General features: G+C 38.4%; 2 protein-coding genes and 1 long non-coding RNA gene across 3 annotated transcripts; 1 reads left to right on the forward strand and 2 right to left on the reverse strand.

The window, feature by feature from the left end:
* Positions 1–55: 55 nt before the first annotated feature.
* Positions 56–7,114, reverse strand: LOC138893305 (uncharacterized). Its single transcript, XR_011408502.1, has 2 exons — positions 6,600–7,114; positions 56–362 (listed from the first exon to the last, which is right to left on the reverse strand). It is a non-coding gene; the product is annotated as an uncharacterized lncRNA (long non-coding RNA).
* A 45,604-nt stretch (positions 7,115–52,718) lies between these two features.
* On the forward strand, positions 52,719–57,401 carry LOC104111611 (actin-related protein 2/3 complex subunit 5A). The gene is made up of 4 exons (XM_009621345.4): positions 52,719–52,980; positions 53,105–53,177; positions 53,277–53,377; positions 57,027–57,401. Exons 1-4 carry the CDS (start codon positions 52,892–52,894, stop codon positions 57,160–57,162), a joined length of 399 nt encoding a protein of 132 aa, XP_009619640.1. The 5' UTR covers positions 52,719–52,891; the 3' UTR covers positions 57,163–57,401.
* A 537-nt stretch (positions 57,402–57,938) lies between these two features.
* LOC104111610 (homeobox-leucine zipper protein HAT3) lies at positions 57,939–60,501 on the reverse strand. The gene is made up of 4 exons (XM_009621344.4): positions 60,354–60,501; positions 59,591–59,901; positions 59,260–59,339; positions 57,939–58,631 (listed from the first exon to the last, which is right to left on the reverse strand). Exons 1-4 carry the CDS (start codon positions 60,499–60,501, stop codon positions 58,274–58,276), a joined length of 897 nt encoding a protein of 298 aa, XP_009619639.1. The 3' UTR covers positions 57,939–58,273.
* Positions 60,502–72,089: the final 11,588 nt, after the last annotated feature.

Below are 72,089 nucleotides of genomic sequence, written 5' to 3' on the forward strand. Positions count from 1 at the left end.
TTGGGTCATTTACAAGTCTGGCCCAATTCACCACTTAGACATAAATTAACGCTAATTCTGGGAATAAACAATCTTCATGAGTTGGGTTTCAAATTTGAAATACAGCTGTAATGAATTGAAATAAGATACAATGCCAAACTGGAATCAAATATCGGATATAAGATAGAACAGTAGCAGATTCATCATTTACACACCACAAACTGTGTATCGATTTCTGGCCATGATTTACAAATTTGATTTAAAAAAACAAGGCGATTTCAAAGTTGATCATAACTAATTTCATTAATTTGGCACTCCAAACATTTCCTCAACACATATATGTTTCACATCCAATTTGCAGTCCAGAATTCAGAGAAGAGTACCTGGTTGCCAAAAATCGGAAGAAAAGTAGAAAATAAATCTCTGGAACAACAGGGATATCAACAGAATAACAGTTCAAATCAACAGCAAAAATCCAACAGCTCAACAAAAGAAACCCAGAAATAAGTGAAAACCAAGGCAAAACTAAACTTCTGTTCTCTTTTATTTTGAAGACTTTGTAAAGGATTTTTTTTTGTTTCATATTTCGGATCTGAAATTTTATTCTCAAATTTCAGACTGCTCCTAAAACGTGAGAGAGAGAGAGAGAGAGAAAGGAGAGTGTGTATATGAGTTAATGCAGAGGAGTGAGAGTGAAAAGAGATGAGTGATAATGAATGAAAGTCTGAATAATGTGTATTTTGTTATGCAATTTAGTAAAACATGAATAAGAACAAGTTATGAAATAAAAGCAATTTAGTAAAACATGAATAAGAAATAGAGATAGAGAGAAGGAAGAGTATTTCTTCTTCAATTGTGTGTATTTTTCTATCTATTACAAGGCCTTTATATAGGCATAAAAAGTGAAGAAAAATATGTCATTGAATATGTCATTAAGCATAAAAATATGTCATTGAATATGTCATTAAGCATTTGAGAAGATCATGGAGGAAGAGTAGACATCCACCATAATTTGATTTTTCTTGTAGCACTCCCCCTTGGATGTCCATAGATAATGTGCCTCGTTAAAATCTTATTAGGAAAAACCCTATGAGAAAAAATCCTAGTGAAGGAAAAAGAGTACACATGTTTAGAAATACGCCTTTTGGTTGCCTCGTTAAAAACCTTGCAAGGAAAACCCAGTGGGACAAAATCTCGTAAGGAAAAAAGAGTACAACGCGTATTAACTCCCTCTGATGAGAGCATCAATTTACATTCCTGAGCCTTCGCATCCCAATCGTGTACACTAGTTTCTTGAAGGTTGACGTCGATAGAGATTTGGTGAACAAATCAGCCATATTATCACTTAAACGGATCTGTTGCACATTGATATCACCATTCTTTTAAAGATCATGTGTGAAAAATAACTTTGGTAAAATGTGCTTTGTCCTATCCCCTTTTATGAATCCTCCCTTCAACTGGGCTATGCATGCTGCATTATCTTCATACAAAATTGTGGGTAATTTGTCACACTTCAAACCACGTTTGTCTCGAATAAGGTGTATTATAGACCCCAACCATACACATTCTCGACTTGCTTTATGAATAGCAATTATCTCAGCATGATTAGATGAAATAGCCACGATTGATTGCTTAGTCGATCGCCAAGATATGGCAGTGCCTCTATATGTAAACACATAGCATGTTTGAGATCGAACCTTTTGTGGGTCATATAAATACCCAGCATCGGCATAACCAACAAGATCAGGACTGCAATCATTGCCATAAAATAATCCTATACCGGTAGTCCCTTTTAGATACCGCAATATGTGTTTGATTTCATTCCAATGTCTCCTTGTAGGAGCAGAGCTATATCTTGTTAAAACATTAACTGAAAAAGTTATGTCAGATCTTGTAATGTTAGAAAGATACATTAGTGCACCAATTGCACTAAGATATGGTACGTCGGGACCAAGAAGCTCTTCATTATTTTTATGAGGACGGAATGGATGTGCTTTATCCATATAAAATCGCTTTAAAATTATTTTAGTGTATGTTGATTGATGGACAAAAATTCCATCTTTCATATACTCAATTTGTAGACCAAGACAAAATTTTGTCTTTTCAAGATCTTCCATTTTAAATTCTTTCTTTAAATAATCTAATACTTTAGGAAGCTCTACTGCTTTAGGAAGCTCCCTAGGAGTTCCAATGATATTTAAATCATCAACATACATAGTGATTATAACAAATTTAGATCCAGATCTTTTTATAAAGACACAAGGACAAATTGAATCATTCTTGTACCCTTCTTTCAACAGGTACTCACTCAGGCGATTATACCACATGCGCCCTAATTGTTTTAATCCGTATAAGAATTTTTGAAGCTTTATTTAATAAATTTCTTGGAAACCTTAATATGCTTTAGAATAATTTAAATCCTTCAATAATTTCCATTATACGCATATCATGTTTTTCTTGTATTGCCAGATTAACACCTGAAATGGCGACATCCACTACAGGAGAACATGTCTCTATATAATCAATGCCAGAATATTTACAAATCTTCTTGTGACACAAGTCGTCTTTATGTCTATCGACTTGACCCTTTTTTTTCCGCATAAGAATACATTTATACCTCCACTGGCTTTATACTTTCAGGTGTTGGGACTATCCGTCCAACTTCATATTTTTCATGTGAAATCAATTTTCATTGCGTATTTTTCATTTGGCCAATCATTTATCTGTCCAAATTTCATGACAGATTTGAGCTCAAGATCCTCGTCAATATTAATAATATTGAGCGCTACATTATATTAACAATATCGTCGACGATCATTTTATATCGGTTCTACTATTACCCAATAAAGACATAACTTATTGAGATCTCTTTATCTTATTATTTTCAGGTACCTGAGCCTCTCCTATGAGGTCTTATGAAGTGTTATGTCGTGGTGCTCTTCTAGGGCACTTGCCTCCTTATTATGACCATCTTGAACATTCGCTCCTCTCCTTCTTTAAGGAGTTTTATCTTTGGAACCGATTAGTCTATTATGCTTTATGCATGCCATGGACTCTATTCATTATAAACTTTATTTTATTTGGAGCATTACCAGCTGAATATGACATTTAGCTTTGGGTCAGCAGATACGCCTGGCAATATTTTACAAATGAATTATCACTTGAACTTCAAGTTCACATTTTGTCGTACGAGGATCTCGATGTACTCATAATAATTCATTACATGCATTACTTTTTCAGCTGCCCATTTTCTCCCCCTATTGTTGGGATCACCAACACATATCCTTAGCCTTATTTGGGAATCCATCTTTGTGCATTGTGGTGGAACAATTAAATCATATAGCACATTCATATTTCTAGATGGAAATTATTTGGTTCCTGACCCTGAACCGATTGTGATAGGGAGAACTTATCATAACTTGGCTAGATGCGTACAAGTGCTGTTGTATATTAAATAATATATCACATACCAAATTTTATTTTGGCAATTTTGTTCTCATAACCAATGGTTTAGATATAATTGGAGGCATACAATTTCTGCTAAACCAACTTGGATTTAAACCAGTATTATCAAGATAAATCATCATAATTTATATTCTGGAACTGTGCTCTAATAATTTGAGCAATCAATCTTGCAAAAGCCAAACTGCAAATTGATAACAAATGCACATGTGACCATAGAATAGATGCATCTATTAAAATCATATAATAGTAAACGGTTCACATGGAAGGTGAATGGGCCCATATATTTATCACCTTTTATTAGTTCCATAAATCAAGGGATTCAATCCCAACTTTAACTGGTATATCATGAGAATAAGCAGCAGAAGAGAATTCTTGAAGAATCTTATATTTCTTCAATATATGCCAATGTAATTCTCAATTAATTTTTCGCATCATAATTGAACCGAGATGGTTAACCGGTCATGCCAACTAATATTTTTTTCAGTAAACCTCTAGTTTACTTGTGGCTTGTGATTGCATCACCATGCTTATAATTGTGTAGTATAAATAAAAGAAAAGTCAGGTAACATTTCATATTTACCCGGTATGATTATAGTAATATAAAGATATTCAATCTTTTTTTCATTTATATTCTCAATATGCCAACCACTTTGGCTAATATATTCGTAAATCAAAATGTTTCTTTTGAGACTTACTACAAGATTAATGTCATGAACAATTTCATTCATTCGGGTAATAACAAATTAGTTCTTTCAGATCTCTTAACTGCTTTTGTACTACAAGATCTTTTGTCACACCATCCATATAATGAATGTCTCCTTCACAAAGAGAATCATATCATAATAATTGTCATGTTCAAAATCATCATAAGCAAAATAATTTTTTTGCTTTAATTTTCCTTTTAATAACTTTCATAAGGCTTGACAAAATATTTGGCGTATCACATGTATGCGACCAATGATATATTTATGTAACTACACAATAATATTTATTATCTTTCTTTGTCTCAAACCTCCCTTAGAGGTGAGTTGTAGTATTTATCCAACCATGCACAAGTACATTATTATGCATAATCTTTATCACATATATATTTTCACATTCACTTTCAGGAATGAGTATGCATTCTCAATGTTTATCACAAGTCACATTCTCTTCAAAGCATGGAGTATAATCATACAATGTGCTTTGTTATTTTTTTAATACCCATTTGATGGTAAACATTGTCTTGTTCTCCCTTTTTATAATTACCATATTGATAACTATTATTATTTTGGCTTTTCGCACGGCCACATTTATTTTTTAACCACTTGTCTTTATTTAGACTTATCATGCACTGCTATCACATTCACTTCAAGAATGGAGCAAATCAAGTGGGACAAGCTTCATGCTTTTTCATGAAATATATATATATAGTTATTATTATTATCAATATGATGCATTAGGACTCAAACCCAATGCCTTACCCATATAAAGGCATGCTAGGTCATAATGCGTTGGAACTTGAATCCAACGTCTTTTCATTAACATAGTGTGTTGGGACTTGAACCCATCGTCTTACCCTCGATCTTTGGCATAATAGGCCAAAATTCACTAGGACTCGCACTCGAGCCTTTAAAATATTATTACTTCATAATTATAGGCATAAGTAAATTAACTTTCAAGAAGACATATGTAACTATTTCAATCTTGAAACAGTTCCTCTGCAACAAAAATGCTAGTTAGGATATATGCCATTTTTTTTAAATGATACAATCACTTTTATATTTTAATAAATTAATTAGGGAAAAGGTGCAGATAACCTATAACCACTTATATTTCAAAGACTATAAGAACTTCACCAAAAAAAATTTCAATACGGAGGAATGAGCCTTATGTTTCCAGCAAAAATATTTAAGGCTTAATGCATAACTGTGACTATTATAAATTATAACTATAATGAGTTTATATTGATTGTATATTCCAATGCCAAATTTGCAAGGTACTATAAAATCGCCTACATATTTGATAATTTTTCTTTCAATGAAATACATCATGTGATAGTAAAAATATTATTACTAAATTACCTTAATAATTATCTATCATAGTATGTAAAAGGTGAGAACATATATATACGTTGGAATATTATATTTGTCCTATAAGAGATGTAGCAAATAAAGACATACATTTCCAGTTCTTTATTTCAGTGGATACAATTGAAAAAAATATTTTAACTAAATACTGCACATAAAGTTAATGCAAAGATATGAAAGTATGAATGGGTTTAGATGGATGTAAAACTTATCTTTGTATTATCATCCAAGACATTTTTCATTGTACTTGATCTCATTGTCTGCTTATAATTTACATAGTCTTGACGTAGAAGATCATGAAATGAGCAATTCGTGCTGATAACGTGTTATGAAATAAAAGCAATTTAGTAAAACATGAACAAGAACAAGTTATGAAATAAAAGCAATTTAGTAAAACATGAACAAGAAATAGAGATAGAGAGAAGAGTATTTCTTCTTCAATTGTGTGTATTTTTTTTATCTATTACAGGCCTTTATATAGGCATAAAAAGTGAAGAAAAATATGTCATTGAATATGTCATTAAGCATAAAAATATGTCATTGAATATGTCATTAAGCATTTGAGAAGATCATGGAGGAAGAGTAGCCATCCACCATAATTTGATTTTTCTTATAACATATTTTGTTATATAGAAAAGGCGGAGAATTTTTTCAGTTATTTTCCTTTCTCTTACGTCCCTCTTCTTTTTGTCATTTTCCCCTTCACTCCCGACCCCTTCACTCTTTATTTGCTAAACAGGTCCTTTTTTAATTATTTCTTTTCCTCTAACCCTTCTGCCCCTAAACTCAAATCGAACGGGCCTGCCTATCAACAAGGCAAGCCCAAATTTCATAATACCCGATAATCAACAAAACATTATCAATCAATTTCAAATTCTAATTAAACAATAATTACTAAAATGATTAAAACAAATTGGAATATGCAATCATATAATTTGGCTAATGATCAATGTAATCAAACAGTTCCTCTTTACTTTTCAAGCCATGCCTACTAATAATTAAACTAACACATTAACCCTTAAAACCACGATATGTAAACATATGTGAATAACAATGAAGAAAAGAAATTAAGGAAAAGAACCTTACAGAGCCGATAAGACTCAAAAGCCTAGGACATGATTCGAAACACCGGCATTTCAATGTTGAACGGTAACGATCTTTGTCCAGTGAACACTGATCTGAACCCTTGATGTCCGATAAGTGTTTCATTGGACAAAGCCCGTTGAGGTTCAACGGATTTTGACATATACGAAAGATTCTGGCGGCCTAGAAACGGATCGAATACTAACACCAAATAGAAATACACAGCGAGGAAGGTTAATTGGTGCAGGTTTCGACCTCGAGTAGGCTAAGATTTAGGAGAAAATAAGAAGGGGGTGGATTAGGTTTTTGGTTTGGTTCTTAGATTTAAAAATCACGAAACTGTGAGGGCCTTAAGAAAAATCCAATGGTAGATTAAGATAGAGGGGGATATGGAGATCACGTGGTGAAAAATTTGGGATGTTTAGAAGTCGGCCGCCGCCGTGGGCGATTTCCCACGGCTGTGTTGGACGGAGAAACAGTGGTGATAGAAACAGGCGTTCTGAGAGGCTTTTGGGAGGGGGAGGGGGGGGTTGGTTCGTACAGTTATATGGGGAAGAAGGGTTAGTTTTCAGTCATTCGATCAAAAGGAATGAATGGCCGAGATTACGCACTCAAAAAACGGCGTTGTTTGGTAGTCTCTGGGAGACCAGGTGAAGTGAACCGGGTCTAGGGTGATATGGGAAAAGGTTTGGGCCTGAAACAATGGCCCAGTCCGGGTTTTTGACCCATCAGCTCCCCTTTCCCTCTTTATTTTGATTTTCAACATTAGCCATTTATCCTAGCAAACCTAATTTTAAAACTAATTTGCAAAATGAACCCATTTAACTATTTTAACAACTAAAACTAATAAATTACTTTTACAAATTAATTAAAGAAAAAGAGACTAATTAACTGCACCTAAAATGTAAAGTAACTAAATGCATTTTTTGTGATTTTATTTTTAGTGATGCAATGCAATTAAAAACCGAAAATGCTATGAAATAAAGATTAAATATTTTTGATGACTTTCATGATTTACGATATTCTTAAATATGCACAAATGCAAATAAATGCAAACAAACAAATAAAGAGAAATTTCTAGAAATTCTATAAAAATTATAGACAACTAGAAAACTATTTTTGTAAATTTTTTAGGGGTAAACTATGGGTTGGAAAAAAATTGCGTGCTAACAATGGTAAGTTGAATTGCGGAGTCCTTTTATAATAGCTATTGGTTAAATTGAAAGTTTTAACACTATTAGTTAAATTCTGCATGTATGTTAGGCTTATCTAGTCTTAGAGACTAGGTGCTATCACGACATCTTACAGAGAGAAATTGGGGTCGTGACAAGTTGGTATCACAACCTAAGTTCATAGGTGTTATGAGTCACAAGTAGGTTTAGTTAGGGGTGAACATTCGGTACTTCGGTTCGGTATTTAAGAACTTCGGTTCGGTATTTCGTATTCGATTTATCAATTATGTATATAAAATATTGTACCAAAGTAGTTCGGTACGGTTCGGTAATTCTTATTTTGATTCTGTACGATTTCAGTACGATTTTGGTTAGATACATTAGCGGAATAGATGATATAAATGAAGTGGACACAGGATTGGACACGATGTGCTAGGCTAGCTGCTAGACAATACGTGAAGAAGCATCATTTGAATAAGCTAGCAGCCTGTATGAATAAGCTAGCAGCCTGCTAAAGTTTACAAAGCAACTTTAGCAGAATTCAAGTATACCAAGGAACTAGCCAACTAACGAGGCTAATAACAACAAGCATCAACAGAATTAAAATATATTAAATAACAAACACATAAATCAGCTGTAGAAAGTACATTAAACAATAAACACAGAAACAATAAACACAATAAACGCAATTGTCCATTCAAGCACTTCTTTAAAGGAGTAGCAGAATACAACACAACAACAACATCTGCCATCTAACAAGCATCAGCAGAAATCAGAATTAAACAATAATCATATGCAACAAAAACATAGAAGGCATACACCTGCTACCGAGGTCGTGAAGTCGTCGTCGCCCTCTGTTATTGTAGTCGTGAATCAGCATCAGCCAAGAAATGTTGCAATTTTTGATAGAAGTCTAGGGTTAGAAAATAAAAAAGGGAAATGAGGTAAGCAGAAGAAGCTACTGCCCGTAAGTCTGTTGTCTCTAAGCCTAAAGAGGCCGCTAGGAGCGCTAATGGATTAGGGAATTAGGGGGCTTGGGGTGTGGGTCTTAGGCTTATTGGGCTGAAAAATACAAATAGAGTTGGGCTTGGACTTAAATATTTCAGTATTTCGGTAAATACTTGAAATATCAAAAACTCAATACCGTATACCGGAGCGAAATATCAAAATACCATAATTTCTGTACCGGAATATACCGAAACACCGAAAAAAATGATACCAAAATACCAAATTAATTCGGTTCAGTTCGGTTCAAAATTTGGTTTTTTGAATTTTATGCCCACCCCTAGGTTTAGTAGAGCCTCGCGGATCGGTACAGAGACGTCTGTACTTATCTTCGAGAGGCTATGGAACTGTTAGGAAACTTCACTTCTTTGATTCTTCATCATGCGAACTTGTTGACTTCGAATTCTTAAACTTTTTCTTTTTATTCTCTCACAGATAGTGAGGACACACACCGTTGGATTCGACGATCAGACACCCGCGCCCCTACTAAAGCCGCGAGTGGACAGGGCCGGGATAAAGTCCAAGGAGGGGCACGTGATGTAGCTAGAGCACCTGCCTGAGATGCGACAGAGGAGCCACCAGTAGCTCCAGTTAGGGGGCAGACACCTGAGGCAACTGTTGCTGCCCCTGCACTTCAGGAGATCCTCGCACAGTTCTTGATCATGTTTGGTACTCTGGCTCAGGCGGGGTTGATTCCACTTGCACTAGCAACATTTCAGGCTGGAGGAGGAGCACAGACTCCTGTGGCCCATACCTCAGAGCAGCGGGTCCATGTTGCCCAGGTCCCAAAAGTTATACCAGTGCAACTGGTTGTCCCAATTTAGCCCGAGGTTAGGGCAGCATTATTTGAAGAGGAGCAACTCAGACTCGAAAGGTACAAGAAGTACCATCATCCTACTTTTAACGACCTAGCTATAGAGGACGCCCGGGGTTTTCTAGAGAAGTGCTATCGTATTCTCCGTACCATGGGTATAGTGGAGACAAGCATGGTTACTTTTAATACTTTCCAGTTGTCGAGACCAGCATACCAGTGGTGGCGGACTGATGAGGAGAGTAGCCCAGCCGAGGCAGCTTCACTCATATGGGCTCAATTTTGGAAGATGTTCCTGAGAGATTTTATTCCCTGGAGCCTTCAGGATGCATGACGCGCGGATTTTGAGTTGTTGCGCTAGGGTGATATGACCGTATCAGATTATGCTATCAGATTAAGTGAGTTGTCTAGACATGCACCTGCCTTGGTTTCCACGGTCAGAGAGCAAATCCATCAATTTATCGAGGGGCTCAACTATAGGATTAGATTCATCATGGATCAGGAGTTAAAGACAGATACCCCATATCAGCAGGTGGTAGAGATCGTACGGAGATTATAGGGTATGCATGGCTAGGAGAGGGAGGACAGGGAGGCCAAGAGGCCTTGTGATTCTGGCGGATATAGTGGTGCTCGTGCCCAGTTGCAGCCCGTCATGATAGTGGCTATATGAGCCATCTAGTTCAATCAAGCACTTCTAGCTTCTAGTGGCACTCTAGCTACTCCCAAGCCTCAGGTTGCTCATTATGCACCACCACTGTCTAGCGTACCTCCTGCATGGGGTCCTTTAGCAGTCAGTACAGCCAACCAGACCCGAGCCGGTTTCAGCGTCCACGTCCTCCGAGAGCTTGTTTTGAGTGTGTTAATACTCGTCATATGGTGAAGGACCGCCACAAACTCAGGAGGGGTGCACCTCCACAGACTACTCAGGCTCCACGTATTCCATAGGGTCCCAATACTTCTTAGGTCGTGGTTACCGCACCAGTTTCTGCTCCATCTGCACAACCAGCTAGGGGTGGAGGTCAGGCAGGTAGGGGTCGCCCTAGAGAGGGAGACCAGGCCTGGTGTTATGCTTTTCCGGGTAGGATGGAGGCGGTTGCATCAGATGCAGTTATCACAGGTATTGTTCTGATTTGTCATAGAGATATATCAGTCTTATTTGATCTAGGATCCACTTATTCATATGTATCATCTTACTTTGCTTCATATTTGGGTATATCTCGTGATTCTTTGAGTTCTCTTGTTTATGTTCCATGCCTGTGGGAGATTCTATTATTGTTGACCATGTGTATTGGTCGTGTTTAGTCGTTATTGGTGGTTTTGAGACCAGAATTGATCTATTGTTACTCAGTATGGTAGACTTTGATGTTATTTAGGGGATGGACTTGTTGTTTCCCTATCATGCTATTCTTGATTGTCACGCCAAGACAATGACATTGTCTATGCCAGGTTTACCGTTGTTGGAGTGGAGGGGTACTTCGGATTATATTCCTAGCAGGGTTGTATCCTTCCTTAAGGCACAACGGATGGTTGGGAAGGGGTATGATACATATCTCGCCTTTGTGAGAGATGTAAGTATGGATACTCCTATCGTTGAGTTAGTTCCTGTAGTGAGAGACTATCCAGATATATTTCCGACGGATCTTCCAGGCATGTTGCCCGATAGGTATATCGATTTTGGTATTAACTTGTTGATGGGCACTCAGTCCATTCCTATTCCACCATATCGTATGGCCCTAGGGAGTTGAAGGAGTTAAAGGAGAAGTTGCAAGAGTTGCTTGATAAGGGTTTCATTCGGCCAGTGTGTCACCTTGGGGTGCTCCGGTCTTGTTTGTAAAGAAGAAAGATGGTTCTATGCACATGTGTATTGATTTTCGACAGTTGAACAAGGTTACAGTGAAGAACAAGTATCCATTGCCACGCATTGATGACTTATTTGATTAGCTACAAGGTGCCAGAGTGTTCTCAAAGATTGATTTGAGGTCAGGTTATTATCAGCTGAAGATTCGGGATCCGGATATTCCAAAGACTGCTTTTAGGACTCGGTATGGTCACTAAGAGTTCCTTGTGATGTCATTCGGCCTGACCAACACCCCAACATTTATGCACTTGATGAACAATGTATTCCAGCCCTATCTTGATTTATTCATTATTGCGTTTATATACGACATCTTGATGTACTCCCGGAGCCGGGAGGATCACGAGCAGCACTTGAGGATCGTGCTCCAGACCTTGAGAGAAAAGAAGTTGTATGCAAAAATTTTAATGTGCGAATTCTGGATTGATTCTGTGGCATTTTTGGGTCATGTGGTGTCGAGTAAGGAGATCCAAGTAGATCTGAAGAAGATTTAAGCAGTGCAGAGTTGGCCCAGACCATCTTCAACTACTGAGATCTAGAGTTTTCTTGGTTTGGCAGGGTATTACCATCATTTCGTAGAGGGTTTCTCATCTATTGCTGCACCTATGACCAGATTGACCCAGAAGGGTGCTCCGTTCAGATGGACCGAGGAATGTGAGAAGATATTTCAAAAGCTCAAGGCTTCTTTGACTACAGTCCTATTGTTGGATTTGCCTTCGGGTTCGGGGTCTTACACTATGTACTGTGATCCATCACATGTTGGCCTCGGCGCGGTGTTGATACAAGACGGTAGGGTGATTGCCAACGTGTCTAGACACCTGAAGGTTCATGAGAAGAATTATCCTATCCAGGACCTGGAATTAGCATCTATTGTTCATGCCTTGAAGATTTTGCGGCACTATTTGTACGGTGTCCCTTGTGAGGTCTATACCGACAACTGGAGCCTACAACATATGTTCAAACAGAAGGATCTTAACTTGCGGCAGGGGAGATGGTTAGAGCGGCTTAAGGACTATGATATCACTATCCTATATCATCCTGAGAAGGCCAATATGGTTGTCGATGCCTTGAGTCGAAAGGAGGAGAGCTTGGTTAGTTTAGCATATCTACCGGAAGTGAAGAGGCTATTAGTATTGGATGTTCAAGCCTTGGCCAACCAGTTTGTTAGATTTGATGTTTCGGAGCCGAGTCGAGTTCTGGCTTGCATGGTTTCTTGGTCTTCTCTATATGATCATATCAGAGAGCGTAAGTATGACGACCCCCAATTGCTTGTCCTTAAGGACACGGTGCAGCACGTCGATGCCAAGGAGGTTTTTATCAGAGATGACGGTGTATTGCAGATGCAGGGCTAATTATGTGTGCCCAATGTGGATGGTTTGCATGAGTTGATTCTTCAAGAGGCCCTCAGTTCGCGGTAGATTCGAGTACGCTAAGATGTATCAAGATTTGAGGCAGCACTATTGGTGGAGGAGAATAAAGAAAGACATAGTAGAGTATGTAGAACGGTGCCTAAATTATCAGTAGTTGAAGTATGAGCACCAGAGGCCAGGTGGGTTTCTTCATAGGCTTAAGATTCCCGAGTGGAAATGGGAGTGAGTTACCATGGATTTCTTTGTTGGGATTCCACGGACTTAGAAGAAATTTGACGTTGTATGGGTGATTGTAGATAGGTTGAACAAGTTGGCTCATTTCATTTCGGTGGTGACTACTTTTTCTTCAGAGCATCTAGCTCAGGTCTATATTCGCGAGATTGTCTGACTTCATAGCGTGATGGTATCCATCATCTCTGACAGGGGTACACAGTTTACATCGCGATTTTGGAGGGTTGTACAGTGTGAGTTAGGCACACGGGTTGAGTTGAATACATCATTCCACCCTCAGACGGACGGACAGCCCGAGCGCCCTATTCAGGTATTGGATGATATGTTGCGTGCTTGCGTTATGAAGTTTGGGGGTTCTTGGGATCAGTTCTTGCAGCTTGAGGAGTTTGCCTACAATAATAGTTATCAATCGAGTATTTAGATGGCTCCTTATGAGGCCCTATATGGGAGATAATGGCGTTCCCTAGTTGGTTGGTTTGAGTCGGGAGAGGCTAAGTTATTAGGCACGGATTTGGTTTGAGATTCCTTGGAGAAGATCAAGTTGATCCAAGATCGGCTTCGTACAACCCAATCTAGGCAGAAGATTTATGCGGATCGGAAGGTTCATAGTGTTGCATTCATGGTTGGAGAGCATGTTTTGCTTCGGGTTTTGCCCATGAAAGGTGTTATGAGGTTTGGGAAGAAGGGAAAGTAAAGCCGTAGGTATATCAGACCTTTTGAGAATCTTAAGAGGATTGGTGAGATTGCCTACAAGCTTGAATTGCCACCTAGTCTAGCTGCAGTTCATCCGGTACTCTTTGTTTCTATGCTCCGGAAGTATCATAGTGATCCATCCCATGTGTTAAATTTCAGCTCAGTCCAATTAGACAGGGATTTGTCTTATTTTGAGGAGTCGGTGGCCATCTTGGACAGGCGGGTCCGAAAGTTGAGGTCAAAGAGTATTGCTTCAGTGAAGAATCAGTGGAGGGGTCAACTAGTCGAGGAGGCGACTTGGGAAACTGAGCATGATATGTGTAGTCGTTATCCTCATCTTCTCACCACTTCAGGTATGTCTCTATACTCGTTCGAGCACGGACATTTATTTTAAGAGGGGGAGGATGTAACGACCCGGCCGATCATTTTGAGTATTTTATCCCCGTTCCCCCTTTTATTTTTTCCTCTATGTTATATTGTGGTTATGTGACTTACCGGGGTCTTTGGTTTTGGTTCGGCTAAGTTTCAGAGTGAAATGGGATACTTAGTCCCAAAGTTGGAAGCTTAAGTTGAAAGAGCTGACCAAAGTTTCACTTTTGTGTAGACGACTCTAGAATGGAGTTTTGAATGTTCCAAAAGCTCTGTATGGTAATTTTTGAATTATGAGCGTGTCCGGATGTAGATTTGTAAGTCAGCAAGTCATTTCAACTTGAATTGGCGAAAATTAGAAAGTTGAAGGTTTGGAAGATTGAGAAGTTTGACCGAGAGTTGACTTTATTGATATTGGGTCAAGATTTAGATTCCGAAAGTTGGAAATTGTCCTTTGTGTCAATTATGACTTATGTGCAAAATGTAAGGTCAATCGGAGTTGGTTTGGTATGTTTCGACATTAGTTTTAGAAGTTAGAAGTTCATAAGTTCCTTAGGCTTGAATCAATGCGCGATTCGTGATTTTAGTGTTGTTTGATGTGATTTGAGGATTCGAGCGAGTTTGTATCATGTTTTAGGACTTGTTGGTATGTTCGGACGGGGTCCCGGGGGGACCGAGTGTGTTTCAGATTGAGTTTGGACCAAATGTTCTTGATTTGGGATTGCTGGTTTTTCTAAGTCTGGTTTCCTTCATCGCGTTCACAGAGGAGGTGCCGCGATCGCGTAGGGTAGTTTGTGGCATATGGAATTTTACTCTTCGCGTTCATAAAGTATGGGTCGCGATATCAGTGTTTGAGGAGATTGTGAATCGCGAACACAGGAGGTGGACTGTGTTCGCGCATAAAGAAGGTGAGGTTGGGGCTGAGGCAAGCGGTGTTCTTCGCGTTCGCGTGGACTTGGACTTGATCGCGTAAGTTAAGTAAGTGGCTCATCTCGTTCGCGACTGGCTTCTCGCGATCGCGAAGAAGGTTTTATGAGCTGGGGAGATTTGTTCTCCGCGATCGCGAGTGTTTGTCCGCGATCGCAAAAGAGGATAACTGGGCAGCAGTGTTAAATTTCCAAAACTAGGGTTTTATCTCATTCTTCATCTTTTGGCCTAGAGAGCTCGGTTTGTGGCGATTTTTCGAGGGAGTTTCAAGGAAATCATCGAGGTAAGTGATTCTAACTCGGATTTGACTATTATACATGAATCTATCACTATTTTCGTCATTTAATTAGTGATTTGAGAATGAAAATTAGGGAACAATTTGTGAAACTTCATAGACTATATTTTGAGGATTTAAAAGGCGATTTGAGGTCAGATTTAAGTAATTTTAGTATGATTGGACTCGTTATTGAATGGGTGTTCGAATTTTGTACGTTTGGTCGGGTTCCGAGATGCGAGCCTGGGGTTGACATTTTGAGTTAACTTTTTGTTTATCTTTAAAAATTGCAACTTTATTGTTCGGAATAGCTTCCTATGGTTTGTATTTATGTTATAAAGTTATTTTGGCTAGATTCGAGCTGTTCAGAGTTGGATAATCACGGGAAAGGCTTACTAGTGGATTGAGTTAGCGTGTTTTGAGGCAAGTGTCTTGCCTAACTTTGTGGGGGGGAATTACCACTTAGGATTGGTGTTGTTTTGTGTTAATTGTGATATGTGAAAGTCGTGTACGCAAGGTGACGAGTGTGTACATGGGTTAAATGTGGTAATTAACCGATTTTAGCTATGTAGATTCTTTTCATGCCAGCCTTTAATTGAGTTGCCATAACATGTTATTTTCATCGTCATTAGTCTATCTTCACATGTTTTACTTGACATTGCTAATACTTGTCTTAATACTTGTCTTATCCCTTACTTGCTAATTGCCTTTACATGCTTAGTGAAGTTATTATTATCTCAATTTCTTATTCATTATTTAACTGTTGAGTTACTTTTCTTGAAGTTGTTATTTCTTGGAATGTCTTATTGTTGAATTATGGTGTTGAAGTTATAAAGGTCGTGATTCACCTTGTGTGACGACCCGGCCGGTCATTTTGAGAGTTATAGCCCCGATCCCCTATTAACTGCTTCCTCCATACCTATTTCTGCTATTGTGACTTGCCGGGAGGTTTCATTTTGGTTTTTGGAGTGTTTTGGGACACTTAGTCCCTAAACGGAGGTTTAAGCCTTAGGTTTTGGACTGTAGTCGAAACTGTGTGAATATGATTCCGAAATGGAGTTCTGTCGGTTCTGTTAGCTCCGTTAGGTGATTTTGGACTTAGGGACGTGCCCGAATTGTGTTTTGGAGGACGGTAGCTGATTTAGGCTTGAAATGGCGAAAGTCGAATTTTTGGAGATTTTGACTGGTAGTGGACTTTTTGATATCGGGGTCGAAATCCGATTCCGAAAGTTGGAGTAGGTCCGTAATGTCGAATATGACTTGTATGCAAAATTTGGGGTCAATCGGACGTGATTTGATAGGTTTCGGCGTCAGTTGTAGAAGTTTGAAGTTTCAAAGTTCATTAAGTTTGAATTGGAGGGTGATTCGTGTTTTTAGCATTGTTTGATGTGATTTGAGGGCTCGACTAAGTCCGTATGGTGATTTAGGACTAGTTGGTATGTTTGGTTGAGGTCCCAGGGGCCTCGGGTTGATTTCGGATGGTTAATGGATCAAATTTGGTTTTGGAAGAATAGCTGAAGCTTCTGCACTTCGTGTGATCGCACCGGCGCAACATTGACCGCAGGTGCAAGCCCGCAGAAGTTTTCCAATTCACGTAGGTGCAGTTTTGAAGGAAGAGGCCAGGGGTCGCAGGTGCGGAGGTATAACCACATCTGTGCATCCCACAGATGCGGAAGATTGAGCGCAGAAGCGGAAGGGCGCCAGGGCGTGAGGGATCGCAGAAGCGAAAAAATTCCGCAGGAGCGGGCACGCAGGTGCGGCCCATTGCTCGCAGATGCGGGCCCAGTCCCTTTAAGTCATTTCCGCACCTGCGATGAAAATTCTGCAGGTGCGGCGCCGCAAGTGCGACTAGAGGTCCGCAGGTGCGAAATTTCTGGACATAACACTTAAATGCAAGGGTTCGCCATTTTTGTTCATTTTTGATATTTTGAGCTCGGGTTTGGCTATTTCTTGAGAGCATTTTCAAGGGATATCTTGAGGTAAGTCCCTTGTGCTTATTTTTGATCAATAATCTTGCTTCTCCATTTATTTTTCCACCTAGTTAGTGTGTATTTAAGGTGAAATTTGGGAGTTTGAGGCTAGGGATTTGAAGAGTTTGATTTTGGGTTTTGAGTGGTCATTCGAGGTCGGATTTTGATAAATTTAGTATGGTCGGACTCGTGAGTGAATGGGCTTTCAGATTTTATGATTTTTGCCCGATTTTGAGATATGGGCCCGAATCGACTTTTTAGGACGGATTTCAAAAAATTTGTTAAAGTCTTGATTTCATTAATTAGATTAGTCTATTATAGTTGTATTTATGATATGTAATTGTTTTTGTCTAGATTTGGGCCATTCAGAGTCAGATATTCATGGAAAAGGTATTGTTACCGGTTGATTGAGCTTGGTTCGAGGTAAGTGGCTTGCCTAACCTTGTGTGGGGGAAATCTCCTTAGGATTTGGTTTTGTCATGATATGTGAGAGCCGTGTACGTGAGGTGACGAGTACGTACACGGGCTATTTATTGAAAACCTCGATTTATTTTACTGAGTAGTAACATATTTTTTCTTTAATTTGAGTTATATCGTTTAAATGAGTATTAGTGTGTTTTCATTCTTAATTGAGCTATTCCAACATACGTGGCTATCCTGATTAGCCTGATATCGCATATCAACATGCTTTAACTGCTTATTTGAACTCTGTGAAGCATGCCTAGTTGATTTTCCTATTTTTCCTTGTTCTTTATCAGTCTTAACTATAGAATTCTTGTTGTTAACTATGGTATTTATCGGTTGAGTTGTGTATTTACTTTTGAGACTACGAGACGGTTCCTCTGGAGTTCTCCCTGCATATTTACTTTTGAGACTACGGGGCGGTTCCTCGGGAGTTCTCCCTGCATATTTACTTTTGAGACTACGGGGCGGTTCCTCGGGAGTTCTCCTTGCATATTTACTTTTGAGACTACGAGGCGGTTCCTTGGGAATTCTCCCTGCACATTTACTTTTGAGACTACGTGGCGGTTCCTCAGGAGTTCTCCCTGTATATTTACTTTTGAGACTACGAGGCGGTACCTCGGGAGTTCTCCCTGCATATTTATTTTGGGACTACGAGACGGTATCTCGGGAGATCCCCTGTTGTTTATCCATGTGTGTTGCATTGTTATATCATTGTGTTTTCTTTTATTTAAATTCTAATCTCTTATTATACTATTATATTTTCCTGCTTTATTTATTATATACCAGTGGGCCTGACCTGACCTCGTCACTACTCTACCGAGGTTAGGCTTGGCACTAACTAGGTACCTTTGTGGTGTACTCATGCTACTCTTCTACACATATTTTTGTGTGCAGATCCAGGGTGCTCCTTATTAGCCCCGCTACTAGCTGAGAGTGCTTGCTGTTGTACGGAGACTTCAAGGTATATCTGCTGCGTTCGCAGACCTCGGAGTCCCCCTCTATTCTCTCCTATGTCATTTTACCTTTCGTACTTCTTTTGTTTGACTCTGGTGTATAGAGATACTAGTTTTCCTTCTGTAGCTTGTGACGTACGATGTTCCGGGTTTTGGGAAGACTGTGTATTATAGAGTATTGGTTATTGCACATGCCGAGCGGCATTGTTATTAGTTATTTAGTTATCCACTATTGTTAGTCGCCAAGTTTTACTTTCGTTTTTGTTATATTTCTGCAATTTATTAGGCTTACCTAGTCGTAGAGACTAGGTGCTGTCACGGCGTTATACGGAGGGAGTTTGGGTCATGACACATTGAGGCAAAGTTGCAAATTTGTTAAAATACCATTCTTGTTGAGTTATTCACTATCGGTTGCTATTGTTGAGACTCTTGTATATATTGTGGTTGAGCCATGGGCTATTTATTGTGAAAACACTATTATTATTGACTTCTTTGGAAAATTGTGGTATTGGGCACTTGAGGTGTGGTTTGTGATATGTTGTGATATTGATACACATGCGGTGGTATAAGGATTTGGGGTTGAAACGCATGCGGTGAGATAAGGAGGCTTTGATGCGCGTGTTGCTAGTAGGCAAACTACTTGAAGCCACGCAGTGGGATAAGGTGGGCTATAACGTGATTAGCTATTTCGGGGAAATAATTTTCAAAATTAAATACAAGGCTCCCGTGGTGATATAAGGAAAGATTGTGATTTTATTTGTGAAATGAGACTACGATGCGGTACCTCGGTAGGGATTCTTGTTGATACCTTTCATTTACATCACTTGTGTTTTGGTTGCATCATTTCCTTGGCATTCTTATTGTGTGTTTCTTCCGTGATGTCTTAATTGCCTTAGTCTCAATGTAGCTATTCTTGTTATATCTCTTCCTTGTATCATTCCCCTTGTTTTCATTGTCATACTATACTATACCTACTCAGTCTCTTTATTTATTTCAGTAGGTGTCTTGACCCGACCTCGTCACTACTCTACCGAGGTTAGGCTTGATACTTATTGGGTACCATTGCGGTGTACCCATACTATGCTTCTGCACATCTTTTTTGTGCAGATCCAGGTACTTCATACCAGCCTAGGCGCTAGTGAGTCGAGCTTGGATCGGAGCTTCAAGGTATACCTGTCAGCGTCCGCAGGTCTCGGAGTCATCCTCTATCTAGTTCTATTTCATTTTCTTTTTAGTAGATACTGGTTTATAGGGATGTTTAGTATACTCATGTAGTGCTTGTGACTCGGTATCGTCGGATTTTGGAAGTTATATTCAGTTGAATTGCAGAGTCCTTTTATTAGCTATTGGTTAAATTGAAAGTTTTATTACTATTTCAGTTAAATTCTGCATGTATGTTAGGCTTACCTAGTCTTACAGACTAGGTGCCATCACGACATCCTACGGAGAGAAATTGAGGTCGTGACATAACCGCTCTGAAGAATAGGTAACTGCTACTAGAATGAAATGCACCGACTTGGTCAACCTATCTACAATCACCCATACAATGTCAAATTTCTTCTGAGTCTGTGGGAGCCCAACAACGAAATCCATGGTAATACGGTCACGCTTACACTCAGGAATCTCAAGCCTCTGAAGCAAACCACTAGGCATCTGATGCTCGTACTTTACCTGCTGGCAATTCAAACATTGAGCTACATCCGCAACTATATCTTTCTTCATCCTTTTCCACTAATAATGCTATCTCAAATCCTGGTACATCTTGGCGGCACCCGGATGGATGAAATATTGCGAACTGTAGGCCTCCCCAAGAATCAACTCACGAAGCCCTTAAACATTGGACACACAAATCCGACCATGCATCCGCAAAACCCCATCATCTCTAATAGTAACCTGCTTGGAATCATTGTGTCGCATTGTGTCCTTAAGGACAAGCAAATAGGGGTCGTCATACTGATGCTCTCTTATGCTCTCCTATAAAGAAGACCGAGAAACCATGCAAGCAAGAACCTGACTAGGCTGCGAAACATCTAACCTCACGAACTGGTTGGCCAAGGCTTGAACATCTCATGCTAGTGATCTCTCACAAGCTGGAATATATGCAAGGCTACCCATACTCACTGCCTTTCTACTTAAGGCATCAGCCACCACATTGGCCTTACCAGGATGATACAAAATAGTGATATCATAGTCTTTCAACAGCTCCAACCACCTCCGCTGCCTCAAATTGAGATCCTTATGCTTGAACAAATGCTGTAGACTCCGATGATCGTGAAGACCTCACACGACGCCATAGAGATAATGCCTCCAAATCTTCAATGCATGAATAATGGACGCTAACTCTAAGTCATGAACATGGTAATTCTTCTCATGAACCTTCAACTGCCACGACGCGTATGCAATCACCCTGCCATCCTGCATCAATACTGCATCGAGCCCAATACGCGATGCTTCACAATACACCGTATAGGATCCTGAACTTGTGGGCAACACCAACACCGGAGCTATAATCAAGGCAGTCTTAAGCTTCTGAAAGTTCAACTCACACTCATCAGACCACCTGAATGGGGCAGCCTTTTGGGTCAATCTAGTCAATGGGGTTGCTATTGATGAAAACCTCTCCACAAACCGCCGATAATACCCTGCCAAACCGAGGAAGTTACAAATCTTTGTAGCTGAAGTAGGTTTAGGACAGTTCTGAACCGCCTCAATCTTCTTAGGATCTACTTTAATGCCCTCTGCAAATACAACATTGCCCAAAAGGCTACCGAGTCCAACCAAAATCACACTTTGAAAACTTGGCATATAACTGACTATCTCTCAGGGTCTGAAGCACAACCCGAAGATGCTGCTCATGTTCCTCTCGACTGCAGGAGTAGATCAAGATATCATCAATGAACACGATCACAAAAAAAATCCAAGTAGGGCTTAAATACTCGGTTCATCAAATCCATAAATATTGTTGGGGTATTCGTCAAGCCAAATAACATCACTAGGAACTCATAATGCCCGTACCGAGTCCGGAAAGCTGTCTTAGGGACATCTGATGCCCTAATTTTCAACTGGTGGTAGCCAGATCTCAAATAGATCTTCGAAAACACCTTGGCGCCCTTAAGTTGATCAAATAAGTCATCAATCATTGGCAAGGGATATTTGTTCTTGATAGTGACTTTGTTCAACTGCCGATAGCCTATACACATCGTTATCGAACCATCCTTCCTCTTCACGAACAACACGGGAGCACACCCAAGGTGATACACTAGGTCTAATAAATCCCTTATCAAGCAAATCTTGCAACTGCTCCTTCAGTTCCTTCAACTCAGGTGGCATCGTACGGTATGGTGGAATAGAAATGGGCTGAGTGCCTGCAGCAAAGTCAATACAAAAATCAATATCCCTGTCGGGTGGCATCCCCGGCAAGACTGCAGGAAACACCTCTTGAAACTCACGCATAACAGGTACTGAATCAATGGAAGGAACATCCGCATTAGAGTCACGAATATAGGCCAAATATGCAAGACATCCCTTCTCGACTATATGCCGAGCATTCACATAAGAAATAACCTTGCTAATGGAATGGCCAGGAGTCCCCCTCCACTCTAATCGGGGCAACCCGACATGGCTAAGGTCACCATTTTAGCATGACAGTCCAATATAGCATGATAAGGTGGCAGCTAATTCATGCCCAAAATAACATCAAAGTCCACCATATCAAAAAGTAGAAGATCTACACTAGTCTCAAGACTACTAATAGATACCACACACGAGCGATAAACACGATCTACAATAATAGAATCTCCCACAAGCGTGGACACATATACGGGAGCACTCAAAGAATCACGAGGCACAATCAGATATGAAGCAAAATAGGACAACACGTAGGAATAAGTAGAGCCCGAATCAAGTAGAACTGAAGCATCTCTATGGCAAATCGGAACAATACATGTGATGACGGCGTCGTATGACTCTGTCTCAGGTCTAGCTGGGAATGCATAAAAACGGAGCTGGACCCCATCACTCTGACCTCCACCCCTCGGGCGATCCTTAGTTGTCTGACCTCCACCTCTAATGGCCTGACCTCCACCTCTAACAACCTGACCCCGCCCTTAGCTGGTTGTGCGGGCGGTGGAGCAACCAGTGTCGACATGATGGCACGAGAACCCTGCTGAGGTCTGCTGCTCGACAATCTAGGGCAATACCTCCTGATGTGACCTATTCCCCCACACTCAAAGTACTCTCTCGGCTGCTGAAGCTGAGGCTGACCCCGACGGCCCGGATAGCCGCTGTAGTAACTTTTAAACCCTCATTCCTATCAAAAAGCGCACAACAACATAGCAAATTATTGTCCCAAGTATTAAAACTAAACTTTCAAGACACAAGAGGTACCATCATAAGTTGAACCAAAGAAGATGAGTCGGGCATATTCATTAAACACCATAGGTGCATAGCCGCATTCAACATTCTTTGTTTTTCTTGTCACATAAAAGAAAAGATTGGCACTTTTATGTAATCGACTTTTAACAAATTGCCTTATTTTTGTCAGACATTATTGTCGTTTCTTACTTTTCTTACTGTCTGATTGTCCTTTGTTATATAAATAGTTAAAAATTATGGATGCGTCTATTCCGTGAATTCTGCCCTGGAGACTTTAATATTCAAGTTTGATTTGAAATTTCAAAGTACTATCTCCCAATTCGGGAAGATTCAATTTTTGTTGTTCAGTAAAATTAGTGAGAATATGTCACGAAAAAGACAAATTTCATTAGAAAGACATAATGCGAGTGCAAATGGAGGTACTATTATTGACATACATGTTAAATTCTAGAAAGAAACTATTCAAAAGAAGGGGAAAGAACCCGTACTCACCAAATTGTGATTTATAACCTGTTTGGCTAAGCTTCTTTTGAGGTAAAAATATTTTTTTTGCGTTAAAAGTACTTTTCTTCTAAAATTAAGATCTTTGGCCAAGTTTTTGAAAGAAAAAAAAAATGCGAGAAACAAAAGTAGTTTCGGAGAAGTAGAAAAAAATAACTTATCTCCAAAAATACTTTTTTGAAAAATACTCTTGAAAAAAATACACTTAGAAGCGATTTTTTAAATCTTGGCCAAACATTAATTACTGCTCAGAAATACTTTTCAAATTAATTAGTCAAAGGGAAAGATGAATCGGTGGTGTAGGGATAAATATGAGTCACAAAAGGCAAGACACGTGTTATACATAGTACAGGTGTTTGCATGACAATGAAAGGAGTAGAATTACCAATTTATCCTAAAGATACTTGCAATACAACAGATAGTACAACTTATGTAGCTGTGTTCGTCCTCCTCCTTCTCATTTATAAATAGTAGAAATAGAAATATTCAAGTAGGCCACACAATATGAACTAGAAGTGCATTTATGTTAAGGTTAATTAGTATTATTACGTTAGTTCGATGATAATTAATTTAATATAGTACATTCACGGGTCGTTAATTTGTTAGGAAAAGAAGCAAAAGTAAACATTTCTGCTTGCATCCAAAATGTTTCCTCTCCAAAATATTATATTTAAGGTGTTTTCCTTGGATTTGTTGGTTGAGTAAATGGCGAAGGTTGTATCGAATAATTAAAGAAAATGATTACTTTCTTTACCTTTCATAATTGCATTTTGTTTTGGATAAACTTATAATTATAATTCATTTTAAAGTATTACTATTCTTATTTATATTAATTATTTGATCTTTTTAATTAATACAAAGTTTAAAATCTACTATAAATATAACTTTTTTCTTATAAATATATTATATTACGGATGTTCATTTAGTACTCCGTTGTAAATAAGCTTCCTGAATAAACTTATCTATATGAGACTCCGCCGTAAATATGTTTATCTATTTAGTGCTATATTGGAAATAAGCCTCCTAAAGAAGCTTATCCTTTCGGTACCCCGTTATGGATAAACATCACCACCGGTAGAAGATTATCTATATCTGGTACAATGAATTTATCCTTTCGGTACCCCGTTATGGATAAATATCACCCCCGGTAGAAGATTATCTATATCTGGTACAATGAGCTTATCCTTTCGGTACCCCGTTATGGATAAACATCACCCCCGATAGAAGATTATCTATATCTGGTACAATGAGCTTATCTTTTCGGAACCACGTTATGGATAAACATCACTCCCGGTAGAAAATTATCTATATCTGGTATAATAGCAGCTTACACAGCAGCTTCCTTTCTTCTATAAATAGAGGAGATTTCAGTTCATTATGTACATAAGTTTGAAATTTGAATAATATATCAGTTTCTCTCTATACTTGTCTTTACTTTATATTTTTTATTTCATAACACGTTATCAGCACGAGAATCTACCATTTTGAGCACTTACTTCGAATTTAATTTCTATTTCAGTGTTCATCTCCGATATAAGGTGACGCTCTTACGTTCGTGGTTAGATCTTGTTCATACCGAGTATCATAAGGCAGATTATATCCTTAAGGTGGTGAGCTTTTCTTCTTGCAGTAGTAATAAGGATATCACTTACGCCTGGAGTGGCTAAATTTGTGTAAAGTAATTTGAGCCTTTTGTTTATAATTGGTTTAATATCTTTATCATCGCTTGCTTGGTTATATGATACGCATACAGTACCTATTTTGGTATTTATTTTCATCCTTATTATCTTAATAAAGGATTACAAAGTGGATAATATTATTAGATCCACTTAAACTCCAGCATAGTTTGCAAGAAATATACAACCACCAGAAGTGGTTATGTTTCGTATATCTCATTGTAACTAAATTTTGTTAACCACCAAAAGTGGTATATGCCTATGACCACCAGAAGTGATAATTTAGGCTTTCTATGGTTACAATTAAAGATAAGCTAGAGAAATATTCTCTATATTACATGCGCACTTCGATTTGCTCCTGAAGTAGTAAATATTTTAAAAGAGGTTGAAGTATCACAATTTGATGTGATTAATGCGCGTTCAGATAATTATGTTCGATTTCCTGAATGATGAGAATTTTTGATAAATATTAATCCATTCCCTAAAGTAAATGTGATAATATTAATAAAATTATAAATATGAATACGCTCTTGATGTAAATATATTATAATTCACCTCCATAAGAGGTAATATGATTGAGATAATATATACTCAACATTTTGTATTTTAAATTTGCTCCTGAAATAGTAAAACAATTAAAATTTTCTCCTGAAGTAAGAAAATATTTTGAAGCAGTGTCTTTTTGTGCTTAAACAAAATAATGAGCTATTCAAAGTTTTTTTTGAAGCACATTTTCATTCCCTGGAATGAATGAAGAAATATCACAACTCGCCTCCTGAATAGGTAGAATAATAAAGGATATAAATATTATTTTTTGTGGCATAAAGATCATTACCGCACGTAGCTGTTGTACGTCAAACATCTTTGAAATTTTTTCATTCTAAGGCAAAAATGATTCTTGTAGAATACTTTCTATTATAATCACATTGATATCTTATGGTTAGTTGTTATTAACTACCCCGAAAAAAGTAACAACTCGTATATCTTTCCCTCAAGGATGTAATAACTATGTGGTTGCCGCTTTGATATAAAATATTCAGACGTTAATGGTGTTTCTCCCTAAAGGAGACATTTGTCACAAAGTTGGTAAAAATACTGAAATTCTTAATTTCTAATATTTACAAATTTAGAATTGTCTTTATATTGTTCATTTGATTATGATTCTCTCATGATGCCAGAAGTGTCTGGAAAATATTTGATAGTACAAAATGTATCAAAAACTCCTAAAGAGCTAACTGTTTGTCTAGAAGACACATAACACAAGTAATGTCCGAATAATATTAGATTGTGAATAATAAATGAAGGCTCTCGAAGAGCTTATATACAAATATGTCATTCATATTATATGATTATGGTCAAAACATATATTATGATAAACCCGAAGTTTACTAATACAAACGGCTATCATATTGAGATTACAAATGATTGAAAATCTTCATGTTTCCATAATCATAAGGGGTAAAATAATATGTATGTGACCCGCCTTATTCTTCAATTTGTACTATATCATCTATCACAGTAAACCAGAAGTTTACTAATGCAAAAGCAGTCACAGTAAATCTGAGGTTTTACTAAGGCTAAAGTAGTTACAGTAAATCAAAAATTCGCTGATACAAAAGTAGCCACAGTAAATCAAAAGTTTACTGATATAAAAGTTTGTGCCATAGTAAACCAGAAGTTTACTAAAAGATAGCACATGCCATAATAAACTGGAAGTTTTTATTTGCCATCTGGTTTAAATATGATGAGCTAATTGAGAATTCTGATAAGCATATATTGAAGAACTAGAAGATTCTTTAAGAATTTCGTTGTGTTGTTTGTTCTCATAATAATATGATTATACTAGCCAAAGTTGGAACTAAGACCCCTAATTCTAAAATATATAAATGGTAAATATGAGCCCATTCACCTATCATGTGAACCACTTATAGATGCATATATGAGATGGTTACATGTGCGATTATTGTCAACCTACAGTTTGACATTTGAATTGTTTTTCTCAATTAAGAGCATAATGTTCAGATTATGAAATCAAGACAGTTCATCTTGATAACGCTGGTTTATATCCAAGATGGTTTAGCATTGAATACCTCCTATTATTGGCTAAACTATTACTTATGAGAACAAAGCTTCATGTGTTAGTCTAAGATTTTCTAAATTGCATACAGCAACGCTTGTAATCAGACCAACAATATATGATAAGTCCTCCCCTCACAATTGGTTTAGGATCAGAAATCAAATATTTTTACTATCTAATAACTTTTGATGCGTGGTATATGATTAATTTCTCTACCACAAAGCACAAAGATAGGTTTCCCAAAGAAGATTTGGGATATATGTTAGTTTTTCTAACATTAGGGGGATGGAATAAGCAGTTGAAAAATATGTTATATGAACCGAATTATCATTAGTGTAATTCTCATTCAAAAGGTAATTCAAGTCAAATGCCAGAAGCATTTGCTGATCCAAAATTAAATATCATATTTCAGCTGCAAATGCTCCTATTAAAATTAAAGTCCCTGAAGGATAAAGTTTACTGCACGCATGAACCGTAGTAAATCGATTGGTTACAAAGGTAACAATCCTTGAAAAATAATAGGAGCAAATGATCAAAATAATCATAATAAGGAGGAAATAATCTCTAGAAGAGCCCACGACATAACATTTCATGAAACTCCAGAAGAAGTTCAGGTATCTGAAAATAAAGAAAGCGATGAAATCTCAACAAGTTATGTCGATTGCGAACCGATACAAAATGATCGTCGACAATATATTTGATACAATATAGTACATAATATTATAAAAGATTGTGAGGATGGGACCTATAGTACAGACACCTAAAGATGTCATGCCATCTAAATGCAAGTCATAAACTATATGACTCATTTAATTAAGTCTATATAAAGATCACTGAAGGATTTAAAATGCCTGAAGCATACAGTTCAAAGTATCGTGAAATGTACTCAATCAGATTACAAAGATCTTTGTACGGTTTAAATCAATCTAGGCGCATGTGATATAATTGCCTCAGTGCATATTTGCTGAAAGAGGGTTACATAAATGATGTTATTTGTCCATGTATTTTTTAAAGAAAATGGCATCAGAATTTGTTATATTTGTTATTTATGTTGATGATATAAATCTTGTTGGAACTCCAGAAGAGATCCAAAAGGAAATTAAATATCTTAAGAAAGAATTTGAGATGAAAGATCTTGGAAAGACAAAACTTTGTCTTGGTCTGCAAATTGAACATTTAGCAGGCGAAATCTTTATCTATTAATCTGCCTATACAGAAAGGGTCTTAAAATATTTTTACATGGACAAAGCGTACCCATTGAGTACACCAATGGTTGTTAGATCACTTGAAATGAATAAGGATTTGTTCCGACCTCCATTAGAGGATGAGGAACTCCTTGGTCCCGAAATACCTTATCTTAGTGCAATTGGTGCACTTATGTATCTTGCTAATTCTACAAGGCCTAACATAGCATTTTCTGTTAATTTACTAGCAAGATATAGCTCTTCTCCTACATGGAGACATTGGAACGGGATTAAGCATATATTGCGATATTTAAAGGGAACACTAGATATGAGTTTATTTTATTCTAACAAAGGCAGTGCAGATCTTGTTGGTTATGTAGATGCATGTTATTTATCTGATCCACATAAAGCTCGATCTCAAATCGGGTACGTGTTTACATGTGGAAGTACTGTCATATCATGGCTCTCCACAAAGCAATCCATTGTTGCTGCTTCTTCAAATCATGCTGAGATGATAGCTATTTACAAAGCAAGTAGGGAATGCGTATGGTTGAGATCAGTGATTCATTTTATTCAAGAAAAATATGGTTTGGAATGTGATAAAAGATCCACAATTTTATACGAAGACAATGCTGCATGCATAGAACAATTAAAGGGAGGATTTATTAAAGGAGATAGAACGAAGCACATTTCACCAAAATTATTCTACACACATGGTCTTCAGAAGAATGCTGACATTGATGTGCAACAAATCCGTTCAAGTGACAATCCGGCAGATTTATTCACTAAATCTTTGCCAACTTCAACTTTTGATAAAATGGTATACAAGATTGGAATGCGGAGACTCAAATATTTGAAACAAGGTATTTATCACGGGGAGTAAAAAATGCGCTATACTCTTTTTTCCTTACTAAGGTTTTTCCCACAGGGTTTTCCTTATAAGTGTCACAACCCAAAATTCACACCTTCGGGACCGTGATGGCGCCTAACATTTCACTTACTAGGCAAGCCAACGTTAGAATAATTTAGCCATTTTTAACAATTCATCTTAATTAAATAGTAATGAAATCAACAACTAAAATAATATCTGAATTTAGGTCAACAAACCAAAACAAATACGATGTCTAAATACCATTCCAGAATTGGAGTCAGAAGTGCACGAGCTTCTAGAATAATACAAACAAGGGTCAGAACAATAAAGTTGTCTGAAAGGAAGCACACAGCTAAGATAAAGTAGAAGGGGACTTCAGAGCTGCGAACGTTGTGCAGCTATACCTCAAGTCTCTTTTGATAGCAAATCTACAATACGCCACTGGGACCAACTCCGATATCTGCACAAGAAGTGCATAGTGTAGTATGAATACAACCAACCCCATGTACTCTGTAAGTGTCGAGCCTAACCTCGACGAAGTAGTGACGAGGCTAAAGCAGGTTGCTTACATTAACTTGTACGCAATAATAATAATAACATCAGGAATAGAAGTAAGACCGGTAAATCATATCAATAATTGAAGTCAATCCAGCAGTCATAAACCTTCAATTATGTTCTGCTGCGGTGTGTAACCCGCTCCAACAATATAAACTTAGAATAATTCCGGTGTGGCGTGTAACCTGATCCAACAATATAATCTTTCAATTTAATTTTGTTGCGGCGTGCAACCCGCTCCAACAATATAAACTTTCAATAAATTCGTTGCGGCGTGCAACCCGCTCCAACAATATAAAGTTAAAATAAAATCGTTGCGGCGTGCAACCCGCTCCATCAATATAATTAAACAACTCTTAAATGTAAAAAAAACTCTAAAAACAAATACCACATTTAATAAGAAATTATTAGGCAACAAAACATACAATAATTATGATTTATTTAGGAAACAAGTAATGACAAGTAGCAATTAATTGTGAAAATCAAGGAGAGAATAGGCATCTTAATACTTAATATGTTAAATGTCAAGTAGCAATTAAGACACATAAGTCAAATAAGCATGTAGCAATTATAGCATGAATTCAAGATATAATATTGGACAAGGAATATGAGAGAAATAATTAATACAATAATTAATTCGTGATTTAAAATAATTTATGATTTTCAGATAAATATGCAAATAATCAATTTGACGACGTATAGGCACTCGTCACCTCGCCCATTACACATGAAATTCATTTAACAAATAATTCAAGGGTTCTATTCTCTCAAGTCAAGGTTAACCACGACACTTACCTTGTTTTGCAATTTAAAGTGATCACTCGACCACAACTTTTCTTTTCGAATTATCCTCCAAACCAATCAAACCTAGCAAATTATTTACCAACAATTCAATTTGAGCTTTAGAAACTATTCACAATTCGAAAGAGACTTAATTTAAGTCATTTTCGGAAAAGTCAACAAAAGTCAATGTAGGACCCACTTTTCGGAACCCGATGAAAAATTACGAAATCCGAACACCCGTTCCGATACGAGTTCAACCATATAAAAATTATCGAATTCCGACATCGGATTGCCCTTCGAGTCATAAAATTATAGTTTATGAAGTTTATATAATTTTCCCCAAATTTTCATCTCAAAATACTAATTGAAAGATGGAAACAATGATATATTCATGTATATTAACCAAATCCGAGTTAGAATCACTTACCCCGATAAATTTCTTGAAATACCCACGAAATATCGTCACAAACCGAGCTCTCTAGGTCCAAAAATAAAAAATGAGATAAAACTCTTGTTTATATGGTACCACATCTGATCTCCAAATGTGCTGACCGCACATTGTTTTGTGTAGTCCGCACATCCCACGTTCTGCGGCCGCAATCCAAACTGTGCGGCCGCACTTCAGCAACTCTACACTACTAGATTTCAGTAAATTAATCATAACTTTCTCTACAAATGTCCAAATGATTAATGGTATACTGTTTTGGAAACTAGACTCAAAGGGCTACAACTTTCGTTTATGAATCATCTCCAAATTCCTTGTAGATTAAAATATATAAGCTTCCGAAATCAGACAATCGAACCTGCAGAATCTCTTTTCTGCGGCCGCGAGAGGAATTCTTCGGACTGCACAATTCCAAGTGCAATCCGCACATTTTTAACTGTGGTCCGTACAATTACCATTGCCTTCGCACTTTGGGAGTTTGCGGCCGCACATCCGCACTCCAAAATATGCCCTCCGCACTTCAACTGTTCCAGAACATCATCAGAGTGTCGAAATGCCCAAACGCGTTCAAAACTCACCCAGAAACTCATGCAAGCCACTTGGGACCCCGTTCAAATATACCAACCAATCCCGTAATATAACACGGACCTACTCAAGGTCTCAAATTACGTCAAACAATGTCGAAACTACAATTCGCACCACGATTCGGACTTATGAGTTTATGAAATTTTCAATTCTATAACTCACACTGAAACATGTCAATTCAATCCGGAATAATCTCAAATTTTGCAGGTAAGTCCCAAATGACATAACGGAGCTATTCCAACTCTCCGAATCTCAATCCCAGTCCGATATCGATAAAGCCAAATTCACGGTCAAATTTTGTAAATCTTTAGCCTTTAGATTTCTAGTTTCCGTTAAATGGCGATAATTTGAGCTAAGGACCTCCGAATTCAATTTCGGGCATACGCCCAAATCTCAAATCACGATACGGACCTACCGGAACTATCAAAACACTAATACGGATCCATTTGCTCAAAACATTGATCGAAGTCAACTCAGTTGAGTTTTAAAGCTCTATTTCACATTTTAATCAATTTTTCACATAAAAACTTTCTTGAAAAATTTATGGACTGCGCACGTAATCCAAGGCATACTGAAAGGTGCTATTTGAGGTTTTAAAATACAGAAATAATTATTAAATTTTAAGATGACCTATCGGGTCATCACATTCTCCACCTCTAAAACAAACGTTCATCCTCGAACGGAATTAGAAAAGTACTTGGGCTGGTGAAAAGGTGTGGATATCTACTTCGCATGTCCGACTCGGACTCCAGGTAGCTGCCTCAATCTAGTGACCTTTCCATTTCACCCGAACTTAAGGATAACTCTTAGACCTCAACTGTCGGACCTGCCGGGCTAGAATAGCTAGTGGCTCCCCCTCATAAGTCAAATCCTTATCCAATTGGACTGAGCTGAAATCTAACACATGGGACGGATCACCATGATATTTCCGGAGCATAGACACATGGAACATCGGATGGACTTCTGATAAACTAGGTGGAAATGCAAGCCTATAGGATACTTCACCCACCCTTTCAAGAATTTCAAAGGGTCCAATATACCTAGGGCTCAACTTGCCCTTCTTTCTGAATCTCATTACACCTTTCAAAGGTGAAACCCGGAGAAATACTCTATCTCCAATCATGAATGCAATATCATAAACTTTACGGTCGGCATAACTCTTTTGCCTAGACTGAGTTGTGCGAAGTCGATCCTGAATAATCTTGACCTTATCCAAGGCATCTTGTACCAAATCGGTACCCAACAACCTAGCCTCTCCCGATTCAAACCAGCCAACTGGCAAATGACATCGCCTCCCGTATAATGCTTCATATGGAGCCATCTAAATGCTCGACCGGTAGTGATTATTATAGGCAAACTCTGCAAGTGGCAAGAACTGATCCCAAGAAACTCCAAAGTCTATAACACAAGTGCGAAGCATATCTTCCAATATCTGAATAGTGCGATCTAACTGTCTGTCTATCTGTGGATGAAATATTGTACTCAACTAGACCCGCGTACCTAACTCATACTATACAGCCCTCCAGAAGTGCGAGGTGAACTGCATACCTCGATCAAAAATGATAGACACGGGCACACCGTGAAGGCGGACAATCTCGCGGATGTAAATCTCCGCTAACCGCTCTAAAGAATAGGTAACTGCTACTGGAATTAAATGTGCTGACTTGGTCAACCTGTCCACAATGACCCATACTGCGTCAAACTTTCTCTGAGTCTGTGGGAGCCCAACAACAAAATCCATAGTGATACGCTCCCACTTCCACTCAGGAATTTCTAAATTCTGAAGCAAACCACCAGGTCTCTGATGCTCGTACTTGACTTACTGACAATTTAGACATCGAGCTACATATGCAACTATATCCTTTTTCATTCTCCTCCACCAATAATGTTGCCGCAAATCTTGATAAATTTTGGCGGCACCTAGATGAATAGAATACCGGGAATTGTGGGCTTCTTCAAGTATTAATTCACGAAGCCCATCCACATTAGGCACACAAATACAACCCTGCATCCGCAAAACTCCATCTTCCCCCACAACAACCTGCTTGGAACTACTGTGCTGAACCGTGTCTTTAAGGACAAGCAAATGAGGATCATCATACTGTCACTCTCTAATGCGCTCATATAAAGAAGGCTGAGCGACTGTGCAAGCTAGAACCCGACTAGGCTCTGAAACATCTAACCTCACTAACTTATTGGATAAAGTCTGAACATCTGCAGCTAACGGCCTCTCACCAACCGGAATGTATGCAAGGTTACCCATACTCATAGCCTTTCTACTCAAAGAATCAGCTACCGCATTGGCCTTTTCGGGGTGATACAAATTGGTGATATCATAGTCTTTCAACAGCTCCAACCATCTTCTCTGCCTCAAATTGAGATCTTTTTGTTTGAACAAATATTGTAAGCTACGATGATTAGTAAATACCTCACACGAGACACCGTAAAGGTTATGCCTCCAAATCTTCAGCGCATGAATAATGGATGCCAATTCTAAGTCATGAACATGATAATTCTTGTCGTGAACTTTCAATTGTCGTGACGCGTATGCAATCACCCTGCCATCTTGCATTAATACTGCACTAAGCCCAATGCGAGATGCATCATAATATATCGTATAAGATCTTGAACCTATGGGTTATACCAACACTGGCGCCGTAGTCAAAGCAGTCTTGAGCTTCTGAAAGCTCAACTCACACTCTTCTGACCATCTGAATGGGTCACCCTTTTGGGTCAATTTGGTCAGTGGGGATACTATAGATGAAAACCCCTCCACAAACCGGCGATAATACCTTCCAAACCCAGGAAACTCCGGATCTTTGTAGCTGAAGTAGGTCTAGGCCAATTCTGAACTGCCTCAATCTTCTTATGATCCACTTTTATGCCTTCTACCGATACAACATGCCCTAAAAAGGCAACCGAGTCTAAACAAAATTCACATTTCAAAAATTTGGCGTATAACTGATTATTCTTCAAGGTCTGAAGTACAATTCGAAGATGCTGCTCATATTCCTCTCGACCGCTGAAGTAAATCAAGATATCATCAATGAATACGACCACAAAAGAATCCAAATAGGGCTTGAACACCGGATTCATCAAATCTATAAATGTTGTTAGGGCATTTGTCAGCCCAGATAACATCACTAGGAATTCGTAATGTCCATACCGAGTCCGAAAAGCTGTCTTAGGAACATCGGATGACCTAATCTTCAATTGATGGTAACCAGACCTCAAATCAATCTTTGAAAACACCTTGGTACCCTGAAGTTGATCGAATAAGTCATCAATTCTTGGCAATGGATACTTGTTCTTGATAGTAGCCTTGTTCAACTGCCTATAATCTATACACATCCGCATTAAACCATTTTTCTTCTTTACAAATAACATTGGTGCACCCCAGGGCGAGACGCTAGGTCTAATGAACCTATGATCAAGAAAATCTTGTAACTGCTCCTTCAATTCTTTTAGTTCTGGCGGGTCCATACGGTATGGTGGAATAGAAATGGACTGGGTGCCCGGAGCCAAATCAATACAGAAGTCAATATCTCTGTCGGGTGGCATCCCCGACAAATCTACAGGAAATACATCTGGAAACTCCCAGACAACCGGGACTGAATCCATAGAAGAAACATCTGCACTAGGATCGCGAATATAAGCCAAATAAGCTAGACATCCCTTCTCGACCATACGACAAGCTTTCATGTAAGAGATAACCTTGCTGGTGGAATGGCCAGGAGTCCCTTTCCACTCTATTCGAGGTAACACCGGCATGGCTAAGGTCACCATTTTGGTATGACAATCCAATATAGCATGATAAGGTGACAGCCAATCCATACCCAAGATGACATCAAAATCTACCATATCAAGAAGTAGAAGATCTATGCTAGTCTCAAGACTCCCAATAGTAACCACACACGAACGATAGACATAATCTACAGCGATAGAATCCCCCACCAACATGGACACACACACAGAAGCACTTAGAGAATCACGAGGCACAACCAAATATGAAGCAAAATAGGAGGACACATAGGAATAAGTAGATATTGGATCAAATAAAATTGTGGCATCTCTATGGCAAACTGGAACAATACATGTGATCACGACATCTGATGACTCGGCCTCAAGCCTAGCTGGAAAAGCATAAAATTGGAGTTGGGTCCCACCACTCTGAACTGCTCCCCTAGGATGGTCTCTAACTGGATGGCTTCCACCTCTAACGGCCTGACCTCTACCTAGCTGTCTGACCCTTGCCCCTAGCTGGCTGGGTGGGCGGTGGAGCAACCGGTGCCGGTATGATGGCACGAGAATCCTGCTGAGATCTGTTGCTCGACAACCTAGGGCAATATCTCCTGATGTGACCAATGTTCCAACACTCATAACACCCATCTTGTTGTTGTGGCTACTGAAGCTGAAGCTGACCAGAACAGGCCGGATAACCATTGTAGTGACTCTGGAGCGGCGGTGCACTGATAGGAGCTGATTGTGCACTAAATGTTGGCTTCCTAGAGTAAGGCATAATAGGACTGTGACTCCTTGAATCACCGTGAGATGCCAGAAGTGCTGAATAAAATGGTCTGGGAGGATGGCCCATACCATAAATACCTATTCCTCCAGATGAAGCGCCTCTAAAATTACCGGAACGATGGGACCTCTTATCTGACACTGGCCCTCTCTCCTGAGCACGAACTAACTCGATCTGCCTAGCAATATTCACGGATGTCTGGAAGGAAATATCACTCCCTCTCTTCTTGGCCATCTGAAGTCTGATAATATAAGTGAGTCCATCAATGAATCTCATCACCCTCTCCTTTTCAGTAGGAAGAAAGATGATGGCATGACGTGCTAAGTCCACAAATCGGGTCTCATACTGGGTAACGGTCATACTACCCTGCTAGAGATGCTCAAACTCCCTGTAGTATTCCTATCTCGGTGTGATAGGAACAAACTTCTCCAGAAACAGTTATGAGAACTGCTCCCAGGTAAGTCCAGGCGAATTCGCTGGTCTAGCAAGTACATAATCTCTCCACCACCTCTTGGCGGAACCAGTCATATGAAACACAGCAAAATCAACTCTGTTGCTTTCAACTATTCCCATATTCCACAGCACCTCATGGCAGCGGTCAAGATAATCCTGTGGGTCCTCAGTAGGTATACCACTGAAGTAAACTGGAAAGAGCTTAGTAAACTTGTCCAACCTCAATAAAGCCTCAGAAGACATAGCGGGCTTGTCACTGGCCTGTGCCGCAACAACTGGCTGAACTACCCCAACTGGCGGGACTTCTGGAGCCTGATACTGAGGATCCATCTGCTCCGGAGCGGGAGTAGTGGGAGTTTGAGCTCCTCCCCCAACCTGTGAGACGACTGGTGCCACTAGAAATGTACCATTTTGGGCCACACCTTCCATTAGTCTTACCAAATGAACTAGATCATCCTAAAGTACTGGAGTAGCTATGAATCCTTACGGGACCTGAACTAGTCCAATAGGTACAGTCTGAGATGGAACCTCCGCTTCGAAATCCACCTGAGGTTCTAAACATATGCTATTGCTCGAGCTCTAGACTGAGCTCTACCGCTGTCTCTACCTCGGCCTATACCACGACCTCGGCCTCTATCCCTGGTCATAGTTGCCACCGGGGGCTCTGGCCTCTGTCCGTCGGTAGATGTATTATGTGTTCTTGCCATCTACGAGAGAATAAGAATAGAATGGTTTAATCATCGATGATAAAATAAAATCGCACGACAGAATAAGAAAGAAGTGATATTGTTCCTAAATTTCATAGCATCTAAGAGATAAGTACAGACATCTCCGTACAGATCCTTTAGACTCTACTAAGCTTTCTCGTGACACGTGAGACCTAAGTAACCTAGTGCTCTGATACCAACTTGTCACGACCTGAAATTCCCACTTTCGGGACCGTGATGGCGCCTAACATTTCACTTACTAGGTAAGCCAACGTCAGAATAATTTAACCATTTTTAACACTTCATCTTAATTAAATAGTAATGAAATCAACAACTAAAATAATATCTGAATTTAGGTGAACAAACCAAAACAAATATGATGTCTAAATACCATCCCAGAACTAGAGTCACAAGTGCACGAGCTTCTAGAATAATACAAACAAGGGTCAGAACAAAAATAAAATTGTCTGAAAGGAAGCACACAACTAAGATACAGTAGAAGGGGACTTCAGAGCTGCAAACGTTATGCAGCTATACCTCAAGTCTCCTTTGATAGCTGAATCCGAGCAAATCTACAGTGCGCCGCCGGGACCAACTCCGGTATCTGCACAAGAAGTGCAGAGTGTAGTATGAGTACAACCGACCCCATGTACTCTGTAAGTGCGGAGCCTAACCTCGACGAAGTAGTGACGAGGCTAAGGCAGGTCGCTTACATTAACTTGTACACAATAATAATAATAATAACATGAATAGAAGTAAAACCGGTAAATCATATCAATAATTGAAGTTAATCCAGCAGTCATAAACCTTTAATTATGTTCCGTTGCGGTATGCAACTCGCTCCAACAATATAAACTTAGAATAATTACGTTGCGGTGTGTAACCCGATCCAACAATATAATCTTTCAATTTAATTCTGTTGCAGCGTGGAACCCGCTCAAACAATAAAAACTTTCAATAAATCTGTTGCGGCGTGCAACCCGATCCAACAATATAAACTTAAATTAAATCTGTTGCGGCGTGCAACCCACTCCATCAATATAATTAAACAACTCTTAAATGTAAAAATACTCCAATAAATACCACATTTAATAAGAAATTAGTAAGCAACAAAGCATACAATAATTATGATTTATTTAGGAAATAAGTAATGACAAGTAGCAATTAATTGTGAAAATTGTGGAGAGAATAGGCAATTTAATATTTAATATACTAAATGTCAAGTAGCAATTAAGACACATAAGTCAAATAAGAATGTAGCAATTATAGCAAGAATTCAAGACATAATTTTGGACAAGGAATATGAGAGAAATAATTAATTCGTGATTTAAAATAATTTATAATTTTTAGATAAATATGCAAATAATCAATTTGACGACGTATAGGTACTCGTCACCTCGCCTATACGTCATTACTGTTACGCGGCGTCTTCCTGAAGTTCCTTGGAAGGGCGACGTAAGGCTAAGTAACTGATGTCAGTGCGGTTGCTATGCGCCAACTGAGGTCCTCGCCGTACGCTAGACTAGATTGTCAGTGCCGTACGGGAAAACCAATGTCGTGAGCAATTGAGCAGCGGAAAATGAGCAATTGATGATGAAAGCTGATGATTGTATTGATGATGATGAAAGCTATTACAAGATGCAATGCGGTGTCGGGGGAAAGACACCAGTACAGAGAATTGTTTGAATGCTTGAATGTTTTGGTCCCCCTTAATAATGCTTAAAAAAAATAAACCAAAGTTACATGAGTTGACCTAAGAAAGCTGTAGAAACACACTGAAGATTATTGAAGTAAAACTACTCTATAATTACAATGAAAAGGACTTAGTCTTCTAGGGAAGCAAGTCCGATGGCAGCAACTTTGTCTTGAGCATTAGGGTCTGCGCGCATTGTTGTGGGCGCGCGCGGCACTATTTGGATCTGCCAGCGGCGGGGCGCTGGTGCTTGGCATTGGGTCTGCGCGCGAAGCACTATCTGTGCGTGCGGCGCTCTTGGCAACATGATGGTTTGTGCGCGCGGCATTGTCGGTGCGCGCGACACTGATGGCATTCGCCAGCCGCTGGGCGCTGGCACTGATTATCGGTGGGGCGACAGAGGCGCATGCTCGCTTGTCACTTGGCGCTGCCGAGACCACGGGGCCGACCATGGCGCTAGGCGTTGGGAGGCTTACCGGGATGCCACGGGCGTCCAAGGGTTCATGGGTCGATGATGGAAAGCAGCCCATGACATTCTCCCCCACCTGAGTTGGCGACGTCCTCGGAGCCTTACCTGCCGGATGATGATGATTGGTCAGGCTCTTGTTGGCTGGGAGGTCTGTTCCCCTCGGTGTTGTGAGATGTCTTTCTGAATGATCTTCCATGCATTTCTGAAATGACATGAGGTGGCTGACATGGAAGACTGGATGGATTTTCCACCAGGCTGGTGTGTTCAGCTTGTATGTGGATTTCCCGATGCGCCTTTCAATGGAAAAAGGCCCGATGTAGTTTTGCAATAGGCGAGGATCATGGGTCCTCTTTGCAAACAAGTTCCGCCTCGGGGTTCTTACCATCACTTTGTCCCCTGCTTGATGTTGGGCAAAGCGACGGTTTTGTTTGGCCTGCCTTGTTGCCCTGTCTTGGGCATTGACAAGATAGCTCCGCACTATCTTCAAAGTTTGTTCCCATTCTGTAGAGAAACTGGTAGCTCGATGAGATGATGGCATGTTTGGTGCATTCACATTTTGTGGGAGTAGCGGTTGCTGTCCGGTAAAATTTCAAAAGCGCTTTTGTTTGTATGGGCGCACTTTTGTGAATTGAAACACAGCTGAGCAGCATCCAGAAGCTTCACCCAATGTGTTTGTGATCCGGTTGCAAATTGGCGGAGATATTCCTCCAGCATGTCATTGAACCTGTCTGTTTGATCACATGTTTGCTGATGATGATGGCTTGAGTTGTAACTCAATTTGGATCCGAGGCAACTGAAGAGTTGGGTCCAAAACTTGCTAGTGAAGCGTGGGTCGCAGTCACTAATGATGTTGCTGGGCATACCCCAATGTTTGACAACATGGGAGAAGAAGAGTCGAGCTGTTTCTTCTGCCGATATGTTCTGTGGGGCTGCGATGAAGGTAGCATACTTGGAAAATTTGTCTACTACCACCATGATGGTTGCATGATTTCCGACCTTGGGTAATCCTATGATGAAATTTAGGGAGATGCTTTCCCAAGGTCTCTGTAGGACAGGAAGCGGCTCCAAGAGTCCCGCTTGTGCTGAGTGATCCGACTTGTCCTTTTGGACTGCTTGACAAGGCTTCACACAATGAGGGGCGCCATGAGCTGTTGGACCCCGATGATGTGATGTCTGTTTGATGATGTTGAGGGTAGCCGGAACCGTGGGTTCAGGTCTATCTATTCCCTCCTTAAACTGCATGGCCGTGATGTTTCCAGCGTCCATCTTCTTGGATATGCATGGTATGGTGTGGGGTTTGGCCCCGTTGTCTCCCATCATTAGGAGCATGTTGGCATATGGTACCGGGATGGTGTTGGTCTGTCTGAGGAATTCCAATCCCACTATCAGTTCTAAGTCATCGATGATAGCTATATGTAGGTCGAATATTCCCTTGTATGGGCCAAGTTTGATTGGCACTTCTTTGGCTATCCCACTCACTTACTGAGATGGAGAGTTGATAGCCTTGACACGACCCTTGCATTTTTGCACTGCTAGACCGAGGCGTTGCACCTGAGTTGAGGCCAGGTAGTTGTGGCTAGCACCCGTGTCTATCAATGCCCGAATAGGTCTGCCGTTTACTTTCATGTCAACGAACATTAAGGTCCTCTTTTGTGATGAGAGAGGCCTCTCGTCCGCCTTTCCTTTCCCTTTCTTGTCGATTGGGAATGCCTTCTTCTTGGGGTTGCCAGCACTGGTTCCCGCCAAGGTATCATGAATGGAGCCAACAAATGCGTTGAAGGCCCCTACCTGTTCTTCGGTGACTGAGCCGTCTGGATCGGACTCATCATCGTCAACAGTTTGTTGAGCGTAGATTTGTGTATTGGGGCATTGATTATTCCAATGTTCCCCGCCGCAATGACGGCATTCTGATGGGGGCTTTCTCCCCTGATTGTTGTTGACTGATGCAGCAGTGTTGCTGCTTGAGGAAGGAGTCTTGGATTTGGATGCACCTCGATCTCCTCCGTTTCTGTTGGGGCCACCGTTGTTAGGTTGGCTCCCGTTGTATCCCCCTCGGGCAAGCGGCTGGGGCCTATCCTTCTGAGTTTCCAACTGTTAATCCCCAAGGCACTCTGCAACTTGAATGGCCTTGGGCAGGGTATCTACCTATTTTCTTTGCAGCTCCATACGAGCATGAGGTTTCAAACCTTCTATGAATGCGAACAGTTTGTCTTTGTCCCCCATATCTCGTATGTTTAGCATGAGTGCGGAGAAATCACGCACGTAGTCCCGCACCGACCTGGTGTGGCGGAGTTCACGCAACTTTCTTCGTGCATTGTATTCCACATTTTTGGGGAAGAACTGCAGGCGTATGGCGGCCTTCAGTTCTGCCCATGTCTGGAGAGTATCTTCACCGGCCCTGATGGCTTCATATTTGACTCGCCACCAGAGTTTTGCATCACCCTGAAGATACATGGCAGCAGTTGCTACCTTTTTGGATTCTTCCAAATGTCCAACGGCATCGAAGTATTGTTCGATGTCGAAGATGAAGTTTTCCACTTCTTTAGCATCCCGGGATCCGTTGTATGGCTTGGGCTCTGGAATTTTCAGCTTATGTGGAGTGGGGGCAATGTTCATGGCACCCCTGATGTGGTTTTCGCCTCCTTTGAGCAGGCTTTGAAGGGCAGCATTGACAACATTGAGCTGGCCTGTCAAGTTGTCTATGGTTTGCTGCATGACTGTCAGTCTGTCTGCCTCTAGTTCCCGATGGGCTAAATCCTCGGCACGCTCCTGTTGGAGGTCCTCGAATTTGCCATGAATTTTGGTTGCCTCGACGGCAGCCGTTTCCCGGTCTTCCTCAGAGTCTTGACTGATGTTTGCTATGTCAATTTCTGCCTGCCGCATACTGCGGTCCAGGTCATCCAACCTTTGCACTAGGTCGGTTTTTAGATCAGGCAACGTATGCACGATGGGCCGTAATGCGTCAACCGTCTCTTCTAGGGTCGTGATGCGATCCCCGAAATTCACCATGGTCAGAAATGGTGATGATGATGGCAATGAGTTCCCTCGTCCGATGTGGAGCCTAGGCTCTGATACCAACTGTTACGCGGCGCCTTCCTGAAGTTCCTTGGAAGGGCGACATAAGGCTAAGCAACCGATGTCAGTGCGGTTGCTATGCGCCAACTGAGGTCCTCGCCGTACGCTAGACTAGATTGGCAGTGCCGTACGGGAAAACCAATATCGTGAGCAATTGAGCAGCGGAAAATGAGCAATTGATGATGAAAGCTGATGATTGTATTGATGATGATGAAAGCTATTACAAGATGCAATGCGGTGTCGGGGGGAGAGACACCAGTACAGAGAATTGTTTGAATGCTTGAATGTTTGAATGCTTTGGTCCCCCTTAATAATGCTTAAAAAAAATAAACCAAAGTTACATGAGTTGACCTAAGAAAGCTGTAGAAACACACTGAAGATTATTGAAGTAAAACTACTCTATAATTACAATGAAAAGGACTTAGTCTTCTAGGGAAGCAAGTCCAATGGCAGCAACTTTGTCTTGAGCATCAGGGTCTGCGCGCGCATTGCTGTGGGCGCGCGCGACACTATTTGGATCTGCCAGCGGCGGGGCGCTGGTGCTTGGCATTGGGTCTGCACGCGGAGCACTGTCTGTGCATGCGGCGCTCTTGGCAACATGATGGTTTGTGCGCGCGGCATTGTCGGTGCGCGCGACACTGATGGCATTTGCCAGCCGCTGGGCGCTGGCACTGATTATCGGTGGGGCGACAGAGGCGCATGCTCGCTTGTCACTTGGCGCTGCCGAGACCACGGGGCCGACCATGGCGCTAAGCGTTGGGAGGCTTGCCGGGACGCCACGGGGCGCGTCCAAGGGGTCATGGGTCGATGATGGAAAGCAGCCCATGACATGAAATTCACTCGCCTATACGTCATTACACATGAAATTCACTTAACAAATAACTCAAGGGTTCTATTCCCTCAAGTCAAGGTTAACCACGACACTTACTTTGTTTTGCAATTTCAAGTGATCACTCGACCACAGCTTTTCCTTTCGAATTATCCTCCAAACCAATCAAATCTAGCAAATTATTTACCAACAATTCAATTTGAGCTTTAGAAACTATTCACAATTCGAAAGAAACTTAATTTAAGTCATTTTCGGAAAAGTCAACATAGGACCTACTTTTTGGAACCCGACAAAAAATCACGAAATTCGAACACCCATTCCGATACGAGTTCAACCATACAAAAATTATCGAATTCCGACATCGGATTGCCCTTCGAATCATAAAATTATAGTTTATGAAGTTTCTATCATTTTTCCCAAATTTTCATCTCAAAATACTAATTGAAATATGTAAACAATGATATATTCATGTATATTAACCAAACCCAAGTTAGAATCACTTACCCCGATGAATTTCTTGAAAAATCCACGAAATATCGTCACAAGCCGAGCTCTCTAAGTCCAAAAACAAAAAAAATAAGATGAAACCCTCATTTATATGGTACGAGATCTGATCTCCCAATGTGCTGACCGCACATTTTTTCTGCGGTTCGCACATCCTACGTTCTGCGACCGCAATCCAAAATTGTGCGGCCGCACTTCAGCAGCTCTGCACTACCAGACTTTAGTAAATTACCCATAACTTTTTCTACATATGTTCAGATGATTAATAGTATACCGTTTTGGAAACTAGACTCAAAAGGATACAACTTTCATTTTTGAATCATCTCCAAATTCCTTGTAGATTAAAAGATATAAGCTTCCGAAGTTAGACTATCGAACCTCCAGAATCACTTTTCTGCGGCCGCGAGAGGAATTCTTTAGACCGCACAATTTTAACTGCGGTCCGCAAATTTTCAACTGCGTTCCGCACAATTACCACTGCCTCCACACTTTGGGAGTTTGTGGCCGCACATCCGCACTCCAAAATGTGCCCTCCGCACTTCAATTGTTCCAGAACATCATCAGAGTGTCGAAATGCCCAAATGCATTCAAAACTCACCCAGAAACTCACGCAAGCCACTCGGGACCCCGTTCAAATATACCAACCAGTCCCGTAACATAACACGGACCTACTCAAGGTCTCAAATTACGTCAAACAATGTCGAAACTATAATTCGCACCTCGATTCGGACTTATGAGTTTATGAAATTTTCAATTCTATAACTCACGCTGAAACATGTCAATTCAATCCGGAATAATCTCAAATTTTATAGGTAAGTCCCAAATGACATAACAGAGCTATTCCAACTCTCGGAATATCAATCCGAGTCTGATATCGATAAAGTCAAATTCACGGTCAAACTTTAGAAATTTTTAGCCTTTAGATTTCTAGTTTCTGTTAAATTGCGATAATTTGAGCTAGGGACCTTCGAATTTGATTCTGGGCATACACCCAAGTCCCAAATCACGATACGGACCTACAGGAACTGTCAAAATACTGATCTGGGTGTGTTTTTTCAAAACATTGACCGAAGTCAACTTAGTTGAGTTTTAAAGCTCTATTTCATATTTTAATTAATTATTCACATAAAAACTTTTCAGAAAAATTCACTGACTGTGCACGCAAGCCAAAGTATACTGAAAGGTGCTATTTGAGGTTTTAGAATACAGAAATAAATATTAAATTCAAAGATGACCTATCGGGTCATCACAATAAGGTTTTTAATGAGACAACTAGTTATACAATAACAACAACCCAGTATAATCCTATTAGTGGGGTCTGGGGAGGGTAGTGTGTACGCAAACCTTACCCCTACCCTAGGATAGAGAGGCTATTTCCGATAGACCCTCGACTCCCTCCCTCTAAGAACTCCCCACCTTGCTCTTGGGGTGACTCGAACTCACAACCTCTTGGTTAGAACTGGAGGGTGCTCACCACTTGAGACAACTAGTTATGTGTATTATTAAATACGTGTACTCTTTTTCTTTTACTAGGCTTTTTTCCCATGTGATTTTTCCTAGTAAGGTTTTAATGAGGCACATTATCTTTTAATGGACATCCAAGGGGGAGTGTTATATTATGGATGTTCATTTAGTACTCCTTTGTAAATAAGCTTCCTAAAGAAGCTTATCTATATGGGACTCCACTGTAAATATGTTTATCTATTTAGTGCTATATTGGAAATAAGCCTCCTGAAAAAGTTTATCCTTTCGGTGCCCCGTTATGGATAAACTTCACCATCGGTAGAAGATTATCTATATTTAGTACAATGAGCTTATCCTTTCGGTACCCTGTTATGAATAAACATCACCCCCGGTAGAAGATTATCTATATCTGATACAATGAGCTTATCCTTTCGGTACCCCGTTATAGATAAGCATCACCCCCGGTAGAAGATTTACTATATCTGGTGCAATGAGTTTATCCTTTCAGTACCCCGTTATGGATAAACATCACCCCCGGTAGAAGATTATCTATATCTGGTACAATGAGCTTATCCTTTCGGTACCCCGTTATGGATAAACATCACCCCCGATAGAAGATTATATATATCTGGTATAGAAACAGCTTACACAACAACTTCCTTTCTTCTATAAATAGAGGAGATTTCACTTTATTATGTACATAAGTTTGAAATTTGAATAATATATTAGTTTCTCTCTATACTTGTCTTTACTTTACATTCTTTATTTCATAACATTTTTTGATTTTTTCTATATATATTTTTAGCAAAATAAACAAAAACATTTACCTCTCAAAATTTTGTTGTAGTGATAATTTTTTTTTCCTAAAGTTGTTGTTTCATTTGTTTAATTAGTACAGAGTTTGAAACCTACTGTAAATAAACCACTTTGATTCTTTTAGATTACTTTACCAAAATAAATGAACAAACTCCACCTCCAAAATCTTCGTTGATAGTCAACATATTGTCCGTAAAGTAGTACAGGTGAATTTATATATGGTTTATAGACAAGTAAATTAATTTGATCCTGAAATAATAGATGAATTAGACGAAAATGTAATATTTAGCCTTGAGATAAAGATAAAATAGTAAAAATAGCAATTCTGGGAGTAAGGCTTCCGGGCACAACAACAATGATATCAATAAAAAAGAAGATAAAATTATGTTGAACTTTGAATAGAGTGTAGCGTATGTTTGCCAGAAAAGTGGCGTCCTCTACAATGATAATATAGCTTACTATTTATAGCTTCACTTAGTGAACGAAATCCTAGGATCAAGCCCCTCTTTAATGTCAATTATGAGGGCCATTGAAGAATGTGTAACGGCAGACAGTGAATGCCATATTCCTTGTAACTGGCCGCGTATTTAACGCTATAGAATATTCCTCATTAAATGCTACCGGGTGGCAGGCATTTATTTTCCCTTTATGCGTATAATTCTCTCTGGTAATATATGGGATTATTGCCTCTGTATTCAACTATCTTCTGCCTTTGGCTCCATGTGTCACTTCCTTATGCGATCATTTAATATAAATATATTTTACCCTATATAGATAGTCTCCCTATTTTCCGGTGGAATAACTTTCTGTCACCGGAAAGTTGGTAGAAACACCTTCTTTGGTGGGAAATTCACTGACCTCCTCCGAAAAGTTTTCTGACGGTTGATTAAACGCACATCTCTCCGCATTTAATGCTCTGAACACGCATCATCCCATGATTTAGCATCACTTTTTTCGGTTATCGAGGTAATTATGGCCACAATTATGGTTTCCTATTTCGTCGCTTATACGCATCAAACTTCTTCATTTGCACTTCATAATTTTTCAAACTTTCTCAAACTCTCTTCATTCAACCTTTCTTTAACCTTCTTCATAAGAGAAAAGCTTTTCCTTTTTCTCTAATACAGAATGACTTCTTCTTCTAAAAACCCTAGTTCCTCAAAGAACAAAGGCAAAGCCGATGATGCTCCTCCTCCTACGGTGAGCACCATCATCCCCGAAATGCTTGTCATAACTAAAGACTTCGAAGAGAAATTTCCTTCTCCTAACCCTCGTACATGGGTCATTGGTAGATACCCTTCTTCCATCTGTCCTTCCAGCATTCCTGCTGTGAAGAAAGACTGTCGTTGCCAAGATCTAAACATTATCGCTCCTGATCTGGCGAAGCGGGTAACCTTACCCAAGAAGGGTTTTACATATTTTTATATGTATCCCTTCACTTTGGGAGCGTTTTCTTTGAGTGGAGAGCTTGACTCTGTCATTGTGGAGTTCTGCCTCCGCTACCAAGTTTGTTTAGTAGAAGTAAGTCCTTCTGGGTGGAGGACAATCGCTTATCTTCGGCGCCTATGTCAGGAGACGGGAGAGGAGCTATATCTAGCTCAAGTGATGAACCTCTATTCCCACAAGATCTTCCGCAGGGGAATGATAAATTTCAGCAAACGTGGCCGCCGTGATCTGTTATCTAGCATGGATTATGACAACGATCATGGGTGGCTGGAACGGTTTGTTGCAGTTTCCACTAATGATATTATTCCGTCAATGGCTTCATCATTTCCGGAATCATGGAACCGTACTCGTAAGTTCCTCGTTTAACCCTTCTTTCATTAAAGATCATCTCATACCATTATTGACCCTTTTTCTTTCGCCTGTTTCAGCAACTCAATGGGTACCACCTAAGGTTGAAGGCTTGGACTAGTGGGTCCAGAAAATCTTGGACGTCACTACTCCCGAGACCCGCACGTGGAAAGAACTAGCCCTTAAATACAAGTAGAAGGCCAAAAATCATGGTAACTTGGACTCGTCTCGTCTTTGCTTTTCGTGTAAGGAAGTTGATTAATCCTTTCTCTTTTTGCTGAATTCAGGTCTACCCCCCGGCTCGGTTGTCATCCCCGAGGAGGATGTTTTGGCTAATCATGCTGAAGCGACGAGGCTACTTCAGGAGGCGTTTATTCGAACAAGCGTCTTCGGGCCCGCTTCGGGTACAAGTGTTTCTTTTCGGAGTCCCTGGATGGAGAGCAAGCAAGAAAAAAAGAGACGTTCCTCCATGGCCGGGGGAAAAAAAGGGCAAGGAGTGTCGTGCCCGAATGGTCTTAAGATGCTATGGTGTCGAGCGTCGCGCTCGAGCCAGCCATAAATACTGTGGTTATTGATAATGACAGAGAAACTAGTGATGAGGGGGCTTCTCTACATAGAAGATGACGACCTTCATCAACTCAACAGAATACTCAATCTGTTAAGTTAGTTGCACAAACCGAGGACGATGCCTCGATGCTCTAGGGGGAGTTTGAGATGGTAGAAAATGCCAACTCTCATTGACGGATCCCAGTCGTTGCGCCTGATACCGTGAGGCTGAGTACCGGGCCCCTGTCGTCTTCGGTTGACAAGCAACCAGTATTGCATTTGTCGCAGCTGCTTCTCACCCTTCAATGCCATCAGCTTCATCTCCTTCTTAAGCAACTCTTCCACCAACAACTGCTACATCATCTCCACCGGCCACATCTGTTCGAGAAGAGGATGTTCCCCTCCCCCAGTCCCCAGTTTATGGGAACTTGGGAAAAAATTATGTTGCCCCCTTAGAGGATCCGCAAAGGAGGAGTGTTACTCTCTCGATCTCTGCAGGATACAATCTGATGTCCCGGCCGGTGGAACTTGCTAACTATCTGAAGCCTTTGGCTTTAGAAAAAGATAGGGAAAAGCTGCAAGCTCTCTCGGGAGAGTGCTTGTTGAACAATGCCATGCACAACGCCTCAATAGTATATCCTTCGTTATTTCTTCTACCTTTTATACAATATTATTTTGAGTTTACATTTTCTTTTTCGCATGCAAATTTTCTTGCTTCCGAGGGCCTCCAAAGGTTGATTTGAGATAAAGAAGAACTTACCTCTAAGTGGGATCAACTTTTGGCCGAGTGGGACCAAACTGTTGCTCGCTTCTTAGAACTGGAAGCTAAAGTTGATGAGGTTGTTGTGTTGGAAGCTTGGTTGCATCAAAGCGAGCAAGCAATAGATACCCTTAGCCAAGAGATAGCCCCGTTGAGGGTTCAATTTGAAGAGGCTAGGGCCAAATGGACTGAAGTCCATAATGTTGTTCTTACTGCATCCGATCGCGAGGTTGTCTCCATTGAAAGATTAAATAATTTGGAAGCGGCCTTGAACTCCAAAACCGAAGAGCTTGCAGCTGCAGGGGTGAAGTATGCCCAATTGGAGGAGAAGTATAAGAAGATCATTGATCATAATAGATTTTTCAGTTCTCGGCCCGTGACCTCGATATCAGCCTACAGTCCGTCAGATCCGCGTGGGAAAATCTTTCTTCCAAGATTGACCAACTTAAAGAAGAACTTCAGCGTCAAGCGGCTTCCCTCATTGTTGAGAAAACACATTCTATGTATAGCATGAGTAGAAAAACCTTGGAAGAGGCCAAAGCGGGTGTCATAGACTTTGATGCCGAAATCGCTAAGGCCCTTGAGCTGGAGTTAGCTGCAAAAAGAGGTCCTTCGGCCAGACCCGATGCTACTAATTCTTCTGGTTCCGATTTTGAGTTCTTGGGAACTAAAGAGTAACCGTAAGGTGATGATGCTGAGGGTCAAAATTATGAAGGCCAAGATATCGAACCAGCGGCGGATTTACCTCCTTCTCCTTGGGGCGCGAATGCTTCTCTTACCTCCGGGTTCCCGAGATGCAGCAGCTTAGCTTTTTATTTATTTTTCATACTTTTGTACTTGTTCCGTTTGGCGCATTCATTGTAAATAAAAATACTTTTTGCTTAATTATTGCATGAATTTTCCTTTCTGCGCGCTTTCGTTTAAACATTATGCAAGTTTGCTTCTTGCATCTTTTTTTATTTAAGTATTTGCGCAAGTTTTCTTCTTGCGTCTATTTTCATTTAAGTATTTTTGCAAGTTTGATTTTTGTGTCTTTTTGTGCAAGGCTTCGGGTGTATTTTACCCCGAAAGTATTTGGATTCCGGGTATAAGTTCTTCTGAAATCAACCATTTAATGTGAGGGTTTTCATAAGAGAGGGCTCTCTTATGTTTACGGTGCTCTTGAAGAGGCCGTCTCCTATTTATTACGTCACTAACATTTGAAGTAATTGTTTAACTTTCAAATGACAAAATCAATTCACCATTCAGATAAGAAACAAGATAGAAATAAAAGGACTTTACTTTATTCCTTCCATTCTCAAAAGTACATAAGCATTCGTTGTGCTAAAAAGACATTGCCATTTCTTATGGCTAATTTGTACACCTTGTTTGGGGAGCTAAATCGCTCCCCTTCACCGCCGTTGTATAAGTGGTGATATGCTCCTAAGGATCTGAAGTCCCGTCGTATTTCACCATGTCTGGCATTTTAAACAGCTTTGCGATCAATTTTGGTGTCGCGCTCGATTTGTGCAACAACTAAGTGTACTTCTTTGAGTTCGGCCCTTCCAACACTAATGGCGCACCCGAGATTTGGTCCATGCGGGCGTTCACTTCCCTTATAAACCGTAAGAGTTCGTTTTTAAGGGATCGTTCTCGTTGTTGTGACCGGAGCCGTTTCCCCCGGCCCTATCGAAGCCAACCTCACCCCTCGGGGTGTTGTTGTCGACCCTTTGTGTTGTTTGATTTGCGGGAGCACCGGGAGGAACTAGACCTCGTCCATTCGTGTTATTGGAAGCACCCGATAACGCTTGCTTCAGTTCCGTCATAACCTTATCCTGCTGTGTGAGATGACCTAAAATGGCCTCCTGTTTCTCCTGCAATACCCTTACCGCTTCGACAACGTGCTCTTCTTCAGCATTATCAGGAGTTGCCTCTCGAACATGTCGTGGATACCGCATGTCGTGGACCGGAGTGGCCTCGTTCCCCTCACTGCGGGTATCACTATTTGAATCCTCGTGTCGGGGTTGATTTCCTTGGGCCTCAAGGTTGTGTGTGTATTTAACACCATTATCTGCCATTTTCTATGATTTTTTGCTAAGAATAAATAATCAAACACGTTAGTAAAAGAGGCAAGGACCAACTTAATTATACAACTGTCTAAGCCCCACGATGTGCGCTAAACTATTTACCCGTAAAATGGTACAGTTGAATTTATACGTGGTTTATAGACAAGTGAATTAATTTGATCCTAAAATAATAGATGAATTAGACGAAAATGTAATACTTAGCCTTGAGATAAAGATAAAATAGCAGAAATAGCAATTCCGGGAGTAAGGCTTCCGTGCACAACGGTAATGATATCAATAAACAAGAAGATAAAATTATATTGAGCTTTGAATAAAGTGTAGCGTATTTTTTGCCAGAAAAGTCATGTCCTCTACAATGATAATATAGCTTACTATTTATAGTTGCACTTAGTGAACGAAATCTAGGATCAAGCCATTCTTTAATGTTAATTATGAGGGCCATTGAAGAATATGTAACGGCGGACAGTGAATGTCATATTCCTTGTAACGGTCCGCGTATTTAACTCTATAGAATATTCCTCATTAAATGCTACCGGGTAGGAGGCATTTATTTCGTCTTTATGAGTATAATTCTCTCTGATAACATATGAGATTGTTGCCTTCGGATTCAACTATCTTTTGTCTACTATTTTCTGTCTTCGGCTCCACGTATCACTTCCTTATGCGATCATTTAATATAAACACATTTTACCCTATACAACGTCAATTAAAATTTTTAATGAATTCTGATTCATGAATCCGCATCTGCTATGTAAATACTTTGCTGAAAGAGTCTCAATTTGAATAAGAACTGTTTGCAATTTTTTCGGTAACTTAATTTGTTTAAATAGTTATTTTCTACTGTTTCGAATTCTTTGGAAATGTTGCAGTGTGTATAGGCAAAGCTATAACACGAATTGGTTGAAAAAATAAATTCTAATTTTAAGTTTAACATGAATGTCTTTTTTTTAAAATTTGTATCTATTGAGATGAGGTACACGCGCACACGAGTACCTTAAGACTGGTATTTTAAAAAATTAAGAGGAACATTACCGCATTTTTCTTACAAATCATAAGTTGTTTTTGTTAGAATTTGATTCATATGCAAATCATAATTTACAAATTCCAATTATATTTAGTAATATCGAATGATAAAATGCATTTAAATACAATTTACAAAAACCGGTTGATATTTAAATCGCAGCTGGTATATCGCATTTGGAAATCATTCCGCGCCATAGTCGCGGTTCATTTAATGCAATTTATAAATCGCAATAAGCTAATACGACTCATAAATCGTTTGAGGAATTCGCCATATTCTCATTTAATATTCTTATTTGGCAAAAGCGTCTTAGAGTTAGAACTCGAGTTCTCACTCCTGTTGGTAATCAATACCGGTATTCAGATCATCAAACACACCCAATAAAGATCCCAAAAGTAGCGGCGCAATTGGGCTCAAGGTAGAGGAAATGGCGGAGTTTGTTGAAGCAGATAATTTCGAAGCCATAATCACCAGAATCGAACACAAGTCCCGCAAGATCGAAAGCTTACTCAAACAGTACATAAAATTCTACCCTTTTCAAGTTCCAATTTTTCCTCGTTTATACCTGCATAAAAGCAAATACCCACATCTATAATTGTATAATACTAAAGACCCACTTGTGATTTTGATTATTTGTTAGGTATAAACCAGTGGAAGCTCTGAAAACAGCTCTAGAAGGATCACCTCCCAAGACCAAAGATGAAAGATGCAAGGTTCAATCTTTTTGTAAAATTATCTTTTTTTATTAGAATGCTGGTCTATGATGCAACTTCTGAGGTTGACATTTAATTTTTTGTTTTGGGAATTTGCAGTCTGCTAATTGGATAGTGGTGCATAGGGCTATAATGGCTATCAAAGATGTTGATAGCTTGTTCTCTGCTTTGGATCCTGAGTACTATGATATTCTCATGAAGTAAGTTTATTTCTTATTCCTACTTGTTATTTGTATTTTTGGCCTACATAGGATTTGAAGATTATGTTGCCAATATATAATAATAGATGTGATTCATGTCCACAGAGAATTGTTATTACTATGAGTACTCTATCTCTATCATTGTATATTGAGCTATTGGTGTTGCAAAGCATTTTAAATAGATTTGTGCAATTACATGCATAGGCAACTAATTGTAAAGGTCAAGAAGAAAGTGAAAAACACAACGTATTTCCTCTGCGATTGAATGAGACACATATTTCTCTACCTTATGTTGCTACTAAGGACCAGTCTAGTGTTATAATTATGTTTAAGCGGAAATAGACCTGGGCAGAATAGCCTAGTGATAAGATTCTTCCACCTCCAATTTTGAGGTCGGGGTTCGAGTCACCAATGGGAAAAAAATGGAAAAGGCCACTGTTGGACTCCTAGGTTGCGGCCGTTTGGGGGTGAGATTTACCATGTTCAAAAAAGAAAAAAAGATTAGGTGGAATAATTGGTGGAACAGTCTTTTATAGCTCTTACATCGAGTATCACAACCTGAAAATGGCATAGTTTGAAATTGTACACTCTTATACACTGCACTAAATATTTTATGTTCATTTTACTTTAGGTTTGGATTTGAGATGTGTCATGAAATCTATTGAACTTGAGAAACTTTGTTAGAGATTTCCAAAGAACTATAGTTGGACATTTTGGTAATTGCCAACAATATGTTTCATCAAATTTGATCAACAATATGCAAGTTTTTATGACCTCAATTTAGGTTTTTAAAGTGCAGCTACTAGTTTAAGTTTGGTGTTGGTCTTATATCTCCATGAATACAAGATATTACAGTTTAAAAGAAATGTTTTTTTAAATGAATTCACCATATAGGTAGGTGAGATTGCCTTTTTCATTTGGTTTTCTGTTACCACTAACCAGCAACCAGGGAACTGCTCTAATACTTGCTAGTTTCTTGATTGGGTGCAAATTTAGTTCTGGAAACTGATATGGAACTACATATGTAAACTCTAAAGTTGAGGGAATCATCTGGCATGAAGAGTCTGAATTTCATTGCGAATAACTTGGGTTGGTATGCTTATCCGGGCCCATTTACAAATATTACCCAATATTTTCCTGCCCCATTGTATTTGGCCCTGTTTCACTTCCAAATGTTTTAATTTGATCAGTTTGTAATGGAACTAAATGTGTACAATAATTTGAAATGTTATTTATAAATTAAGATAGCACTGTAAAAATGCTACAAGTTTGAGTTTTTCTTATAATCAGATATCGTTTTTATTAATTCATCGAGATGGTGCTCAAAATATATGTACAATGTGGTTATGTAGGCTACTTTTGGCACCTATCTAACTACCTAATTTAGTATACAGAGTATATTCTTTCTTTACACCAAATATATAAATGAAACAACAGAAGCTCTTCAGATTCCTTAAACTCTTGTTACTGCTTTGAATTTTGAAAGGGCTACTACTACTTCTTTCATTCCATGTAGTCTTGAAAAGGCAAAGTGGGGCATGTTTTCAACTCTTCCGAAGATCCCTTTCCCTCCAACTTGCCATGCCTTTATAGTTGTCTTCTGAACTTCTCTACTTCTTTCCATTCCCTATCTGAACAGGTCTTCTCAATGGAAATTTTCCAAGATGAACTCTTAGTTCTTATTGTGATGATTTCAGTGATAATTGCCATCATATCATGAGTAATCACATAGACTCTTGATAAGCAAGCTTCAAGTTTAATTTCAGTTTCCACATCATATATCCAACCAAATTGTTTCCAGTTACAGTTCCCAACAAATAAAGCCAGTGAACCCTGTGAACTCATCTTTCCCCTTCATAATCCCTTTTCATAGTGTTTACTCAGTTACTTCATTCGACTATCATCCATTTCTAAATGTTCTGTATTTAGCCACTATCACTTTTTTCTGTAAAGCATCACCATATATGCAAACCCCATATCCAATTTTCCAAAGAAGGCCATATTTATACATCTAATCTCCTTATTCCTCCCTTGTGGGGACTTTTGTTTTCTCCCATTTCATCAATGATATATCTACTCCCTCTCCTTTTTCTCCCATAAAACCTTCTTTTATCCCTTGTTTCGAGCTAGGCAAAGTAGATTTCAATAGCGTTCTCTTCTCCTTTAGACAAATATTTTCTCTTCCACCCGCTTAACATCTATTATAAATTTTCAATCACTGATAGCAATATATGCACAATATGCAGTATATTGAAATCCTCTCCATTATATTTTTTTTTATTTTTCTCTACGTTTATTATAGTTGACTTTTTTTAGAAGGGAATATAGTTGACTTTTGAAAAACGACAAAAGCTAGACATATTGATACCTAAGAGTATTTTTTGTTTTCTTTTGAAATATAAGGCCATGATGGAGTTGCCTTCCAAATATGGAGACTTGTATTTATGCTCCCCACTGGTCCGACACAAGTAGCACAGAAACAACAGACATGAGAGTCATGTCTTACATGAAGACACAAATTTTGAAAATAACGGAACATGACACAAGTTGGAAGGATATTATAATTTTGAAGTATACTATATTTTATATAACCTAAATTAATGAAAAATCGTAAGAATTAAAAATGATACAAAAAGAAATATAAATTGATTACATAAAAAAGTTGATTGCATAATCATAATTTGTAATAAGGCATTACGACTTAGGTGGTATCTAAGTTGCTCAGACTCTTCATTTTCGGTGCCGCACCCGTGTCGACACAACATGGGTATGAGTGTGTGATCCGGATCTGGTCAACCGATTTTGGATACTTTTACCAAAATTAACGGGAGAAATTCGGGACAGATACAATGATTTCTGAAATCAAAACAAAAGCTTAGGTGAAATTGAAGAAAATGGAATGCCTTGTATATATAAATTTTTATGTCAAGTCCTTTTCCTTTATCTCCTTCTCAGACTACCTTGATAAGTGTTTCACATAATGTCTCATTTAGTCTAGTAGCTAGTTCAATTAAGGGGAGGGATAAAGAGAAGATCTTTCTTACCTGTACAGTTATGGTTGTATGCTGATTAGCATTAATTAGTTTAGTTGCAGCAAATGTGGATATACCAATATTCTACCTTTGCCAACAAGATGCCAGCTTTAAATAATTTGCTGCTGATTTGATTTCTTATGGTTCTGGTTAAAGTTTAGTCCTAAATCTGTTTATATCTTCGTTAGTGTAAAGAAGATGAAGGAATTATGTGACGCAAGGTGACATTTCCTTGTTGAATGAACTCTTTTTGACAGCTTTCATTTGCTTTAATGGACCATTCCAGTGACCCCAGCATAACTAATTTGAACTCTAGGAATAGCAGAACAAGTCAAGTTGAAGTTATAGGATGAGGGGAAATGGAAGGAGACATTCTTTCTTTTTCTGATATTGGACCATCTAGACTCTGCTTCACACACTCTGTAGTTGAACATGAACTTGTATGATGTATACATACTTGAGACACAGAGAAGAAATGAATATGAATTTGCCTTGCCATTTATGAATATTTAAAAAGGAAAATAAATCCATAGATCTACATGTTGCACAAGTAATGTGGCATATTTCTGAAGTTGGGTTACAAGATTCACAGTCAAACCTTCTTATCTGATGTGCAGGTACTTGTACAGAGGTTTGTCTACTGGAGACCGCCCAACATGTGACCAATGCCTAAGGATTCATGAAAAACTTACAGAAAAAGCTGGTTTGGGTTGCATACTGCGTTGTCTTGCTGACACTGTGAATACTGTGTGACTAATATCTGTTTATCAAAGCTGAATGAACACAATGCTAAACTTTATGAACAAAAAAGATTTTCATCAATACAAATGAATGTTTACTTTGAAATTGCACTGGTATATGTCTTTGCATGTTTAATTGAAGCTAAGATTAAGTTCAGCTTGTTTTCAAAGGGTTGTTTCCTCTCTTTAAATCTGTATTCTTCTAGATATATAACATAAGAACTGTTCCAAGGCTATTTGAGCTTTCTGCCATTCCTTTTCTACTGTTGGTGGATGTAGTTTATGTGACAGTATCAAGTCAAGGAGATGTTGCTTCCAAGAGTTCTATAAACTGTATCGAAAGTTTTTTTGTACAACTTTGCTGTTGTTTGAGATCATCTCAAGCCCCCATCCCCCAACCCAAACCAAAAGATTGCAACTTAATACATTCTAGGGCATGCGGTGCATTTTGTGATACCTCGGGATCGCTTGCATCTAATGGTGTGGCCTAGCTATCTATGAATGAAAATAATGAGATGGAATTATTATTTTTTTCATATTTGCTCAACCCTTAATAGATAGAGTTATTGCTAATGAAAGGTACATGCAAGATGATCCAGATATCACTGTTGTGAAAAAATAAAAAGTAAAATAAACAGACACAGAGGGGATTGGTTAATGTAATCGACTTTGTGACCTTATGGGGAAGCCTAGCTAGTCAAATACTTTTAAGAGGCACAAGGTTTATGGATAATACTATAGCAATCATGTCCACAAGTGCCCAATAGGGATGTATAAAGGTGGTTAGTGAGCACAATTATATATGTCGTCCCATTTAAGTAACCATTTCCCTACACAAATGAAATGAACAAATTCAACAATTGTTGCTCTTGACCCAACATTACATCCCGCTTTTGGAGCATTAATCATTCATCTACTAAAGAGAACCCCAACAAGAATAAAAGAACTAAAGATTCTCTTGTAATCATCTCATTCATCCTACTCTATAAACACTTTCTGATTTCTCCCTACCTTTATCTGGACCACTTTTCACTACCCGTTGTCTATCTGTTTGGCTCCAAGTAGAGTTTATACTCTTCCCATTGTGTCTAAAATGACCTTTTCACCCTCACAACAAGAGTAAACTACAGTTGTGTTCGTTGCACGTCGAGTGTTTTAGGGGAGAAAATTGCAGCCCATGGTTTGTTGAGGGGCACTGGCGGTTGGTGAAGGGCGCCTACAGGGTGGTTCGAGCGAGAGACACCTGCACCGGTGACTGAAGAAGAGGCGGCAGAGGAGGAAGAAGACGATACGGCCACACGCTCGCACTGAGGGCACATGGTAAGGGTGGTGGGAGGAGTCATGTTCATGTACATTTGTGGAGAAAGCTTCAATGCTCTAAGCTCAGTAACTTCCTTCTGCAATCGTCTGTTTTCCTCTGTCAGATTCTCACAGCAACGCCTCAAGTACTCACAATCAACCTCTGTTTGCTTCAACTTGGTCCTGCATTATTCAAGCCATTACTTAGTCCTTCTAAATTAAGTATTAGTCGTCATAGAAAATTATGTTCAAATAATTGACAGCAGTATAATCCGACAAGTGGGGTCGAATGAACCAAAATCAAAAGCAAATGAACCGCTATTTGAACAACAAAAACAACCCCAATGTAATCCAACAAGTGAGGGTCTAGGAAGGATAGTGTGTATGCAACCTTACCCCTATCTTACCAAGATAGATCTTTGGCTCAAGCAAGGCACAATCACAGTCATGAACCGTAATTTAACGCGAAACATATATACATTAACAAAACTAAATTTATCAACCAGTATGAAATTCTTAACTAAGTATAATAAGTTCAGTGCAAAAAAACCTTATAAATTAAAATGAAATAGGACAAATCTGTTTTTGTAATTATTGTAGAATAAATTGTTTGACCGTTTTAAATTCAAGGGTAAGAAGTATAATCCATGCACACGTGTGTAACCCGAGAGGGCTTTACTTAGATTATCATAATCAAAATCTTATAATGGAACACTACACGTGCTCAAGTAATTATCGGAGATCATGCTACAAACGTGAAATATTATTTCAATGCCAAAAATACCCTTGAATCAGTAAGCAAATAACATACCTTGCCCTTCTGTTCTGAAACCACACCTCCACTTGTCTTGGCCTGAGATTCAGCTGTTTCGACAGTGCCAATTTTTGCTTCTAAAGAAAAAATAATAATTCATCACCTTAGCATTTAAAAAATCAGATTCTTTGAGAAACATAGATGCTTATAGTTTTTCCCAAATTTTTTATAATACTATCGGATTATTTTTTTGGGGAGAAGTAGATTGACATATTCTCACCCCCAAAGCCAATTACAACTACTAAACACGTTTAAACAAACTTTTTTTTAATAAATCTTTATTCCGAAATTACCCTTTAAGCATAAAATATTTACAACTGCCACTTACTGGATTAAGAGTGTTATGCTCCTTGAATGTCTCTTCAAGAAGGGCTGCTTGCTCCTTGGACAGCCGGAGTTTCTTCCTCGCCGCCGCGTCGCCGCCGTCATCCTCCAGGGAGCTGGTGGGCCTCTCCCCTTCGTTATCTTCTCTGTCATGACTCCTCTTCCCACTCACACTCGAAACTGTGCTGTTATTAGGTGATGAAACCATTATCAAACCTTCATCTTCTAATTCCTCATCACATGACTCTATCATTCTCGCTGGTTGGTTCATATCTATTTCCCCTCTTATAGATTCTTTTGCTTCTTCATTTCTCTCTGCCAAAAAACATTTACATAAATCAAACGTGCTAAAAAAAACCCATTTGGTTGGCCCGAATGAAGCCTATATTTATTGAGTTCAACTGAATCTAATATTCTGATGGGTTTGAATGTGTGACAATTTTCTAAAATTTCAACTAATTCTAAATTTTAGGACAGTATAAAAGTTGAACCACTCCAGTTCAAAAGTGATTCGTCTTCGAGCATGCATCCAAGACCAAATGAAAGAAAAATGGTTGATTCGGTACACGAAGCATAGGATTTGAGAAAAGGTTGCACTGTAAGTGTTGTGATGTAAGCGGCCTATATACTGATTATTCCATGCGGTTTGGACCCGTGATTAATAGGTCACACACAAATAACTTTATATCGTTGCCGTAAGTCTCTCCTTCACGGACCAAATGAAAGAAAAAAAAAAACAAAAAGTTGTAATCTTTTGTCACTTTTACCTGCAGAAATTTGATGATTATGCAAGAAGGGCAAGAGGAATGGAGGAGTTGATGATGAAATGAAGTCATTATTCTTGAGATTATTTTGAGGGCAACTCATTCCTAAGCTGAGGCTCAAACCTAAACCATCTTCTTTCTCACCGCCCATCTTTTTGCTCTTCCTTTTTTTCCCTCTGAATAACCAATAAAGTTTCCTTTTTCTTTCTCTTTGGAAACCAAAAGAAAGGTAAATGGGGGTTTTCTTTCTCTGGGATATGAATGTGTTGGGTAGGAGGTGGGGGACAGAACGAAGAAAAATGGGCTGGTTCTCTTTTGTAGCAGAGGAGTTACAGCTTTTTTCCTTTGGCTAGTGCAATACAGTTTATAGGATAGGTCAGAAGATTCAGAAATGAACAATATATATACAAACAAGAAAAATATTTATAGTTGTGTCCTTTTATTTTTTGTAAACACAAAAAATAAAAATAAAAAAATACTTTCTGATTTAGAGAGAAAGAGATGTGTGAATAGACAGAGAAGAAGGCAAATAGATGTTCAATGATGACTTATGTCAGTGGCTATTGGCTCAATGATGATGATAGAGATTGGCTTTGATTTTAGCTTGGCTTTTCCCTTGTTGTTTCTTTGGATGTTTTTCTGTCTATTTATATTTGGCAAATTTTGCATGGGGCTTTTTTAGACCGTGGTTTAGTGAAATTTAACCATGGTGAATGACTTGTGAGTGTAAAAGTAACCGAAGGTAGAGTTACTGACTGTACTGTGCTCCACCTTTCAATTCCGCCTGTGGTTAATAATGTTGCTTTTTCTTCCCTGAATTGTAACTTCTCATTGAAAAGCGGCTTTTTTACTCTTTTTCCCAACGTTGACTGTTGACTAACGTGCGTGCTCCCTCGTGAAAGACTTTTTCTAAACTACTTTTTTACTCACGCGCTGAATTTTGTACCTATGTAATCACACAGCTGAAACTCTTATATTATTGTGCTAAAACTCCATTTCAATTGCATTGATCTCAAATTAAATGGATTTATTTTTATATTTATTTTACAAAATTTAAAGAGTACATGAAAAATGTTATAACTGCATGCTATCTCTATCGTATCACAACTACAAAAGGATATGTTTAAATGGTAAGTCAAAATTGACCTAGTTTGACTATCGGAAACAAAACTGTTACAATGTTATGAAACAGCGAAAGTAATTAATAGTGATATATGTACTTATTGATTTGATTAAGAGTTGTCATAAGTTTTCATAATTATATGTTTGAATAATAGGTTACAGAATGTTTTGGTTTGAATAATATGGGGGAGGAAGAAACGCAAGTTTCCCTTGTTTTAAATGATAGGAGTAGTATGTTACAGAAGTAATATTTGTAATGAAACTAATTACTGTTGTCTTTTAATTGAGTTTGCAATTACATTGTAAGTTACAACTTCAACTAACAGTTTCTGAAGTACCAGTGTCAAATGGAAGGATATAAGGACTTGGCATTGTTTGATCTTGGCTAACTCGTTCCAAATTCAAATAATTACCGTTTCACCTTTAAAGCTATATATTACTCTCTTTTCACTTATAGTCTTGCATTTATGTGCTAACTTCTGTGATTCAGACAACAAAAAATATTGTCAACAAATAGGTCCAGGAATATGAATGAATTTTACCCAATACTCCACAAAAGAATTTTAAAGAAAAAACTTTAACATTATTCTTTACTGTATCTAAGCTTTAATTTCACGTATTCTACGAACTTAAAACATTGGGTTATATGTTCACTGGGATAGCGGGTTGCAGTCGTACCCTATATTTGTGTCACATTTTAATTTGTACCTTATTTTTAAAATTTATTGATTTGGTAGTCAGCTGACAAAAATTCCGCAATAATATGACAATTATACCCCTGACAAAAGATATAAAACTTGCATCACGCATTAATCGCGTGATCTGCAACCTCATTCGTAAAAAAGATCTCCTCTCCTCTCAGCAGCTTTATCAAAAAACTAGAAACTTGAACCAGATTCATCTTCAGAATCACACTTGATGGATATAAAAACTTTTCAAAACTTCAAATTTAATGCGTGAAGGATATAGAAAAACGTTGTTTCACGTTGAAGTCTGAAGTTTTAATCAAATACAAGTTAAAACTTTATGCTAATGTAGCATGCAGTTATTTCACGTTGAAGCTAAAATTTCATGTTAATATAGCATGAAGTTGTTGCTTTCAGAGGGAATCGAACCCCCATCTTTCCCAGCGAACCCACAATCCTTACCATTGAACTAAGACCTCTTTTGTTACTGGGTTAGGCAGTATATATTTATATAAATTTAGTAAATATTTCAATACAAATACAGGATTCCGGAAAAAGTCACTGGGTTCGTCCGAACCCGCACCCACTATTGTAGCTCAGCCCCTGATTGAAGCTAAAATTTCATGCTAATGCATGCTGAATTTATTTAGTTCATTTGCTAAAATTTCATACCAACACATGTTAAAATTTTGTCCTGCAGTCTACAGTTTTGTCATGAGTTTTATCCGAAACTTCAGTCTATACATGCTGAAGTTTTTTAGTTTATTAGCTAAAACATCAGACTAAACATGCTTAAGTTTTTATCCTGCGGTATGTAATTTTCTAATGAGTTTTTGCTAATGCATGTTGAACTTATTTAGTTCATTTGCTAAAGTTTCATACCAAAATATGCTGAAGTTTTGTCCTGCATTCTACAGTTTTGTCATGAGTTTTATCCGAAACTTCAGTCTAAACAAGCTGAAGTTTTTTAGTTCATTTGCTAAAATTTCAGACTAAACATGCTTAAGTTTTTGTCTTGCAGTATATAATTTTCTAATGAGTTTTTGCTAATGCATGCTGAAGTTATTTAGTTCATTTGCTAAAATTTCATACCAAAACATGCTGAAATTTGTCCTGCAGTCTACAGTTTTGTCATGAGTTTTATCCGAAATTTCAATTTATTTTAGCACAAATAAAAAGAGAAAAACGATTCAACTAAGATTACTATCAACTAAAAATTCAGAAATTAAATCATAAAACGAATCCTAAATTAAAATCTCATACACAGTTAATGCAATGTACAAAAGTAACCATTAAAATCGTACATGTGATTATACATAATTTTGTTGGAGAGACAGAGACAAGAGACAATATACCGATATACTTGGACAGAAAGTAGTCTTTTATTAAAGAAGGGCAAAATCGTTTTTTAAAATACTTTTAACAAAAAGACAAGTACGGATACAAATGGAAAAATAAAACCGGTACAAGTTAAATAGGGCTCATGCAATTTTTAATGAGAGGCTTACCTTTGATAATTTAGCAAAGTATACAAAAATATTTTTAGAATAGTAATTAAATTTTAGGCCTTTTCTTTATATTCTAGTAGGTTGTCGACAGATAACTGCGTATGAAATAGTTTTGGAATACCTTTTCTGTATGGATGGGGTGATCGAATAAGCGATGGGGTGATCGAATAAGCGATATGTGAAAAAAGATTCATTTAGATATGTTTCTTATTTTTAGGACCCATTTAGTCATAGATTTTGTCAAAATAAATTTGAATTTTATTTGACAAACATATATTTGGCCATAGATTTTACCTATATTTTGGTAAAATCCCAAATTTCAAAACCAGCTCAATAGTTGGTTTTGGGCCAAAATATTACTATTACATTTTTTAAAAATTGTCCCAAACTTTTGTATTTCATAAAAGAGCCCACCATTTATAATTTTTTAATGATGTTGCTTTGTCTTCTCGGTCATCTGATAGTGTATCATGTAGTTTATTATAAAAATGATAATTTTGTACCAAATTTATTTATATTCAGGACTATGGTTTGCGATAATATAATGAATGTTATTGATAATGGTAATGTTAGGTATTTATGATAGTTTTTAGAACTTGTGGGTATAAGTCATGTTTCATGTTTTTCCAAAATAAATTTGGTAAATATATTTTGAAAACTGATATCCAAATACATTTTTATCTTCAAACCAAACTTCACCCAAATAAAATTTTTCAAAACAAATTTAAAAATCTATGGTCAAACGTTAAATTACTTTTTAATAAGATGTTACAGTTTGTGCCTTTTGGTTGTAGTGTGCATTGAAGTGTTCTATTTGACAAATTATTGATTATATGAAAGTTATAAGTATTGTGCAAGTACATGACGCCACACCCTCTTAGGAGAATGACACTTAGGTAAACTAATATAATACTTACAAAGTTAAGTATTTCTTAAAATTATTTTTTAGAATATAAGTACTATTTATTTAAATTTAAAACTAATTAACTATCTATTACGGAGATTTGAAGAATAAATACAACCATACTACTAAATATATACGAAATTAACCTTACACATATAAACTGTTCAACTATGATGTAAAGTTATAATCTAAACCATCACCTAGCTAATCCAATATCACAAACTATTATGTAATCATGTAGAAAATAAGGTGGACTTAAGCTAGACCCACCACATTTTTTTCTGCTCATTGACTTCCAAAATAAGAAAAGGATGATAAAAAATGAAAGTAAAACAAAGAAACGCAAAAAAGCAAAAAACGAAAGGATAAAAAGTTTCAACCTTTGGGCTATAAAGTTTGAGCCAAGCAAATTGGAAGAATCCAAAGCCAAGGATGAGCTCCATGAAAGAGAAATAAAAAGGGGAAAAAGAACAAAAACAAAAACAAAAAAGTTAAAAAGATTTTGAAAAGAGGGAAAAAGACAAGAAAGAGGGAGGATCACGTGATGGGGCATGGGGTGCTTGCTCACGTGGCGGAACATGGGACCCACTTAGAGCGCTCGTGCGTGTCACATTGCCTCAATACCATCCAACACGCGCATCTGTACAATCATTGGATACTCTCTCTATACATTATTGCCCTCGAGTTTTCTCTTGAGATTTTAGTAGCCACTCTCTACATTACAAAGTTCATACACGCGCTTGTTATTGTTTTGTCCCTCCACTTTGCTAATGCTGGAAGAAGCTATCAACCAATAGAATTTCTTTTTCACATTTTCTTAAAAACTGAAAAAAAAAAAATGAAGTGTTTTTCAAATACTTTAAAAAGTTTTAGTTCTTTTTTCTTTTTCTTTTATATACATAGTAGGAGTCCTAATTAGGAGATTTTATGAGGTTAACAACAATTGTTGATTTTCTTTTTGGCCAAATACATATGTAGGCCCTCAAATTTGTCCTTTTTTTTTTCATTTAGACATTTAAACTAACATTTGTTCCTATTGAATACTTAAACTTGAACCTAAATGTATCTATTAAACACACATTGTTAACATGGCAAAGTGTATGTGGTGCACTAACTATGAGCGCGTGAGGCTTCTTTTTTTTTTTTTAATCAAAAACAATTCCTTCTTCTTCCTCACTCTCTCCCCTTGCCACCATCATCCACCACCTTTCTCTTCTGTTCTCACCACAAAATTAATTCCACACACAGAGATTGAAATTCACTCACCTACACGCCACAAAATCATACTACAAAATTTACACACATTATTCTCCACAGAGACACTAAGAGATACTCAAAGATTTCCTCTGTGGCTCCACCGTAAGGCAACCAACTCGCCAACCACCCTCATTCTTATTCTGTAAAATTATTTTATACTCCTTAACCTCAATCAATAACTAACCAGACCAAAATACTTTTTGATTTCCAGAATTCTTAAGTGAAAGAAGAGCATATAAATTGCCTCTATTAAAGAATTTTCTTCAAAGTTAAGAGATTCATTCTCATTTCATGTTTGCTATGTGCCGTATAAATATTAACTCGAATATCAAAGTGATTTTGTAGGATTATTTCTCAAGTTATGATTGTTATGTGGCCACCTTCTCTCCTCGATAAATCTTTTTCACTTTCATGATGGAGGTCTTGGGGTGTTGGGGGAGCGGAGAAGAAGATGGGGAGAAAGAGATTCGAATAAAATATTATAAAAGAAAGGTTTTTTCTTTTTGTTTTTCTTCTTACTTTCCACGTGTCACATATGGATTTGTTATTACCATGAATAAAAGGCATTTGAAAACACACGCTTAAATTGTTCCAGAGAAAATATGGGAGACGTATTTAATAGACACACTTAGGTTCAAGTTTAAGTATTCAATAGGAATAAAGGTTAGTTTAAGTGTCCAAATGAAAAAAAGTGACAAGTTTGAGGGCCTACATATGTATTTGGCCTTTGTTTTTCTTAAAGGGTGTGAATGAAAAATGGAAGAGGCACCTTTTGGATTGCACTTTTTCATCTCACCCTTTCATTGTCTATAAATTTAGAAGCTTGGTCTCATTTTTTATACATGGAAAATCTAAAAACTTCTCTCCTCTTCTTTACATTGTTGCATTATTTTCCAAATAAATATAAGTGTTAAGTATGATTTGCTCTGTTTGATGAGTTCCCTGAAGTTCTGTAATTTGTAGTGCCGCTATCACAGCATAGTTATTCCGTTCTATCCTGAAAAGAATTAATCCATAACCTTGGGCAACAAGTGAGGGGATTAAATTTCTTAAGGACACACAAGCAACTTGTGAGCTCGGAATTATTTTATGTTTTGTTTATTGAACTATGGTTTTTCCATCTCTGATTTTCTGATTTTTACTACTAAAAACGGCCAATTTTCGACCGAAATATTCCAACCGGAAAAAGTAGTCGAAAATTTCCGACGGAATCGGTCAAAAATGGTCTAAAAATATAATTTTCAATTATTAATAATAATTACGACAGATATTCCGTCCATTAAATGCAAAAATTGGCGGAAAATACCGCGAAGCTATTAGCGACCGATTCGGTCGGAAAAATAAAAATAACTAAAAAAGTTACAACCGATTCGGTCGCAAACATTTATTAAAACGAGGTTTGACTTTGTTGACCTCATTTGTGATCGAATCGGTCGGAAACCTCTTTAACCCCCCACCCCACCCTTTTCTTTTTTCATCCTTCTCTCTTTTCTCTCTCACACTCAAACCTCCCTCCTCCCAGCCGGCTGCCCAGGTCCACCGTCCCTCCAGCAGCAGCAGCTCCGTACGGCGACCTCCCTCTCTAGTATCTCCATCACCGACGACCCTCCCTCCAGTCAAGTAGGTATTTCCCTCACCCTCCTTTATTTTTTTTTTAAATACACTAATTTTTTTAATTCCTTCTAGTTTGATTTATTAAAAATGATTATTATTAGCTAAATTAAATCTATGACTATTGTTAGTAGCTAAATTAAACTTATATGTTGGTAACTTAGAAGTGCCTTTGAGAAGATTATATGAATTAGTAGCGGAGACCCTAAAAATATAATTTGAAATAAAATTTAACAATTAAAACATTAAGTTTTACCTACTAGTTTGGGGATAACATTACCAAGTTGGGATAGTTTTACTAAATAATTTTGCTATCTAATCTGTGAAGTTCTTACATTTTTTTTAGGAAGAAGATATGTGCATAGAATAATTAATGAGATAATGTAGTTGTTTATTGACTTCTTCACTGTTTTTAGTATTAAAAACATACTTTAAATAGAAGAAAACTCAAAGGGAAAGAAAAAAAATTAAAAAATGAGATGAATAATTCATGTAGATGGTAAGAACTTTACTTAAAATGGAAGGCATGGCACAATTATGTCTAATGTTGTGTTTTCCATTATTAGCAAGCAATGGAATTTAAGAGCCACAATTTAATTCATTCAACTAGTTCTTTAATTTTTCTAGATCCTTAATTGAATTATATTTGAAAATATTTTAGAATTGTTATATATGTAGATTTTTTTTTAATAGCTTTTTTTTGTTTTGTTTGGGTAATTATATTTGGTATTCAATGCTCTTGCTAAATAGTAGTAGTATTATTTTGACTTAAATCACATACAAAGGTGAAAATGATCAGGTAGATACGCAAAATGAAATAACATTTAACCTTTCAAAATAAGAACTTTTAAATGAAATAATATTTAACATTTTTGTGTAGATGGAATTTGGACATCGTAGATGGATGTTTGATGGGAATCGTACGGGATTGCGGGATGAATTTATAGAAGGGGTTTTTAGCTTTATTGTTAAGGCAAAGACACTTGATGATTTCCTTATCGAAGGGACGATTAGGTGCTCCTGTGTGAAATGCAAGTGCCTTAAGTTATTGGTGTCCGATATTGTTACTGTTTATCTGTAGAAAGGGGTTTATGGGAAATTATTATGTGTGGACTATTCATGGGGAGAGTCATGCTAGTGTAGATGGTGTTCATTTTTAGAACTCTTCTGGTGGTGAAGAAGGTAGTCCCACATCAGAGAATATTAATGTTGAAAATTTTAGATTTAATGAAATGATGAGGGATGCTTTTGAGATGTTCATGGGGCTCAATCCGAACCAAATGATGAGGCTAAGAGCTTCTTCAAACAGTTAGAGGAAGCTAGTTGTCCGCTTTATGAAAGCGCAGCGCATTCCAAGTTGTTTGTTGCAGTTAGATTACTAAGTATAAATCGGATAATTCTATTTCTCAAGTGGGTATGGATTCTATCATTGGCCTTATGAATGAACTTAATCTGACCAAGATTGACTTGCCAAAGATTTTTATACGGCAAAGAAATTGGTTTCCAAGTTGAGTCTTTCATCGGAGAGGACTGATTGTTGTGAGAAAGGTTGTATGTTATTCTATAAGGATGATACAACTTTAGAAAATTGTAAATTTTGTAACCAGGCGCATTACAAAGAAGTCACAAATGCTAAACAGAAGAAGGTTCCAGTGAAGGCGATGCACTACTTACCCCTTATACCAAGGTTAAAGAGGTTGTATGCATTAATGAGTTCCGCTCCTCATATAAAATGCATTATGAACATAAAAGGCCATATTATGTGCTATGTCATCCGTCAGATGGAGAAGCATGGAAGCATTTTGATAGGGTGTTCCCAGACTTTGCCTGTGAACCGATAAATATTAGGCTGGGATTATGTACTGATGGATTCACCATTTGCAGTATCTGCTGCACCATATTCATGTTGGCCAGTGTTTGTTACGCCATATAATTTGCCGCCTGAATTGTGTATGACAAGTCAATATTTGTTTCTAACTTGTATTGTTTCAGGTCCATGCAATCCAAAAAAATTGATTGATGTATACATGCAGACCCTAATTGATGAGTTGAAGTTATTGTGGCATCAAGGTGGGGAAACATATGATGTATCAACTACGCAAAACTTCAGACTCTGTGCTGCTTTGATGTGGACTATAAAAAAATTTTCTGCTTATGGAATGATGTCCGGGTGCTCAACTGCCGGAAAATTAGCTTGCCCGACTTGTATGGAAGACACAAAGGCATTCACTTTGAAATATGGAGGCGAGAACATATGGTTTGACTGTCATCGCCGCTTCTTGCTAATAGATCATGAGTTTAGGAGAAATACTAGTGTATTTTTGGAGAACAAAATTGATTATGAGGAGCCACTGCATGTCTTGTCAGATGAAGAGATTTGGAACAGAGTTATGAATCTACCTAAGGTAACAGAGTATACATTGCCTAATAAGATACCGGGGTATAGTGTAACACAAAACTCGACAAAATAGAGCATATTTTGGGAGTTACCTTATTGGAAACACAACATTCTTCGGCATTATATTACTCCATGGGGACGGGTAAGTAATTCTTTAATTTTAATTATTAGAATAAAGATCTAAATATATTTAACGAATGTTTATTTTACATATAATATAGGTTTTTGCCATCCTTTTAGGCCACACATATGGTTGTGGAAGCTATAAAGCCATTTTTTCATGAGCCGTGAAATTCCCTGAGAGTGATTCCATACCAAATCAGAGTGAATATGTGGCTTCAATTTAAGGTACAAATAATTTATATAATATCTATTGTATTCGTCTAACTTTTGTTTTAATTGCAGACTAAGTATGTATAGCAGCCTCAGCATGAAATTCAGGTAAATGCTAATTTCAAGAAGAAAGATCAGAAAAGGATTAAAGATACACATTTTGTTGCTCAGAAAGGTGGGAGCAGGCCTTTATGGTTGCATGAAGATGTCTGACTACAACTATTGGAGAAGTGGAATACCGAAGAATGGAAGCAGAAGAGCGAAAAGGCGAAGGCAAACAAAGCCTCCAGTAAGGGTGGCTTGTTGCACACCGGAGGTTCAATCAGTTTTGCGGCCCATCGATGAAGATTGGTAATTTATTTATAAAAATTTACTTAGCTTTACTTATATGAGATTCAAGTAATAAATTCATATTTTTGATTTTGAAAGGAAAAGGCACATGGGGGAAATGTTTCTCATGCTACTGTCTTGAGGAGACACATAGGAAGAAGAAGAAGGATGGTACAAAAGAAAGATGGGTCGAACCGCATGCATTAGAGACATATGTAAGATATTAAATTCAATACTACCTTTATTCTTGGTTAAGATTAATTCGTTTATATAATGTTTGTCAACAACATTTCAGGAAGGGTATCAAAGAAGAATGGAGGAGTGGCAACAAACTCATCCCGATTCTCAACTGACGCCCGAAGATATGACTTCGATATGGACACAAGCAACCGGTGGAGTAAATAGAGGTATAAAATATTTTAGTAATTTTTTAGATATGACTTCGTTTTGATACTATTTTGCACAACTTGTATGTTTCTTCTCTTGTTCATTTAAATATTTTTTTTGTTTCTCATAAAAATAAATAAAGGTAGAGTCTACGGACTTGAAGTGCAGCCGTCGTCTAGTCGTTCAACCATATTATTTAGTGGTGCTTCTGCTTCAACCAAAGAAATTAAGGGGGAAAAAATTGTGATTTCGGTGGTGAGAAGAGCAAGGCAGATGCCTTGAAAATTGCCATTAGCGGTTATTTTTTTGCGTCTGTTCATGGAAAGGACGCTATTAGTTGCCTTTTAAGACATAAAGTTTGTTATTTTGATTTTCTCAAAACTAAGGGAGTCTTTAGTATCTTTCTTATGTTGTGTGTTCAGAAAAGAATTTTTTTACGGGCAGAGTGATCGTTAGTGTATATATTTCTCTTTCACTTTTGACAATGGGTGCTTGTTAAATTTCAGAAGTTTGCCCTGGAAGTGGATGTATTTACTTGTCAATAATGCACCTAACAGATTTTCCTATCTTTTATTCCACAAACGATGGACCAAATCATGAGAAATATACAAATCATGATATAAATAAAGAATACTGTGGTGTGGACTTTTATGAAGGATACATGCTACAGCCCGCTCTTTGGGGTTGTGACTTTAGCTTAGAACTGATGAGAAAAGGCTCTTCTAATTGTCTGACGTAGACTTGTCTACTCAGGTAACTTTGGACTTTTTAATTTTAAGCATATATAAGGGGGTATAGGTGATGAAAGCTCCAACCTGCCTCCCCCATACGTGCTGCCACCAAGCTGTATTGAATGAGCTACCTTGAGGGCAACCTCAAGGACCTGCCTTGATGACTCAAAGGAGTGTCTTAGGTATCCATACGAGTTAGGGAACTCTATAGACGGCGCGACGCCTTCGAATTAGTGTTGGGCGCCAAAAGGGTGCTGGAGGCTCGACGTGTGGGACGGTCTGCCCCGCGGGCTGCCGAAGTATTGGAAAGAGACCTCCGTGCCGATTGGATACTTGATGCACCTATCTTAGGTGCATCATGTGTCGACTTGTAAGTATGGCTTGGGTTCAGCCATGCGAGCAAGGGTCCGTTGGCCTAAACGTGTAGTTGTGGGGCGATACCGCACTAGACGGGATGAAAGTGTGTTGCGAG

The sequence above is a fragment of the Nicotiana tomentosiformis genome, chromosome 1 (genome assembly GCF_000390325.3).
Source record: "Nicotiana tomentosiformis chromosome 1, ASM39032v3, whole genome shotgun sequence".
NCBI classification, from domain to species: Eukaryota; Viridiplantae; Streptophyta; class Magnoliopsida; order Solanales; family Solanaceae; genus Nicotiana; species Nicotiana tomentosiformis.

Bases quoted from the DNA above. Each gene is read 5' to 3' on its own strand.
- LOC104111611 (XM_009621345.4), top strand. From the start codon at position 52,892: ATGGCGGAGTTTGTTGAAGCAGATAATTTCGAAGCCATAATCACCAGA. The intron at 52,981-53,104 runs GTACATAAAATT...ATTATTTGTTAG, and splicing joins ATCGAAAGCTTACTCAAACA to GTATAAACCAGTGGAAGCTC. The intron at 53,178-53,276 runs GTTCAATCTTTT...GGGAATTTGCAG, and splicing joins CCAAAGATGAAAGATGCAAG to TCTGCTAATTGGATAGTGGT.
- LOC104111610 (XM_009621344.4), bottom strand. From the start codon at position 60,501: ATGGGCGGTGAGAAAGAAGATGGTTTAGGTTTGAGCCTCAGCTTAGGA. The intron at 59,340-59,590 runs GTAAGTGGCAGT...TTTTTTCTTTAG, and splicing joins AGCATAACACTCTTAATCCA to AAGCAAAAATTGGCACTGTC. The intron at 58,632-59,259 runs GTATGTTATTTG...TGAATAATGCAG, and splicing joins TTTCAGAACAGAAGGGCAAG to GACCAAGTTGAAGCAAACAG.